Here is a 70,988-nt window from a genome sequence, read left to right as displayed (position 1 = left end):
CAACGGTTTCCCTTGTTCTCTTCTCTACAGTCTAAGCTTAAATGTCTGGCAAGCAGGGAAGATTGCACAAAAAGCCTTAACTCTGAGAATGAAGCAATATCCCCCTGGCCACACGGGCAACAGAGATGGCATGAAATCACCCCATTTCCAAAGGTGAATATGGATGCTTTCAGTATGCGTGCATGCGTGTGTGCTAAGTCACTTCAGTCATGTCTGACTCTTTGAGACCCCATGGAGCGTAGCCCACCAGGCTCCTCTGTCCATGGGGATTCTCCAGGCAAGAATACTGGAGTGGGTTGCTATGCTCTCCTCCTGGGGATCTTCCTGACCTAGGGATTGAACCCATATCTCTTATGTCTCCTGAACTGGCAGGCAGGTTTTTTATCACTAGCGCCACCTGGGAACCCCATTTGCAGTATATCTACCTTCTTAAAGTACAGAAATCTTGAGCCAGAAATGGATTCTCTTCATCAAAAGAATCTGCTATGCAATACATTCTACAGACTGAAGCTCTACTTAAACACAGAGCATTACAGTTTTCCCTTCACAAGGTGACCAAGGCCATTATTTATAGTCTTCATTCATTATACAGTTCGGGAAGGGGGATAAAATTCTGTATTCTATATGTTTCGCCCCAGGAGGTAGCACTATTATTCCTTTTTCGAAAAGAAAAGCCCAAGCCCAGAAAAGTTTACATAGTAAATTATCTGTTTAAGATTCCAAGTCATGTTCATCTCATTTCAACTATACTGTGAGTGTTAAATTCCTTCTCTGGAGCCCCTGATCAATCCTTCTTTGGCTGAACAATTCAAAATCAACCCACTTTGTCTTTTACGATTAGAGGACAGTTCTGATGTCTTACATTTTCTTTTCTTTTACAGAATGAATGTCTCCAATTCCCTTAACACTTTTTTTGGGTAACATGGTGTCCATATCTTTTCATCTCACTCAGTGATGTTTTTCTTACAGCAAGAGGCCTGGTCTGACTCACACCTACAGCTTCAATGATAATAAGTGTAAAACCTTACTTGATCTGGACACTAGTTTTCCATTTTGGGAATCTGAGATGGGAATAATTCCCTCTCCCACATCACAAGGACTCATACTAAGTTTACAGTAAAATAAGAGCCCCAGGTCTTTCATTCTAAACTGTGTTCCCTGATCTCCCTCTAAGTCTCCTGCAATGTGTTTTGTTTTTTAATTGACATGTGTCTTTTGCTTGGGTTCCTCTAAAAGCAGATGCATTTTAGTTTCTCTAAAAGCAGAAGCATTCCCTGGTGATGGACCAGGAAGCCTGGCGTGCTGCAGTCCGTGGGGTAGCAAAGAGTCGGACATGACTGAGCAACTGAACTGAACTGAACTGGAAAGCAGACTCTGCAACAGGCATGGAAGTATGAATGGTGTTGTAGGAGGTGATCCCAGGAAACCTTGGTAGTAGAATGAGGAGATTAGGCAGAGAAAGGAAAGTATGTAATAAAACACTATCGATCACATTTCCTCTTGGGCAACCCAAGCAAAAATCCCTCTAGGGAACTCCAGGAGTGCCCTACAGAAACTACTTCAGAAGTATGGTGGCTCAGCACTGAGGAACTGCATCATCGGTCTCCCAACAACTCTTAATGTGACAAATAGATCACTATGTAATACCTCCACCCCAGCCTCTGACAAAATGTCCACAAGGGCATGCATAAAGCACTGAGCTATTCCATCCAGGCCATGGGAGTTTTATATTCCCAAATGCTATCAAGTAAATTCAAGTTAGCTCCTTCCTTAAGCACAGCCCCAATGACGCTTACTTTTTTAAAATGACTTTTTCTCCTGAATCCCTTATTGTTCTGAATTATACAGACTACTAGAACACTTTCTTCTGGTGAATTAGAATTAGTACCTGCTGGCCGTAAGTCATCATCTAATCCCCTTCACCAGGAAAGTGACCCTGAGTTCAAGAAAACATTGCCGTGGAGCCTGCTTCCTTCTGGCATAAAGATTTCTGGAGAACTTTATACACATTTACCAATACTTCAAGAACAGAGTACTTTGTGTTGAATAACTGCAGGGAGGAACAAAGGGGTTTACTGGGAAAATTTTGTTCTCACTAAGCTTTTAGAAAAGGGCTTTTAACTTTGTCCTATTTCCTCTGCTGGATGGTTTTCTGATATTCAAAGGGCACGTTGGCAAGACAAACATTAACAGGATCAATGTCTTTCCTTCGACAAGACAAGGATTCTTCTTTCTCAAGGAAAGACAAGGCTAGATAGCAGCTTAGTTTCATCAAGACCTGCATTCCAATTCAGCAAAGAAGCTGCATCACTGCAAGCCAAGGAGGAGAAACCTCTGCCACTGCCTTTTCTAGATGCCCCTTCACAGTTTCATAAAAGTATTAGATCGTTATACAAATCAGAATATTAGACAGTTCAATCATTGTGTGTGTGTGTGCAATAGCTCATTTGTGTCTGACTTTTTGTGACCCCATGAGCTGCAGCTTGCCATGTTTATTTGTCCATGGAATTTCCCAGGCAAGAGTACTGGGGCAGATTGCCATTTCTTACTCCAGGAGATCTTCCCAACCCAGGGATCGAACCTACACCTCTTGCGCCTCCTGCATTGGCAAGCAGATTTTTTACCATTGTGCCATCTGGGAAGCCCTGTTCAATAACATACTGGGATTTAAAAGTTTTTTCAGTGAACTATGGGTCTCCATGAACACTAAGCTTTGAAAATATCAAATCCCCATGAGGTATTTTGTGGTTTGAGTTCTTTCATGCAAGTACTTTTTTCCTAGAGCAACACATTTCTTGGTTCCTTTCAGATATTTTAGTCATTAACTTTTATCTCCTTTGCAATAAATTTAAAAATTATTGGGCCATGATGGCACTAGGTAGGATTGTTCAATGAACAGTTGTTTAAAATATTGATGTTATCTTCATGTCTCATAATATCCAGAGAACAAGGCAGCAATGTATCTGGAAGAAGACTTACCAAGTTGATATAATACTTCAGTAGCTGGACTTTATCAAATTGTCTAACTTAAATGATTTCCTTAAGACAGAAATGGAAGATACATGTTTTCCATGGGCTGTCTCCCCTCACCAACATGTGACAGATACCATAAATCAATCAGAGCCCTAATAATTTTTCTCAATTAGCCCTGTAGGCAGCCACAACTAATGGACCCCTGTGGGCAACAAAATGAAATCAGCAGATCCCTGTTTATGGTGGTGTGATCCAATATCTAGATATATTTCCTAGTTGCCTGGTAGGAAATATATTCACTTTCAAGTCAAATGCACTCAGTCTATAAACTCAAGGTATTGGTTATATATGGTGCTCAAACACTTCATCCACTTAGGAAAATATGAACTAAGAATTGTGAAGGTGTTGAGCAACTGACTCAGCTTCACAGGTGTCTCATCAACTACAGAATGTAAAATACAATTACAGCTCCACAGCTTCTTCTTGGATGGAGAAGTTGACATTCACTAGCATAAGCCTAAGTACATAATTTGAAGGACAAGGTATGCCATCTCTCCATAAAACAAGTGAGACTTAACCTCGTCCTGCCTGGCGTATACAGTGCAGCTAAAACTGACAAAATCTACATAATTTAACATGTGTCCCTTCATAAAGAAAAGAAATCTAAATTGGTCCCTTGCTCTCTGAATGATATGCACTGTATTTTTTATATGGGTTCACATCATCTTATAATCCTTGGTGGGCTTGACCTCAAGACTTCAAACATCTTGTCATGACTCTTTTTAAAGGAGCTCTCTGCATACCTAACAGCCTGTGGAAATCCGCGCTGCCTTAGGTCCCACTGCTACCTATCAGCTAACATTGTCAGTTCAGTTCAGTTCAGTCGCTCAGTCGTGTCCAACTCTTTGCAGCCCCATGAATCGCAGCACTCCAGGCCTCCCTGTTCATCACCATCTCCCGGAGTTCACTCAGACTCACGTCCATCGAGTCAGTGATGCCATCCAGCCATCTCATCCTCGGTCGTCCCTTTCTCCTCCTGCCCCCAATCCCTCCCAGCATCAGAGTCTTTTCCAATGAGTCAACTCTTCACATGAGGTGGCCAAAGTACTGGAGTTTCAGCTTTAGCATCATTCCTTCCAAAGAAATCCCAGGGTTGATCTCCTTCAGAATGGTCTGGTTGGATCTCCTGGCAGTCCAAGGGACTCTCAAGAGTCTTCTCCAACACCACAGTTCAAAAGCATCAATTCTTCGGCACTCAGCCTTCTTCACAGTCCAAGTCTCAAATCCATACATGACCACTGGAAAAACCATAGCCTTGACTAGATGGACCTTAGTCGGCAAAGTAATGTCTCTGCTTTTGAATATACTGTCTAGGTTGGTCATAACTTTTCCTCCAAGGAGTAAGCATCTTTTAATTTCATGGCTGCAGTCACCATCTGCAGTGATTTTGGAAGTCTGACACTGTTTCCCCATCTATTTGCCATGAAATGATGGGACTGGATGCCATGATCTTCGTTTTCTGAATGTTGAGCTTTAAGCCAACTTTTTCGCTCTCCTCTTTCACTCTCATCAAGAGGCTTTTTAGCTCCTCTTCACTTTCTGCCATAAGGGTGGTGTCATCTGCATATCTGAGGTTATTGATATTTCTCCCAGCAATCTTGATTCCAGCTTGTGTTTCTTCCAGCCCAGCGTTTCTCATGATGTACTCTGCATATAAGTTAAGAAACAGGCAAATCTGCAGAGAAAATTGTGCTCCTTTGACACTTTTCTCCTCCTACTTCTGTCCAACAGTTTCTTTTTGCAACACCATGTCACCAAATAAAAAACATTTGTACTCTGTCTACCCTTCTGTAGTTTTCATTCCCCCCCCCGCCTCAACAAACGTGATCTAAACCAGTAATTCCTAACCTTTTCAGGCAATCTTAACAGTTCAGCCAACCAACTGACGGTACATAACCTTTTTGTTTTTCATTTCAGGAATGACACTTCATATGACAGACCAAACTTGTGATTATTACACTGGCCTGCATATTGCTGCTTCCCTTGGAAACTGCATTTTCCATTTCTGACATCATTTGTACTCTTAACAATTTCAGAGAGTCTTTCCATGTGGTTCTGAATAAATACTCCCAAGCTTTAGCAGAACAAGGGGACACAAGGTGAATCAGAAGTTCCTAATATTTAAGAGGCTGCTACTTCTTTCCCAGTTTTGCATGTAGCCACACAGATCACTGATGCAATGCAGTATGATATTTGGCAGATCGATAGTGAATAGATATGACTTAGATATTGTTCTATAGGGGGCAATTATTACTTGGTGTAATCATCCAGGGCATCAGAACTTAACTGCAACTGGCATTGGTGACAGCACAGGCATGCAGCTACTCTTCCTTGAGCTTATTTTGAAATAAGAGGGATGATTTAAGAATGTCTGATGCTACTCCTCCGACCGCTGTTGGGGCAGGGATCCACAGGACAGGCATGTACTCCTTACCTCTTGTCACGGCTCAGAGGAGACAACCAAGAAGAGCTCCTGTCTGAAAAGGGTCAGTTAGGTAATAGAGCCAGGAGTGATCATCAGTGATGAGTGATAAGGAAAATCTTGATGCAGAGCCAACTAGAGTTGAGGAAGTCAGCATACAGTAAGAGGAGCTGTAATTACAACACAGTAGGAGAAAATATGAATCTGAATGTATTCCACTGGAAAGTAATTTATCTCAACTCACAGAATGACTTTTCAAAGGATAAGCTAGATGTCTTGAAAGGCAAAGGATGAGGTAAAGAACAATAGGCTGGACAATTAACAATGTCTGATTTATAAAACAATTTTTATAACCAAATAACATCCATTCTAATAACAAATAATACACACTGTAAATCTTGCATCATTTTTAATTGTTTCTCAAAGAGAAAAGGTGAGAACCTTAGCCAGTGCTATCTTAAGTCTTCCTCTTCTCTTAGCTCTGGCTTCTATGATTCATTCATTACCCTACTTCTGTGTCCTTTGCTTATTTACACAGCAATTGAGAATGGTCTCGTCTCTATAAAAGAGATAATTAAAAGCTCTACAAAACTCTCATTCTATCATCAATAGGCTTACATTCTCCAACTCTTGTGTTTCCATCTGGCTCCAACTTAGTTCTGTCCTCTAAAAGCAGGTTTTCTCTCTTTCAATGTATTACCTGCAAATATGGGCTGCAAATGGGAGAAGGCAATGGCAACCTACTCCAGTACTCTTGCCTGGAAAATCCCATGGCTGGAGGAGCCTGGTGGGCTGCAGTCCATGGGGTCGCGAAGAGTCGGACATGACTGAGCGACTTCCCTTTCACTTTTCACTTTCATGCATTGGAGAAGGAAATGGCAACCCACTCCAGTGTTCTTGCCTGGAGAATCCCAGGGACGGTGGAGCCTGGTGGGCTGCCGTCTATGGGGTCGCACAGAGTTGGACACGACTGAAGCGACTTAGCAGCAGGAGCAGCAGCAGCATGGGCTGTAAATAACCTCAGTTATCTCAGGATGGTTCCTCCACCTGAGCACCAGCATATGAAATGGACTTCTCCCTCTCATTACCCTGAATTTCTGAAAGAGGTAGAGTTCTAGCATGTGTGTTACAAGAACCCCCCAGCAAATATCGCTGCCTCTGACTATCCTGTCACAGAATCAAATGTGTCCTCTGGCTACACTGAAGTTCATGTGTAGCTAAAACTACAGGATCATGTTTAGGCCAAAGCAGCATGTATGGTATCTTCTGGGAAAAAAAAAAAAGATAGCTAGAAAATCCTGTTGTTGTCTTCATTCCCATCACCAGGAACAGAGAACTCAAGAGCCCTCCTTTTGTCACTCACTCGATCCACAGCTCCCTGAGCCCCCAGCATGAAATGCTCTGTGTGAGTGCCTGCTGCTTCTTTACTGGTAAGATGTATTGTGATACCCACATACAGAAGTGTCCCCTATTTCTCAAAGCACCACATACAGAACACACTGTGTTTGGCCTCTCCCATAAATCACCCATCCAAAGGCTAAGTTCTACAAAGAGTTTTTCTTATAACCTCTTATTAAAATGGTCCATGGTTCCCCATGCTGTGCCTTCCCCTTTTCCGCAGAAAGTTAACCCAACTTTATCGATTACTGGTGTATTTCTGGAGACTATGGACCAAGAAGGAGATTCATCATCAAGATTCAGCTGAAGAAATCACTGCCTTGGAATGGAACGTTCCACTCTATACTTGGATGAACATTTCGTATCTCTTGTGTTTCTACTTATTCAAGGTGTCAACTGAGCTTGGCTGGGACGTAAGTTCAACTTGAACTGTGTTCTGATATTTCCCTGAAACCCTTCAACATAGGATTAATTTTGCTGGCCTAAGAGGAAGGTCCCTTGGGAGTTTTTTTTTTTTTAATTGTATGATCAGATTCCTATTGTTCCTTGTTGAGATTGTTTTTCTAGCTTTCTAACACCTGCTCCTATGGTCTTTCAGCTTGTCTGGTTTCTTAAATGCTGTTTGTCTAAAAGATGAAAATTATATATTAGAGAGAATGGACAAAGGTCCAGAAGTCTACCGTTGGGCCAGCTATGGGGGCTGAGGACTTCAGAAACCCTCCTTAGACCAATGTCCATTGAACAAATTTCACCCTGAATCACCTTTTCAAACTGTTATAAAGACTTCTTCCTCAGTCTTATCTTTATGCTGCCAAGAAGTACTTTGTTTACTTTCATCTGCCCGGAATTAAAAGGTTTTGTCCAGCCCTTGATCGGTGACAACTGGCTTGTGGCCAAGTTCTGAGGATAAAAAAAGGTCACCCAAGTGCTCAGGGACTGTTTCAGTTTTCATGATGTATTCTCAGTATAATGGGGCACCTCTTCCAGGCTAAATATTGGTTTCCTTCACATTTTCTCACCATAACACTAACCTGTCCACTTAGCTCTCTAACTGGCATGATTTTACCACAGAAAATTAGGAACTGCAGTGGTCACTATCAGGAAATTTTGATATAAACAAGAGTACTCATTTAAGAGTAATATTAAAACAAAAAATTTAAAAAGCCCCATGAGGAGATTCTTTGTTTAATCTGTCTAACAAAGAAATTGTCTTTTTAACCTGGGAATTATCATTGCCTTCAATTCCATACGTAAGGGATGAGTTAGTGCTGGCATTTTATCATACAGTTTTATAAAGTCATATCTGTATCATGTCAAAACCAGCTGTATGTCACTCTCTGGTGTCCATTTCAAAACCTTTCCCACATTAATTTTTTTCCCCTTTCCTTACAGAAAGAACATAATGAGCTTTTACAGTGATCATTACGCATTTGTCTAGAGATATCATCCAAAGTCATTTAAAGATAACTCTCATTTCTTCTGGTTCATTCTCTATCTTTTTCCCTCTCCCAGGAAACTTTTAAAAGTCACTAATGATAAAAATCAATGAGTTACTATGCATATACACTAGGAATATCTAGTCCACATGAACTGTCAAAAATGTTTAAAAGAAAGGGTTCTTAAACTGTGCTTCTTTTTGTGGACAGAAAAGTATATTTCCATAATAGCTTTTATTAATGTAATGACAAAATTATAAGGGAAAGTTTGTATTTCAAGAAAAAAGAATTTTGGTCTGATTTTTAGACTTTAAAATTAGTTTTCTATATGAAAATAAGGTTAGCCCCCAATGATTTGGTTTGTTCAAGAACAGTTTGTGCAAAGTCACTTTAGTACTGTCCAAATCTTTGCGACCCTATAGACTGTAGCCCACCAGTTTCCTCTGTCCATGGTATTCTCCAGATAAGAATACTCAAGTGGGTTGCCATGCCCTCCTCCAGGGGATCCTCCTGACCCAGGGATCAAACCTGACTCTCTTATGTCTCCTGCTTTGACAGGCAGGTTCTTTACCACTAGTGCCACCCAAGAAGCCCCTTTGAATGCCTATACACTTTAAAAAAGAAAATACAAAATACAGGTTACTAAATACATATATTAACAGGCTATTATCCCCTAAAATGTCAAGAGAACATTTGGAAGATAATATAAAAAAATATTAATTTTTACCATTTAAAAATAAGTACTTGGGAGATTGAGATTGACATAAGGACCTACTGTACAGCACAGGGAACTCTACCCAATACTCTGTAATGATCTATATGGGAAAAGAGTCTAAAAAAAGAATGGCTATATGTTTATGTACAACTGATTCACTTTGCTGCACAGCAGAAAGGAACGCAACATAGGAAATCAACTACACTCCAGCAGGGCTTCCCAAGTGGTGCTAGTGGTAAAGAACCTACCTACCAAAGTAGAAGACATAAGAGACTCAGGTTCGATCCCCGGGTCAGTGAGATCCCATGGAGGAGGAAATCACAACTCACTCCAGTATTCTTCCTGGAGAATTCCATGGACAGAGAAGCCTGGTGGGCTATAGTCCATAGGGTTGCAAAGAGTCAGACATGACTGAAGTCACTTCACACACATATATACTCTCCAGTAAAAAGCTTTTTTTTAATTTTTATTTTTACTTTATTTTACTTTACAATACTGTATTGGTTTTGCCATACATTGACATGAATCCACCATGGGTGTACATGCGTTCCCAAACATGAACCCCCCACCCACCTCCCTCCCCATAACATCTCTCTGGGTCATCCCCGTGCACCAGCCCCAAGCATGCTGTATCCTGCATCAGACATAGACTGGCAATTCGTTTCTTACATGATAGTATACATGTTTCAATGCCGTTCTCCCAAATCATCCCACCCTCTCCCTCTCCCTCAGAGTCCACAAGTCCACTCTACACATCTGTGTCTCTTTTGCTGTCTCGCATACAGGGTCATCATTGCCATCTTTCTAAGAAGTTATGAAAACAATACCTAATTTTTTCGTGCTTCTGCCCTCTTATTTTCCCTTATGCCTAGAGAAAAGTTGGTACTTTGATTAAGGATAATAAATGACATTAAATTTTAATTATATAAGGTACAGTAATTTCAGAGAAATATAAATATGTACAAATAGGAAAAGGAATGTGTCAAGGCTGTATATTATCACCCTGCTTATTTAACTTAAATGCAGAGTACATCATGAGAAATGCTGAGCTGGAGGAAGCACAAGCTGGAATCAAGATTGCTGAGAGAAATATCAGTAACCTCAGATATGCAGGTGACACCACCCTTATGGCAGAAAGTGAAGGGGCCAGTGCACTGGGATGACCCAGAGGGATGGTACGGGGAGGGAGGAGGGAGGAGGGTTCAGGATGGGGAACACGTGTATACCTGTGGCAGATCCATGTTGATGTATGGCAAAACCAATACAACATTGTAAAGTAATTAACCTCCAATTAAAATAAATAAATTTAAATTTAAAAAAAATAAGAAGAAGAACTAAAGAGCCTCTTGAAGAAAGTGAAAGAGGAGAGAGAAAAAGTTGGCTTAAAGCTCAACATTCAGAAAACGAAGATCATGGCATCCGGTCACATCACTTCATGGCAAATAGATGGGGAAACAGTGGAAACAGTGGCTGACTTTATTTTTCTGGGCTCCAAAATGACTGCAGATGGTGATTGCAGCCATGAAATTAAAAGACGCTTACTCCTTGGAAGGAAAGTTATGACCAACATAGATAGCATATTCAAAAGCAGAGATATTACTTTGCCAACAAAGTTCCATCTAGTCAAGGCTATGGTTTTTTCAGTAGTCATGTATGGATGTGAAAGTGGGACTATAAAGAAAGCTGAGCGCCGAAGAATTGATGCCTTTGAACTGTGGTGTTGGAGAAGACTCTTGAGAGTCCCTTGGATTGCAAGGATATCCAACCAGTCCATTCTAAAGGAGATCAGTCCTGGGTGTTCATTGGAGGGACTGATGTTAAAGCTGAAACTCCAGTACTTTGGCCACCTGATGCGAAGAGCTGACTCATTTGAAAAGACTCTGATGCTGGGAAAGATTGAGGGAAGGAGGAGAAGGGGATGACAAAGGATGAGATGGTTGGATGGCATCACTGACTCAATGGACATGAGTCTGAGTGAACTCCGGGAGTTGGTGATGGACAGGGAGGCCTGGCGTGCTGCGGGTCATGGGGTCGCAAAGAGTCGCACACGACTGAGTGACTGAACTGAACAGGACATAAAGGATGCGGTTCGGGGTTTATTGTAAATTGCTGCATCCATGAGGTTGTAAATAGAGTTTTATTTAATATACTGATATGTTAATTATTTTAAGTTATTTAAAAGTTAATTATCTTAAGGTAATTTGGCTAAGTTTTAAATCATTTACTACTTAAACTCATATAACTGTATGCATAAATGTCTTCTATACAGGTATGTTAATAAATATCTCCAATAAAATATTACATAAGGAATATATCAAAAAAAAGGAAAATCAGAATTTGGCATTGTTATATAAAACAGCATGTGTTTTATGCCTAGATTTGTAAAGGGTCCTACTACACATAACTAAATTATTCTGTTAATTATTCTGTTAATTCTCAGTGCTTTCGGACATGCATTTAAATCATATTTTAAAAGTTCCTAATAGTCACTGTTGTTTATTTAGTTCTGACTGTAAATAGTTCTTGCTGCAGATACTCATGGCATATCTTGCTGTCTCTTCTAACAAGTATTCTTGGTTTGCATTTCCGAATTTTGAATAGTAAAATGATTCAGTTCAGTTCAGTTGCTCAGTCGTGTCCGACTCTTTGCAACCCCATGAATCGCAGCACGCCAGGCCTCCCTGTCCATCACCAACTCCCAGAGTTCACTCAGACTCAATGATTAAGAAGTCTTTTATGCTTAAATTCACTTCTTGTTTCCTAAAATGTCCATAAAGGAACAAAAAGACTTTCTTTTTTAATCTATTTTTAAAAACACACAAAAGGACAATACAAATATCAGTTTTTCTGAAATTCTCTAAATACTAGGTTAAATTCATTATGAAAGTATTTGTCTAACAAATTACTTTCTAAAGGCAAAATAAAAGAAAGCTCACCTGCCTACTTAATTGTACCTAAAGAAATTAACATAATGCTCTTGTAATAACTCAGAATGGAGCCTTGCAGAAATTCAAAGAGCTTATTGTTAACTATCAAAGAAAAGCTCCCAATTCCAGAAAAACAAAACAAAAACAAAACAAAATAGGAAGCACTGAAAAAAATGAAATGTGTCATGATGATCCCATGGAGAAGGGAATGGCAACTCACTCCATGGGTTGCACAGATTTGGACACAATTGAGCAACTAACACTGCATAAAGATAAAATGTGGTGCTCTTAGAATGGCCAACTAGTAGCACCTAATCATTTAGAGTTTTTTATTTTTTTTTTTTAATTATTTTTTTTATTTTTTTTAATTTTAAAATCTTTAATTCTTACATGTGTTCCCAAACATAGAGTTTTTTAAAAATGCTCCATGATATTAGCCACGATAAGAGATAAATACTCAGCCATATTAAAGTAACATCAGTAGGGGATTTTCCAGTTATTGACTAAGATGTTTTTAACACATGTTCTATAGTCCTGTTGAAATGGTAAAGATGAAACTCAGGGAGGGACTAAACCTCTAGGGTCCTTTGACCACCTCCAGTGGATTCAGGTCAGTTCAGTTCAGTTCAGTCGCTCAGTCGTGATCGACTCTTTGTGACCCCATGAATTGCAGCACGCCAGGCCTCCCTCTCCATCACCAACTCCCGGAGTTCACTCAGACTTGCATCCATCGAGTCAGTGATGCCATCCAGCCATCTCATCCTCGGTCGGCCCCTTCTCCTCCTGCCCCCAATCCCTCCCAGCATCAGAGTCTTTTCCAATGAGTCAACTCTTCTTGTGAGGTGGCCAAAGTACTGGAGTTTCAGCTTTAGCATCAGTCCTTCCAAAGAAATCCCAGGGCTGATCTCCTTCAGAATGGACTGGTTGGATCTCCTTGCTTACAGACTAATGTCTCTTAAAATGGGCTAGGATAATATTATGATTCTTCTTTCTTTATTCTCAGGGTGTAAGAAGAGTATTTTTCTTGCTGGAGAGATATGGCCCTAAATCTACCTAACCTATTTCTCTCTGTCTCTAATACACACACCCCACTTGATTTTGTCAACCTTGGGGAATTCCAGTTTGACTCAAGTGACAATCATTGTATTGACACTGCTATTAAAGAATTATTTAAATTTCTACCTTTTACTTAGAAACTATACTCCCTTCATCCACAGTCCTCAGGAAAAATGAAACCAGGCTGGCTAAAAATATAATTTTAAAATGTATTTTAAAATGTAAAATAATAAAAGATATTATTTTTTGTATTATTTTAAAATAATTTTAAATAAAAAGATATTATTTTAAATAATAAAAGATATTATTTTCTAATACTTCAAACATGATTCATCCATTTTGCCTGTATTATATGATTAATACACAATGCATATAAACACACATGCACTCACCCTTCCTCAGCCCGTTATACTCATACATATGATAAACCCTTCTCAAACTGCTACACATACAAACACCATACATATACACAAATGTCAAATGCACATCATCCATCACTACCGCAACCACACACAGATGTGCTCACCTGCACATACACTCACTCCTCCTCAACTGCACTGACAAAGACACATTGAGAAGGACTTACCCCTTCTCACCACAACCCCAACACACACAGATTCTCATACACACACCACACACACACTTCTCCCCATGGAAACTCTTGCAAACAAACACATACATGTGCTCAAACACACTAACATTTCTTCAAACATTTACACCACAGTTGTATTCTGAAACATCCCTCCTCATAACCACCCACCCCACACAAGCACATATATACCAGTTTACACACAAATATACATCTCTTTCCCTGCCACCACCCATATCCACCCCCACACACATGCTCATCTACAAACATACTTGTCCCTCCACACTCCTGCCACTATGAAATGAACATGCTCTCACACAATACTTATCCCCACCAACCACAACCCTACACGCACACATCCATACATGCTCACATTCACTCACACCTTCATTCCACCTCACCAGCAGCCAGCATACACACAGACACAATCACCATTCCATACACCTCTAAACGCATGCACACACTAATATATACACATTGGTATATTAGCCCATCCTACCACCGCCCCCTACACACATGCACACACATACACACACCTGTGCCTGAGCCTCCACCACTACAAACACACCAGAGATGCAGGGATAGAAACAGTGCCAATATGGGCTGCTAATAATCTCTCAGTTATCTCAGGATGGTTACTCTCTTTGCACAGTAATATAGGAAATGAAGCTCTGACTGTCCTAAATTTCTGAAAGAAGTAGAACCCGTTCTAGCACATGTGTTGTTCTAAATAACTATGCGGGGCTTCCCTGGTAGCTTGGTGGTAAAGAATACGCCTGCCAATGCAAGGAAACACAGGAGATATGGGTTCAATCCCAGGGTCAGGAAGATCCTCTGGAGAAGGAAATGGCAAGCCGCTCCGTATTCTTGCCTGGAGAATCCCATGGACAGAGGAGCCTGGCGGGCTACAGTCCACGGGGTCACAAAATAGTGGGTCATGACTTAGTGACTAAACAACAACAAAGAACTACCCAGCAGAAATCACTGTCTCTGATGCTCTTGTCACAGAATCAAATCTGTCCTTTGGCTACATTGAAGTTTGCCATACAGTCATTTCCTACTAGACCATGCATGGGCTAAAGCTACATGCATTGTATTTTCTAGAAAAAAAAATAAAGCTAGAAAATCCCGTCTTTGTCTTCACTCCCATCACCTGGAGTGTAGAATTCGGTAGCCCTCCTTTCATCTTGTCATTCACTCACTCGATCCACAGCTCCCTGAGCCCCCAGCATGGGATTCTCTGTGGACCACCTGCAAGTGCTGGGAAGGGAGGAAGACAAGGAACAGGGAAGGTGCTCCGGAGTTCATGTCTCACCTCAGTGGACAGACAGGCCTGGCAAACCCACACAGCTTGTCCCAGATCAGCAGGTGAGTGCTGTGGGTTTTTCATCTATGGTCTCTGGGTCTCTTCCTGGAGCTGCTTTGAGACATGGGGGCTGGGACTCTGAGGCCTTATTTCTGCTTTGCTGGCTGGAGACCTCTTAGGCTCTAGAGGGAACTTCAGGGCTGGAGGAAGCAGGAGGGACGTACCATTCCTGTCTTCTTCCTGGGAGGATGCCTGCACTAACCCTCCCTTCTTCCCTACTGTGGTGCCAGGGTATCTTATGACAGCAGTGGGATGCCATGTGAGGTTTTTCTACCCCTGGTAGAACAAGCTTTATCACTTTCAGGAACAACAGAACTTCTCATCTTCGGGGATCTGGGTTTAACTCCATGGAGATTCTCCTCTGAGCTACTAAATTTTAAAAATAAACTTCAAGGATTTCCATCTCTTTTTGTTCCCCTAGCCCCAGAGGTAGCTAGTGTTTCCTGGAGTTTCTCTTTCCCTGATTCCCTAGTGTTTTCTTTTTTTGCTGTTTAGTGTCTTCATTAGCTGTGTTATACATTTAAAAAAAAATTCTTTATACCTCAGTACAGATTTTTTCCTGTTAAAATACTGAGGCCCCTCACTGGATAGAGCCTGACTGATACACAATTCCAAGAGCACCCAGTCTTTATAATGGAACAGGTCCTTGGAAACCCTCTGAAGAGTCAGATTGCAACAAAAGGCCTCTGGCCACTCAAACAGCTGAATTTCTTTTTTTCTTACCAAACACAAAGTCCTCAGCAATCTTTGAATGAATTGGCAAAGTCATGAGACTTAAAATCTACGTAGTTACTTGTGGCATCCAGTAATGCACACTCAACATGATGTATGCAAATCTGGGACTCTGTGCCAGCCAGCTCCAAATAGATACTCTCATGCCGCACAGGGGACACAGGTGCCTTACAACCTGTCTTCAGTGAGAATAGGCTTGATGGTGGTACCAGGAGCCTCCAAGAGCCGCAGCTGCTCCCTGGCTCCCACCCCTCCCTATGCCTCGGCTTCCGCTCCAGTACTGGGCTGGCCTCATCCTGGCTTGGTGCCAAATCCCTTGCCAGCTTCCTTTCCTGAAGAGCTGGAGCCTGGTCTTTCCACTTGCTCAGACTCCACCTCAATCTCAATCAACTTCCCTGGAAAGAAAAATTACAACCCAGAGGTTCCTGCTGCTAAGACCCTACCGACTCTCTAATCTCTCCAGGTACAATGGCAGTTCAACTCTTAACAGAGATTTATAAAAGCCTAAGACAATGACTCTGATTCCTAAGAATCTGCCTGCCAGTGCAGGAAATGCAGCAGACATGGGTTAGATCCCTGGGTCGGGAAGATTCCCTGAAGGGCATGGCAACCCACTCCAGTATTCTTGCCTGGAGAATCCCATGGACAGAGGAGTGTGGTGGGCTGCAGTCCATGGAGTCACAAAGAGCTGGACCTGACTGAGCACACACACATGCAAGACACTGACTCTCCAGCTGGGTCAATCCATTGAGGGCCCTCAGGTCTCTGTTTAGCTTTGAGTAGGAAAGGACAGAGGCAGAGGCCCAGTGGGCCTGCCAACTGGAAACACACAGTTTATATCACACTTCTTTGCTCAGTCTCCCCTTCAAATCAAAGATGCATATTTGGAGCCACTAAGATCTGTAGGGTGGGGCCATGGAAAAATTATGGATCATCTATGATCCATGCTGTTAAAAGACTGCTTTGGGGGAATATGATGTGACCCTGGCAAGTTTTTAGTGGAGTAATTTTAGCACAAGCAAACACTGAATGAGGGGGCATTGTCCTGGGAAGAGATCCAGTCCCAAACACAATCTTACGGTAACTGAGAAGCAATGCTCATCTCACCCAAAAGATCTCCTCCTCATCCCACACTTAGCTCAAACAGACAGCCAATGCTATCATATCTCTGCTTACTTCCTAGGTCCCCAAAGACTTTGAGGGAAAAGCTTGGAAGGACCTTCAAGAGCTGTCTCAAATTTCCCTTTTGTTTCCTTATAATCGGATCAACCATACCACCTGTTTTGTACATTTCCCCCCCCCCGTCAGAACACAGCCATGCATATTCATTAACATAATGTCTGTAGCTCCTTTCTGACTAGAAGGGCAGAGTAGAGTAGTCCCAACAGAGACCATGTGGCCCACAGTACAAAAATAGTCACTATCTGGCCCTTACAGAAAATGTTTGCCAACTCCTATTTATCATCACTTTGGAATATATATTCACTATGTGAGGCAATATATTCACTATGTGAGTGTGTTAACTAACTTGACTGTGGTAATCATTTCACAGTATAAACGTGTATCAAATCATCATATTGTATACCTTAAGTATATACAATTTTGTCAATTATACTTCAATAAAACTAGAAAACATAGGAATTAGTTTATTTAGTTCACTAAAGCTCTGCGGCTATTTTAGGATCATGGGACATTTAAAGTCAAAGGCAAGGCAATAGCTGACCACATCTAAAACCCTACAAATTATTACTTGTCATTAGTATTTCCTAGAAATCAGAGATTGCATTGCGTGTACCTTGTTAGAGTACTATAAAGTGTGCTAACATGTTATTTCCTACACTCTTTCACAATCACAGGGCTTCCCTGGATTCAGTAAAGAATCCCCCTGCATTGTGGGAGACCTGGGTTCGATCCCTGGGTTGGGAAGATCCCCTGGAGGAGGGCATGGCAACCCACTCTAGTATTGTTGCTTGGTTCACAATCATAACACATATTCATTATTCTATTTTTAGAGACAAGAAATTAGAACATTAAGTAACTTGAACAACTTTATATAGGTAGTTAAGTGGTGAAAGCAGGTTACAAAATCTTAAGGTAACCCATTCGCAAATCTCTTTTTCCCAGTTTTACTGAGATATAATTGAGATCTAGTGCTATGTAAGTCTGAGGTATATAGCACAATGACTTGACTTATATGCATCATGAAATGATGACCACAATAAGTTTAGTGAACATCCATCATCTCTACTGTTACAAAACTTTAGAACTAGAAAAAAAATATTCTTTCTTTGTGATGAGAACTCTCATAACAACTTTTATATACAATACACAGGAGTATTTACATTTATCATGGTGTACATTACATCTCTAGTATTTATTTATCTTATACCTTGAAGTTTATATCTTTTGACTGCCCTCATCCAATTCCTGCTCCCTCAGCCCCATCACAAATCTGATCTCTTTTTCTATGAGTTCCTTTGTTTTTGAAGTATAATTGATGTACACTATGTTAGTTCCTGGTACACAACACAGTAATTCAGTATTTCCATATATTTCAAAATGATCACCATGATGTCTAACTACTGTCACCACACAAATATATTACAGAATTACTGACTGGATTGCCCATACTGTACACTCAGTGCCCATAACTGACTCATTTTTCAACTAGAAGTTTGTGCGGCTTAAATACCCGCAACTATTTTTCTCCTCTTCCCATCCCCTCTGCTCTGGTAACCACCTGCTTGTTCTTTGTATCTATGACTCTGTTTCTGTTTAGTTATGTCTGTCCATTTGTTTTGTTTAAGATTCCATATATAACAGAAATCATATGGTATTTGTCTTTCTCTGTATGATTTATTTCACTTAGCATAATAGCCTCTAGGTCCATGCATGTTGTTGCAAATGACAATATTGCATTATTTTTTATGGCTGAGTGATATTCCATTGTGTGTATGTGTGAGTATATATGCACACACACATTTTCCTTTGCCATTCATCTATTGATGGGCACTGAGGTTGTTTCCACATCTTGGCTATTGTAAATAATGATGCTGTTAACATAGGGGTGCATAAATCTTTTCAAATTAGTGTTTTCATTTTCTTTGGATAAATACTCAGGAGTGGAATTGCTGGATCAAATGAGAGTTCTATTTTTAATTTTCTGAAGCATATCCATACTGGAGATTTATAGTCTCAACAACAGTGCATAAGGATTCTCTTTTTCCCACAGGATCACCAACACTTATTATTTGTTGTCTTTGGACTTCCCTGGTGGCTCAGATGGTAAAGTGTCTGCCTACAATGTGGGAGACCTGGGTTCGATCCCTGGGTTGGGAAGATCCTCCAGAGAAGGAAATGACAACCCACTTGAGTACTCTTGCCTGGAAAATCCCACGGACAGAGGAGCGTGGTAGCTTACAGTCCATGGGGTCGCAAAGAGTCAGACACAACTGAGCGACTTCACTTTCACTTTGTTGATAATAACCATTTTGACAGGTGTGAGGTGATATCTCATTGCGGTTTTGCTTTGCATTTCCCTGGTGATTAATGATGTTGAACATTTTTCATATGCCTGTTGGCCACCTGTGTATCTTCTCTGGAAAAATTTCTATTCAGATCCTCTGCCCATTTTTTCATCAGGTTGTTTTCTAACACTGGGTTGTATGAGTTATCAGATAAATTGTTTGCAAATATCTTGGCCTTTTTTTGTTGATAGTTTCCTTCACTGTGCAAGAGGTTCTATAGTTTGATGTAGTTGCTTTATTTTCTTGGACTCCAGAATCACTGCAGACAGTGACTGCAGCCATGAAATTAAAAGACATTTGCCCCTTGGAACAAAAGCTATGACAAACCTAGGCACCACATTAAAAAGCAGAGACATCACTTTGCTAACAAAGGTCCTTATAGTCAAAGCCATGGTTTTTCCCATAGCCATGTATGGATGTGAGGGACCATAAAGAAGGCTGAGTGCCGAAGAATTGATTCAAACTGTGGTGCTGGAGAATACTCTTGAGTGTCCCTTGGACAGCAAGGAGATCAAACCAGTCAATCATAAAGGAAATCAACCCAGAATATTCATTGGAAGGACTGATGCTGGAGCTCCAATACTTTGGCCACCTGATGTAAAGAGCTGACTCATTGGAAAAGACCCTGATGTTGGGAAGATTGAAAGCAAGAGGAGAAGAGGGTGACAGAGGATGAGATGGTTGGATGGTATCACCAATTCAATGGACATGAGTTTGAGCAAGCTCCAGGAGCTAGTGAAGGACAGGGAAGCCTGGTATGCTGCAGTCCATGGGGTCACAAAAAGAAGCTGAACAACAACAACAGTCCCATTTGTTTATTTTTCATTTTGCTTCCCTTACCTGAGAAGACACAGTTAAAAAGCTACTACAAAGAGCAATGTTAAGAGGATAGTGTCTATATTTTCTTCCAGAAGTTTTATGGCTTTAGGTCTTACATTTTAAGTCGTTCATCCATTCTGAATTTATTTTTGTGCATGGTGTGAGAAAGTAATTCAGTTTTATTATTTTGTATGCAGCTCTCCAGTTTTCCCAACACTGTTTAGTGAAGAGGCTGTCTTTCCCTCACTGTATATATTCTAGCCTCCTCTGTCATAGATCTTCTCAAACCTTCATGTACATAGGAATTATCTGGTGGACCTTATTCAAATGCAGATTCTGATTGAGGAAGACTAGGATGGAGTCAGATTCAGCCTCTTTAACAAGTTCTCAGGTGACGTTGTTGGTTTGTCTACCAGACTGAGTAGCAAGGCATTATATCAGAGTGCACCATGCTGACCTGATTTAATTGGAAAAATTCCATCCTTCCAGATAGATCAAAGCCTAAGTGACAAGCTCAGTGACCAGAATTGGAAGGACTAATTTAATAACAGCAGCAGTAAGAATAGCCAACATTTATTGGCATGCTATTATGTGCACATAATGTGAATTGTCTCATTTTACCCTCATAACCCCCCAAAGAAATAAATATCATTTTTAACTCCATTTTACAAGAGAAAACTGAAGCACAGAGAAGTTAAGTAATTTACCCAATGTCACACAAATAGTAAGTAGAAGAGGTGAAACTCAGATTTCAAGTCTCTGCTCATGATCAGTGCACTCTTTTGGGTCTTACTGCATATGTCCAGCTACATAATAGTGATGATTGTTGATCATATCTGTGGGTAGGTATCAGCCCCTGTCTTTCCCTCACATTCCTACCTGGACTCACCAAAAGGTGGCTCCTCCTTAGGTCCTGATCATGGCATAAACTTTACCACCAACCTTGGCTCACCTCCTTCCACTGGGGCTGGAATTAGCCTTGCTGTTATTGAGATAGTATCATGTACCACATGGGCTTGGCCTCACATAAGCCTCACCCCATGCTGCAACGGTCTACACAATCAACTTTCATCCTATTTCCTCTGTCCAATATTTCCACTTTCCCTCGGCAACAAAATCCCACCCTTAAACATAGCCTCCTTGGGTGGGATCCTGACACTTCACCAATTACCTGTTACTGAGAACTAGATAATCTCAAAGGCTGGCAACTTGCCTGAAACACAGTAGCCTCTTAGACTGTTGTACTGCCAGCTGCAAAATTACAGCTATGGTATTAGAAGACCTTTGTCTACCATGGAACTGGACCTGGTCTGATAAGCATGCTTTTTGGACACTGCATATTAGAAAGGCTGATTCTCTTTTGAAGTCATCCTCAATGACCAAGTGAGTTTCCCTCACCTCCACCCCACTTCCTCTCAGCTTCTTCCCCTTCCCACTGGTCCATCTGTGAGGAACCCAGTCTGCTGTAGCTAATACATAAAAATCTCAAAATTTCCAGGTTTTGACTCACAGCTGCTATCCAAAAAATCTGTGTCATTCCAAGTAGAGACTATTCAGATCAGACAGTCTAGAAAATACCACTTGATGTTCTCCCTGAATGATCTTTAAATAGCCCCACACGTCAATTAATTTTCTGCCATACTTCACTGGGGTTGTAATCCTTTTCAGCAAATTGAGACAGAGACTCCATAATGAGAACAAAACTACATCAAACACCATTTCAGCAAAAATTGAAAAATCAAAAGTGATAATATTTCTGAAGCAATGGCTTTGTTGAAAAGAGTAAATGCCATCAAATGCATCTATTTTCCTGTCAAGTACTATAATGAGACTGACAGAAAAACAAGATGCCAAATTAATCCACCCTTGAATGATGTTGCCTTTTCTTCCATCAATTTTCTATGCCTATCATTTAGGAATATCAATAAACTCCCGAAAAGAAGCTTTAGCAGTTGTTAACATTGTCATTTGTGTTTCTCTTCCCCTACAGTGATTCGTACTAAAGACTTAAGTCACCTGCTATCTCCCTCAATGGTAATGCACACTGCAAAGAATTGAGCATAAGCCCTTGCCCCAAATCCTTAGTCTGAATGGTTTTATCAACTACAAGCAGTCCTGAAGCCCAGAAGGAAAGCAATAAAAACTACTGTCACACTGGATTGCCTTTTTTATCCCAGATTATCACAACTGAATATGTTTATTGGAAATGGTTTCCATGTCTTGCCCTCCCCGGATTTCCCCAGCCTATTGTTAATCGCCCTTGTGTGTAGTCAGGAAATGTTTGTGTTTGCTTTGTGGAGCTCAAGAGTTAGCTGGGTGACCTTGGGAAAATAACAAATGCTTTGTGCCTCGGTTTTCTCACGTGTAAAGTGTATTGCCTTTAGAGGGGAAAATCAGACGATAAAATTAAATAACATAAGAAAGAAAACAAGGTGCTTAGAAACCTCAAAGTCATGTAGTTCCACATATTATTTAATAATTTATTGAGATACAAGTCCATACCATGCAATTTGTGGTCCAGTGGTTAAAACTCTGCCTTCTAATGCTGGGGGTGTGGTCTCAATCCCTGGTCAGGGAACTAAGGTCCCACATGCCATGGGGTATGGCAAAAAAAAAAAAAAAAACAAACAACAACCGTTCAGTGGTTTTTAGTATATTTAGAGAGTCTCAAAACCATCACCACAACTGAATTTTAGGATATTTTATCACTCAAAAAGAACCTCTGTAGCGGTCACTCCCCGTTATCCCTCCCATCTCACTTGCAAGTTTACCTCACCTTCTGCTGCCATCCTCAGCCCTAAAAAACCACTTATCGACTTTCTCTACATGTATTTGCCTATTCGAGGCATTTCATATAAATGGAATAATAAAGTAAGTGGCCTTTTGAGACTGGCTTCTTTCACTTCCCATAATGCTTTCAAAGACCATCTACATTATACCATTTATCAGTATCTCACTCATTTTTTATTGCTGAATAGTATTCCATTATATGGATATAACATTCTGTTTATCCACTCATCAGCTGATGAACATTAGGGTTATTTTCACTTTCTGATTACTATGAATAATACTGTTCACATCTATGTACAAGTTTGTGTGAACATGTTTCCATTTCTTTTGGATAGATACTCAAGAGGGAAAATGCTGGGTTATATGGTAACTTATTTTTAAGGTGGTTTTAGGTTAAGCATTTTGAAAAACTGCAAAAATGTTTTCCAAAATGATTGTACTATTTTACATTCCTATTAACAATGCCTGAAAGTTCAAATTTCTCCTTTTACATCCTCACCAATACTTGCTATTATGTATCTTTTTTATTTTAGCCATCCTAGTTGGTGTGAAGCGCTATCTTATTGTGGATTTGATTTCTATTATCCTTATGACTAAGAATTTTGAGCATGTCTTCAGGTGTGTATATCCTGTGGTTAGCTGAAAACGTTTTCAGAACTCCATTTTAGTTTATCTGTAGTGCTTTTTAAATTTTTACTAAGATTGTTTGCAGCATCATGTAAGTTTCACGTGTACATTATATTTGGACTTCTGTATACACTTACCTGTGGTCCTTTTGAGTATATATATTTGTATGGCTGTTTAGTGGTTGTTCCAGATATTGCTTTATCTATAACTTATCATAGTATACTGGTATCACTGATGAAATTTAGAAACCTTACCTTTCTGTATGTATCTTTACACTCCCCTATAACTGCTTTAACTATTGGTATTTTCTCTAAACACATTTAAAATCATATTGGACATTGTTATAATTTTGGTTCAATTGTCCAAAAACAATTTAGAAAACTCCAGAAGAAAAGGATACTCTTGTATTTACCTATATTTTTGCTTATTGCTTTCTTTCCTCCTTCCTGATATTCCAAAGTTCCTTCTGTTATCATTCCCTTTCCATTTAGAAAACGTGCTTTAGCCATTATTTTAGGTTAAGTCTGCTAGCAAAAACTTTTCTTAGTTTCCCTTGACTTGAGAATACCTAGATCTCATTTTCATTTCTGAAGGTATTTTCTCTGGATATGGAATTCTGGGTTGATCATTCTTCCCTTTCAGCATTTGAAAAGTATTAGGCATCTTCCTTCAGCCTCCATTTGAACTGGCATTCCCCCTAGAAAATGTGTCATTTCTACCTGCTGTTTAAGAGTTTTCTATTGTCCTTAGACTACAGAAGTTTGATCTTGATGTGTCATGGGCATGGATTTCCTTGGGATTATTATGTTTGGGGTTTACTTATTTTCTTGAATCTGTAGGTTTATACCTTTTGTGAAATGGGAGATTTCCACTCCTTATTCTGTTAAATTGCTCATACCTATATTTGTTGTCCTCTTCTGGAACTCCAATGACATGAATATTTGAATTTTTTATACTGTCCACAGGTTCCTGAAGCTCTATTAATTTTGTCTCCATCTGTTTTCTCCAGCTTATTAAGACTGGGTAGTGTTTAATGTTATGTTTTCAAGTTCCCTGCTTTATTACTATCTCTTATCGATGGGGAGCACATGTATACCTGTGGTGGATTCATGTTGATGTATGGCAAACCCAATATTTAAAGTAATTAACCTCCAATTAAAGTAAATAAATTTATATTTTTAAAAAATAATAAAAAATAAAAATATTAAAAAATAAATAAAGTTTTTTGCATACAGAAAAAAAAATTATTTGTTTTACCCATGCAGGAATTTTGAGTATTTTTTTCAGTTCTAAAATATCTATTTGATTCCTCTTTGTATCTTCTTATTCTTGCTAGGACTTTTCTTCTCATTTGCTTCAAGTATGCTTATAACTGCTCACTAAAGCTTTTTTCCCCCCCAAAGAATGGTTGCATTCAAATTCTTTTCAGATAATTTCAATGTCTGTTTCTTTTCAGTGTTGGCATCTATTTTTTCTCCCCTAATTCAAGCTGAGACTGTTTTGGTTCTCAAGAAGATGAGTAATTTTTCAGTTCTTAGACATTTTGTATATCATGAGACTTCGGATATTATTTAAATCTTTTGTTTTACCAGACTGCCACTGACACTATGCTGGTGTGGCAAGTTGAGCCCTGCTTCATTACTTCCAGGTGGATGTGAAGTCCTGGCTCCCTATTTGGACATCACGTGCACTGTGGAGAAAGTGAGGTGTGCCTCATTACTGCTAGGTGAGGGTGGAAGTCCAGGCTCCCCATGTGTGTCATCAGTTTCCAGTGACATGATGGGGCGGGGGGGTTGGGGATGCAGAAGGAATCTCATTCCCTCTGGCCAGTGTTTAAAACATAGACTAAGAGACTTGGTCTCCTTGGACCTACCCCAGCAGTGGAGGAAGTGTATCTCATTACCAATGGATGAGGATGGAAATTCAGGCTTTACTCTTGGCCTTTGCTGATGGAGCCAGAAGTATACTGTGGTTACTATCAAAAAGATTTTTTCCCCAGCTGCTCCTTTCTTGGTCATTTGGCTAAAAAACAAACAAACAAAACATTCCCACCCCCAAACAAAACAAAATGAAACAAACAAAAAAAGTTTTTCTTGAAACTTTTTTAAAAATTGTGCTTGTTTCTGGGTTGCAGACTTCTCCAGCATAGAACCCAAGATATAAGGGAGAAAAAACAGCAGACTCAGAGAACTCACCATTTTGTCATTCCTCAAATCATTCCTTAGTTGGTCTGCTTTCTCTACAGAATTCAGAGACTTATTGTTTGTCTTACATGTAAAATAAATAAAAGAGGAGGAATAGGGAGGTGTGTCTACACCACCTTGTCCAGAATCAGAAGTCTTCCCTTATTCTTTTTATAATGTGGCCACTAGAAAATATAAAATTGTATCTGTGACTCCCATCATCTTTCCAGTGGACAGAGCCACTGTAGACCTTAGCTTTCTCACTTGCAAATGAGAGGGTTATAAGAGATGCTCTCTACAGTCAGTCCTTTCCGCCTCTAAAATCCCATGATTCTAAGGATTCTTGGGGTTCTGTATATGATGCAAATGATGTAGATAATGCTGTTGTTCTTTCCATTTACCTCCACCATAGATATCAGAATTGAAACAGTCCTGGAAAGCCCTTCAAATGCCTCAAAATAGAGCCAAGGGATTAACTGAAGGTTATTATTATTTTTAAAATGAATGCCAATATGTTAAATTTCCATAGGAAATAGTTGGTAAGCAAGAATTCCTCCAAAGGCGCTTATTGCAGGTGCTAATCAGCTTACAATATTTTTTCTTTACTGTTTGTGCTGAAAGAAGAATTAATTACCTCCATAGCCTCACTTCATATACCTAAATAATGCATTCCCTCACTCTGTGGAGAATAAACTAAATTTGATAGAGAAAGGCTTAATGGGCAGCTAAAAATAGCACTGTAATATCCTTGAAAGAACTCCCAGCACTCTCTCTCTTTTAGAAAGACTTTCCTTTTCTAAAACAGTTAATGAATGGTTCTTGTTTCCTTGTGATTCTCTCCCTCATCCTATCCTCCCACACATTTTGAAAGACTATTAAAATGAATTTTCTTACAATATTCATGATAAGCCATCTTCTCGAAATCCACCGGATCATTCAGAGAACAATCCCAGTAACTTGCCCAGGAAATCCTAGTTTCCTAGACTCCTTATTTAAACATTGTGACACTGCTTTTCAGACTTTCAGTATGAGATACACAGTTCTCTCCCCAACTCTGCAAAGCTCCCCAGGCATCCAGCCATGTCTCATCCCGATTTCTTTCCTTGAAATATGTGTTTCTCCATCACTCCACAAAAAGGGACTTCTTGAAAGTCATTGCTAATTTCCTTCTCCCAAATTCAGTGGTCTATTTACCTCCTGTCCTTTATGAAGCATTTTACACTGTTTCCCAGGCCTTGTCCACATGTTCTCTTGCTTTCTGTCCTATTATCATGCTTTCTTTGGATTCTCTTGAAGTTCTCTTGCTTCTTCACTGGGCTTTCTGTCCTCCTAGTCTCATTATCTAACTATATGAATTCTGATGCCTAAAGGTATTTGTAAACCTGTCTGTCATTACTCTCTATTTCTTGGGAAGAATAGCTAAGCTATTTACCATACCTTGCATGAACTTGACTATATTCTATAGCATCTACCAGTTTCAGTGTTTCCACATGAAAGAGGAGGAAAATACCTACTACAAACTTGCTGTGATGTAATACATTTTAAGTGTTTCATATACAGTGGGACTAAAAAATAATAGCTTCTTGGATCTCTTTTCTTTCTAGCTATTATTTTCTATGAATTACTACTGCCACAGCCTGTTCACATCTCCAGTCCAGGGTACTTAAAGTACCACAAACACAGTCCTATCCTTTACTTCACTGCATCTTGCTTTCATGATATGGACCTGCTTCCCTAATTAATACTGACAGTGTCATATGACTCCTTCACTTTAGGTGCACTCCTTTTTAAACCATATTAAATTGAAACTCATTTGAAGGTCTTTATGGTCCCTGAGAGTTCCCTTCTCCTGATCCAAACTATCTTTCTCCAATTCCCCTTTTTCTTAACCTGAGTCTTCTGTCCTAGTCCTTCAGGCCACCTTCATTATTTTCCCAAGGCCACACTGGTTTTATCCCCTGAAACTCAAACATCTTTTGATCTTTAGTTACACCCTCAGAGTGGCAGATCAGACCTACATCCTTTACAGGACTTTGTCTCAACTTTCAGTCCCTCAGAACTTCTTGCTTGCCATCATGAGCAATAACTAATAACATCCTGAATTATCTATATTTGCTACTGTGCTAGATGACTGCTTCTATTAATAGTTTGCAGGGTTTCACATACCAATAACAAATGAAAACTAAATCTAACTTCTGGTACTAGTTTTAATGCTTTTTGCCTAAGTAAAGACCCTTAAAAATCTTTTGTGACTCTCATTTCTTTCTAAAAGGATATTTTACAAAAGAAAATCAGAGGGTACAATGCTAGAATAAAAAAGTTTAAATTGAATAAATTTAGATTTATGAAAAAATATAATGCCCTTATTATTTTTTTTTTCATTTGGATATGAACCAGAGAAAACTGTCAGGGAAATTCTTGAACAGGCATTTGAGAATCTTTCTATAAACCTAAAATTATTCCCATAAAAAGTTTAATGAAAATACTGAGAAGAGGTTCCACTGGCAAATTCCTTTGATAAATTTGGGTTAAACAAGGCCCAATTGCTGTACACTTGAAAATAACACAACATTGTAAATCAACTACACTTCAATAAAAATTAAAAAAAAAAATGCCCAACTGAGTTTCTCAACTCCTGTAATCATCAGAGCTTCTGAGATACCTAATATATACTGTCTCTAAGAAGATACAAGGTGCTATATTTCCCAAAGGTATTTGGCTAGTAACCTTCCTTTTCTCTTTAAAAAGCATCTTTGTAGGAGAAATACTGAAACAGAGAAGCCTTTTCTCAATGTATCACAGACTTGTACTTGATATGCAACCATGTTCAAATCTTAATCAGTAACTTTGGCTTGAAGAGAGAACATACCATGAACATTTAATTGGCAGAACACAAAACTACAGGGTAATATGATGGATGAGAGGATTACATTAAAACTGCATTTACTATTCTGCTTCAATTGCCCAAAGTTAACAGGACAAATATAAAAGGATAAATATTTAGTGTATTTTAGCCAAACAAGGGGGAAAAATCAACCATGTAAGTACGGGATGAGGAAGAAGAGACTTAAGTGTCCATTATGTCCCTATGAGCAGCTTTGTGTCTTGAGTTTGTAGGTCATGGTCAGTGAAGAGGATCTAACAGGAAAGGTTAGGTCATTTCTGTGGACTTGGTTTAGTTTACGGCTACATCTTAAAAGGTCCACAATGAATCCTTTCCAAAGGAGAAGGAACAAGATGAGAAGCATTTTGGAAACTATGTCATATCTAGAAATGTTGAAAACACTAGAAATTTTACCCTGTTGAATAGGAAAATTAAGGGGATTTGAGAATGGCCATTATGTATAAAAGGATACAATGAAAATTCAGGTGGCTTTTACACTGCACATAATAAACTGCATTTACATAGCCTTCTAGTGCTAATATCCCCGAATCTATGAGACGACACAGAAAGGGAAAAATTAAGAGGCACTGACAAGAGTGGGAAAGTATTTAAAACACCTTCGAATTTAACAGAGACCCTAACAGAGATCTCTCTTCTAAGCAGCATCCCTGATATAATAATCAGAAACTGCCTGAAAAATAGCTGAAGAATCAGAGGCAAAAATGTCATCCCTCACAATGTACCTAAGAGATTTCTGAAGGTATAAAATAAGAGGACAGGGAATTGATGAATTTATCTAGATCCAGTACTGTTATTGCTAAAAAAGAAATTTACTGAAATAAAGAAACCCATAAATATATAAACAAGAAAGTTGATTTTCAAAATTCACTTTTTTCCTCCTATACAAATAACTGGATCACAAGAAAAGACTTGGGTAAATTCAAGGCTTGCTTCAAGTCTTCTCCCACACTGAGCCAAAACCAGCATGAGCCCAGAGACTGAGGCACCTGTGACACTGAAGCTGGGTAAACACTCAGGGCCCTTTAAGCACAGGTAGGGTCAGCCCCTGAGAGTGACTGTCGCTTTAAATTTTGCCTCACAGGCACCTGTTACCTCACAGTAGGCCCAGCCCTGTGATTGGTCAGCCTATCCAAAGCCCCGCCCAACTGACACTATATCAGAGACAAACTTCCTAGGTAACAGCAGTATAGCTGCAGACCAGCTGGTGGTCAGTTGGTCTCCAGCCGCAGGAGATGAGAAAGGAGCCAGATGACACCTCTTTTTCTAGCCCAAGTTAGACGAGAAGCCAGCACTTAGACTTTACCATTGCCCACAAATGGCGTGGGCGCCAGAGCAGAAGAGGATGGAACCTACTTTGAGAGATCTACGAGATCGCCAGGTCCGTCGGGATGGCAGGGGTGGCAGAGGCTGGGGCTGGAGCCACGCCTCTGGCCGTGCAGAGTCTAGGGCGTCCAATTACCGAGACCCACCGCTCTGCTTTCTCATCAAGAGCAGCATGATTGGTGCGGTGATTGGTCGTGGGGGATCCAAAATAAGAGATATCCAGGATTCTACCAGTACAAAAATACAGATCATAAAAGGTGGTCCTGAAGCTGAGGTAAACATTTTTGGCAGGAAAGACATGAAGGCCAAGGCCAAAGTGGCTATAGAAACTCTTGTTAAGAAACAAGAAAGAAGCTACAGTTCAGAATGCAATGTTGATAGTGCTGCCTCTCAAGCTTTTGCCGGGAAAGGCTGGAGCAGAAGTAACACCATCAGAGCCACTCAACCCAAAGATGACACCACCAAAGCAGCCCAGCCCAGAGACTATGCAGCCATAGTGGCCCAGCCCAGAGGCTATGCAGCCGTAGTGGCCCAGCCCAGAGATGATAATGCCGCCAGAAGGGCCCAGCCAGGAGACGACGTGGCCAGAGAGGCCCAGGCTGAAGACGACACCATCGCCAGAGGGGCCCAGCCCAGAGAAACTGCCTCCAGAGCTTCCCAGCCCAGAGACGAGGATGCTGGTAGAGACCACGCAACCAGAGAGGCCCAGGCCAAAGACAACGACATCACCAAAGAGGTCCAGCCCAGAGACTATGCGGCCATAGTGGCCCAGCCCAGAAACTATGCGGCCATACTGGCCCAGCCCAAAGACAATGCTACCAGAAGGGCCCAGCCTGGAGACCATGAGGCCAGAGACCCCCAAGTCAAAGACGATGATGCTGCCAGAGCAGCCCAGCCCAGAGATGATAATGCCACCAGAAGGGCCCAGCCCAGAGACTCCACAGCCAGAGAGGCCCAGGCCAAAGATGACACCATCACAGTGGCCCAGCCCAGAGATGATGCCACCAGAGGGACCCAGCCCAGAGACTCCACAGCCAGAGAGACCCAGGCCAAAGATGACACCATCACAGTGGCCCAGCCCAGAGACGATGCCACCAGAGGGACCCAGGCCAGAGACCCCACAGCCAGAGAGACCCAGGCCAAAGATGACACCATCACAGTGGCCCAGCCCAGAGATGATGCCACCAGAGGGACCCAGGCCAGAGACCCCACAGCCAGAGAGACCCAGGCCAAAGATGACACCACCACAGTGGCCCAGCCCAGAGATGATGCCACCAGAGGGGCCCAGCCCAGAGATGATGCCACCAGAGGGACCCAGGCCAAAGATGACACCACCACAGTGGCCCAGCCTAGAGACTATGCAGCCATAGTGGCCCAGCCCAGAGATCACAAGCCCAGAGCTGCCCGGCCAAAAGATGTCACTGCTAGAGCAGCTCAGCCACGGATAGACTGGGATCAGGTAAAAGCTGGAGTGACAGAGTGGAAAAAAAGAAAATGGGCAGATTTACCACCAATTAAGAAAAACTTATACATAGAATCCAAAGCAACACAGTCATTGTCTGAAGCCCAAGTGGAAAGTTGGAGAAAGGAAAATTTCAACATAAGGTGTGATGATTTGACAGAGGGTGAGAAACGTCCCATACCCAAGCCCACCTGTACATTCGAAGATGCTTTCCAACAATATCCTGAGATTATGCAAAGCATTAGGAGAGCTGGTTTTCAAAAGCCAACACCAATTCAGTCTCAAGCATGGCCAATTATTCTACAAGGAATAGATCTTATAGGGATTGCACAAACTGGAACAGGCAAAACACTATCCTATTTAATGCCTGGGTTTATACATATACATTCTCAACCAGTATCCAGAAAGCAAAGGAATGGACCTGGCATGCTGGTCCTTACACCCACTAGAGAATTAGCTCTGCAAGTAGAAGCTGAATGCTCTAAGTACTTATATAAAGGTCTTAAAAGTGTTTGTATATATGGTGGTGGAAACAGAAAAGGACAAATACAAGATGTTACCAAAGGTGTAGACATCATTATTGCAACTCCTGGAAGACTGAATGATCTACAAATGAATAACCTTGTCAACCTAAGAAGCATAACCTACTTGGTTTTGGATGAGGCAGATAAAATGCTGGATCTGGGGTTTGAACACCAAATAATGAAGATCTTATTAGATGTGCGCCCAGATAGACAGACTGTAATGACAACTGCATCTTGGCCAGACTCGACCCGTAGACTAGCCCAGTCTTATTTGAAACAGCCTATGATTGTTTATGTTGGTACTCTGGATCTAGTTGCTGTAAATACTGTGAAGCAAAACATAATTGTTACCACTGAAGAGGAAAAACGATCTCTGATCCAAGAATTCCTACAGAGTCTGTCACCCAAAGACAAAGTCATCGTGTTTGTTGGCAGAAAACTTGTGGCTGATGACTTATCGAGTGATTTAGGTATTCAAGGAATACCTGTCCAGTCCCTGCACGGTGACAGGGAACAGAGTGATCGAAACCAAGCATTAGAGGACTTCAGAAGTGGAAGAGTGAAAATACTGATCGCTACCGATTTAGCATCCAGAGGTCTTGATGTCACTGATGTCACACATGTATATAATTACAATTTTCCACGCAATATTGAAGAATATGTACACAGAGTTGGACGTACTGGAAGAGCAGGGAGAACAGGTGAATCAATCACTCTTGTGACCCAAGATGATTGGAAAATTGCTGATGAGTTGATTAAAATTCTCCAAAGAGCCAACCAGATTGTGCCACCCAACCTCCGATCAATGGCTGATCGGTTTAGGAAGCATAAGCAAAATTAGGAGATAGGAAAAAGATCAAAGAAATCTCAAGAAAAATGCACCGAGTTTAATTAACATCCATACCTTGAAAAATTTCACCTACTAGACTATCTAAAAATGGTTTTATTAACATCTGCACCGTGAAAAATTGTACCTACAAGAATATCCAAGGCTGAGTTTAATTGATGTTTCCACCTTGACAAGTTGAACCTAAGAGAAGATCCAGGACTGAATTTTCCTGATGTCTCCCACCCTGAAAAGTTGCACCTACAAGAAGATCCAAGATCAAGTTTGATCATGTCTACAACTTGAAAATTTGTAGCTACCAGAAGATCCAAGATACGTGCAAGTCATGCAGTACTCAAGTTACCTAAGGAAGTATTGGGAACATACTGTCAGTTATAGGACTTTTAGCTAATTCTTCAACCATACCACTAAGCTTTCAAAGTATGTTCCTGAATAAAATCAAAAGTGCTTTGAAAATGAAAGAGTGTTGTGTGTTTGTTAACGTCTGCTTTCTTTTATAGCCTGCCAGGTCCAGCTGTGTCTTCTCAAAAAGACTTGGTAGACAATAACAATGGTGCTTCTCTTGCTTTAAAATAGTTGTACTGAATTGGAAACTAGTTTTCATCAAGCTTAACCCAGTCAAAATATTTTATTTGCCCCCAGTGGTTGGTGACAGAATTCCTAAAACTATCTCCACTATAATTCCCTACTTTAAAAAAATTCATTAGAAAATAAATGCTCAATATTTTAGAAGATTCCATATTTTTTTCAGACAGATGTGACTCATCGAATAGGGTGTCTGCCTGAGTCACTGGGAACCAGATCTTCATATCAACTCTTATTAACCACTCATTAAAAATTCTGGGGAGATCACTTGTCTTCTGTAGGCCTCACTTTCTTCATTAATAAATAGGAATGTTCATGTTATGTGATTTGGGGGTCTCCTTCTCCACTAAATTGTGTACTCCAGCAGTACATTAACACTTCATTTTCTAAGCTAGAGGAAAAAGCACACCCTATGTAACAAATTGAACAATGAAACCCATTTTAATGACCAGAAATAGTGCATTCTGCACTTCTATTGATCTTTGAAATATGATTCACAGATTGTCTTTACTTTCCTTTCATCTTAGTTTTCAATTTGTCTTGAAAAGGTCAAAATCACATATATACATCAGAAGGAAAATTAATGTGAAAGAAAATCTGTACTTGGGAAAAACAGTAAGAAAACCAAATGATGTTCTCGGCATGTGGAACAAGTTTAGTAAAATTCCTAAATTTATAATTCTCTTGCATTCCATTTAGAAGCAATATGCATCTTGTCCAGCTTCCCTGGTGGCACTAGTGGTAAAGAACCTGCTAATGCCAGAGAGGCAAGAGACATGGGTTCAATCCCTGGGTCAGTAAGATCCCCTGGAGGAGGGCATGGCAACTCACTCCAGCATTGTTGCCTGGAGAATTCCATGGATACGGGAGCCTGGTGGGCTACAGTTCATAGGGTTGCAAAGAGCTGGACACAACGGACTGTGAAGAAAGCTGAGCACCGAAGAACTGATGCTTTTGAACTGTGGTGTTGGAGAAGACTCTTGAGAGTCCCTTGGACTGCAAGGAGATCCAACCTGTCCATTCTGAAGGAGATCAGCCCTGGGATTTCTTTGGAGGGAATGATGCTGAAGCCGAAACTCCAGTACTTTGGCCACCTCATGTGAAGAGTTGACTCATTGGAAAAGACTCTGATGCTGGGAGGGATTGGGGGCAGGAGGAGAAGGGGACGACCGAGGATGAGATGGCTGGATGGCATCACGGACTCGATGGATGCGAGTCTGAGTGAACTCCGGGAGTTGGTGATGGACAGGGAGGCCTGGAGTGCTGCGATTCATGGGGCTGCAAAGAGTTGGACACGACTGAGCGACTAAATTGAACTGAACTGAAGCGACGCAGCACACACGTATGCGTCTTCTCACATTGCAAGAAGATATCCTTACAAATGATGCTAAATTTCATAATCCAGTGTTTAAGAGAACATTATCATTAATAAAGCCTTACCATTTCTGGGAAATTAAAAATAATAATCCAGCAATCTTTTCCCCAGCATGCCTCAGCTGTAACCACAACAAAAATTCAGAAGTTAAGTGAAATAAAGAGGTAAACATTCTAGGTATAGTTGTTTAAAGTTCAGGTTCTGACTTTAAAGACTTGTTATAAAAGTGTTGATATCTCCTGATAAAATCAACAACACTAGTGAACAGTTTTGAGTGTTTGCTATATACAGGTACTTTGTTTTGTAACCAATAATCTTTATTGAAAATTCACTTGGAGGGTAATCTTAACCCATGTTTTGCAGAAGCTAAAATAATGTCAGAGGAAGTAAATTGCATAAGGTTACTAAATCTGATTAAAGAGGAATTGTATGCTATTTTTACCCAGCTATGCCTGACTCCAATATGTACATTCTTTTCACATCAACACAAGTTACTATGTGCGAGGTGATATGCTTATCTTGAGACTGCCCACACGTTCAGATTTAGTGAAATAGCATGTCAATAGACCCCAGTGCAAAAGCAGTCCACAGGAGAACCTGTGAGAGAAACTCAAAAGGCCTGTTCCCATTCATTCGGACAAGAAATGATGAGTGGTTAGAAAGCGGGAGTGTATGTTATTTGCCAGAATTCCTCTTAGGGACAATGCTGTATTCGTTAGAGAAAAGGGTAAAAGCCTCTCAAGAGAGAAAGTGAGGTTCTTTAATCACGTTCAAGAAACAACAAAAAATACCACCCAGTGAGTAAAATGAAGAAACATGCATTTGTTTTTCAAGACAGGGCTGAAAAGGAGAGCTACTGTATGGGGAAATGTATGTAGAAATATTAATGGAACAGTGGTTTTCAACCAGGGCATTTTTTGCCTCTTCTCTCTGGGACACATTTAACCATATGTGAAGACAGACAGTACTGGTTATTTTAATGTTGGGGGTTTGGGGGTGGTGGTGGCATTCTGCTGTTGGTACCTAGTGGGTAGAGGTCAAGGATGCTGCTTAACACCCTACAATCTACAGCAATGGTTTCAGCCTGTTGGGTACCAGGGACCAATAAGACAATTTTTCCACGGATGGGAGAGGTGGGGGTGGGGGTGGGGACGGTTTGGGGATGATTCAAGCACATTACATTTACCCACTGAAGCTGGGTAAACACTCAGGGCCCTTTAAGCACAGGTAGGGTCAGCCCCTGAGAGTGACTGTCGCTTTAAATTTTGCCTCACAGGCACCTGTTACCTCACAGTAGGCCCAGCCCTGTGATTGGTCAGCCTATCCAAAGCCCCGCCCAACTGACACTATATCAGAGACAAACTTCCTAGGTAACAGCAGTATAGCTGCAGACCAGCTGGTGGTCAGTTGGTCTCCAGCCGCAGGAGATGAGAAAGGAGCCAGATGACACCTCTTTTTCTAGCCCAAGTTAGACGAGAAGCCAGCACTTAGACTTTACCATTGCCCACAAATGGCGTGGGCGCCAGAGCAGAAGAGGATGGAACCTACTTTGAGAGATCTACGAGATCGCCAGGTCCGTCGGGATGGCAGGGGTGGCAGAGGCTGGGGCTGGAGCCACGCCTCTGGCCGTGCAGAGTCTAGGGCGTCCAATTACCGAGACCCACCGCTCTGCTTTCTCATCAAGAGCAGCATGATTGGTGCGGTGATTGGTCGTGGGGGATCCAAAATAAGAGATATCCAGGATTCTACCAGTACAAAAATACAGATCATAAAAGGTGGTCCTGAAGCTGAGGTAAACATTTTTGGCAGGAAAGACATGAAGGCCAAGGCCAAAGTGGCTATAGAAACTCTTGTTAAGAAACAAGAAAGAAGCTACAGTTCAGAATGCAATGTTGATAGTGCTGCCTCTCAAGCTTTTGCCGGGAAAGGCTGGAGCAGAAGTAACACCATCAGAGCCACTCAACCCAAAGATGACACCACCAAAGCAGCCCAGCCCAGAGACTATGCAGCCATAGTGGCCCAGCCCAGAGGCTATGCAGCCGTAGTGGCCCAGCCCAGAGATGATAATGCCGCCAGAAGGGCCCAGCCAGGAGACGACGTGGCCAGAGAGGCCCAGGCTGAAGACGACACCATCGCCAGAGGGGCCCAGCCCAGAGAAACTGCCTCCAGAGCTTCCCAGCCCAGAGACGAGGATGCTGGTAGAGACCACGCAACCAGAGAGGCCCAGGCCAAAGACAACGACATCACCAAAGAGGTCCAGCCCAGAGACTATGCGGCCATAGTGGCCCAGCCCAGAAACTATGCGGCCATACTGGCCCAGCCCAAAGACAATGCTACCAGAAGGGCCCAGCCTGGAGACCATGAGGCCAGAGACCCCCAAGTCAAAGACGATGATGCTGCCAGAGCAGCCCAGCCCAGAGATGATAATGCCACCAGAAGGGCCCAGCCCAGAGACTCCACAGCCAGAGAGGCCCAGGCCAAAGATGACACCATCACAGTGGCCCAGCCCAGAGACGATGCCACCAGAGGGACCCAGGCCAGAGACCCCACAGCCAGAGAGACCCAGGCCAAAGATGACACCATCACAGTGGCCCAGCCCAGAGATGATGCCACCAGAGGGACCCAGGCCAGAGACCCCACAGCCAGAGAGACCCAGGCCAAAGATGACACCACCACAGTGGCCCAGCCCAGAGATGATGCCACCAGAGGGGCCCAGCCCAGAGATGATGCCACCAGAGGGACCCAGGCCAAAGATGACACCACCACAGTGGCCCAGCCCAGAGACGATGCCACCAGAGGGACCCAGCCCAGAGACCCCACAGCCAGAGAGACCCAGGCCAAAGATGACACCACCACAGTGGCCCAGCCCGGAGATGATGATGCCACCAGAGGGGCCGAGCCCAGAGTCCACGGGGCCCGAGAGGCTCAGGCCAAAGACAACACCAGAGTGGCCCAGCCTAGAGACTATGCGGCCACAGTGGCCCAGCCTAGAGACTATGCAGCCATAGTGGCCCAGCCCAGAGATCACAAGCCCAGAGCTGCCCGGCCAAAAGATGTCACTGCTAGAGCAGCTCAGCCACGGATAGACTGGGATCAGGTAAAAGCTGGAGTGACAGAGTGGAAAAAAAGAAAATGGGCAGATTTACCACCAATTAAGAAAAACTTATACATAGAATCCAAAGCAACACAGTCATTGTCTGAAGCCCAAGTGGAAAGTTGGAGAAAGGAAAATTTCAACATAAGGTGTGATGATTTGACAGAGGGTGAGAAACGTCCCATACCCAAGCCCACCTGTACATTCGAAGATGCTTTCCAACAATATCCTGAGATTATGCAAAGCATTAGGAGAGCTGGTTTTCAAAAGCCAACACCAATTCAGTCTCAAGCATGGCCAATTATTCTACAAGGAATAGATCTTATAGGGATTGCACAAACTGGAACAGGCAAAACACTATCCTATTTAATGCCTGGGTTTATACATATACATTCTCAACCAGTATCCAGAAAGCAAAGGAATGGACCTGGCATGCTGGTCCTTACACCCACTAGAGAATTAGCTCTGCAAGTAGAAGCTGAATGCTCTAAGTACTTATATAAAGGTCTTAAAAGTGTTTGTATATATGGTGGTGGAAACAGAAAAGGACAAATACAAGATGTTACCAAAGGTGTAGACATCATTATTGCAACTCCTGGAAGACTGAATGATCTACAAATGAATAACCTTGTCAACCTAAGAAGCATAACCTACTTGGTTTTGGATGAGGCAGATAAAATGCTGGATCTGGGGTTTGAACACCAAATAATGAAGATCTTATTAGATGTGCGCCCAGATAGACAGACTGTAATGACAACTGCATCTTGGCCAGACTCGACCCGTAGACTAGCCCAGTCTTATTTGAAACAGCCTATGATTGTTTATGTTGGTACTCTGGATCTAGTTGCTGTAAATACTGTGAAGCAAAACATAATTGTTACCACTGAAGAGGAAAAACGATCTCTGATCCAAGAATTCCTACAGAGTCTGTCACCCAAAGACAAAGTCATCGTGTTTGTTGGCAGAAAACTTGTGGCTGATGACTTATCGAGTGATTTAGGTATTCAAGGAATACCTGTCCAGTCCCTGCACGGTGACAGGGAACAGAGTGATCGAAACCAAGCATTAGAGGACTTCAGAAGTGGAAGAGTGAAAATACTGATCGCTACCGATTTAGCATCCAGAGGTCTTGATGTCACTGATGTCACACATGTATATAATTACAATTTTCCACGCAATATTGAAGAATATGTACACAGAGTTGGACGTACTGGAAGAGCAGGGAGAACAGGTGAATCAATCACTCTTGTGACCCAAGATGATTGGAAAATTGCTGATGAGTTGATTAAAATTCTCCAAAGAGCCAACCAGATTGTGCCACCCAACCTCCGATCAATGGCTGATCGGTTTAGGAAGCATAAGCAAAATTAGGAGATAGGAAAAAGATCAAAGAAATCTCAAGAAAAATGCACCGAGTTTAATTAACATCCATACCTTGAAAAATTTCACCTACTAGACTATCTAAAAATGGTTTTATTAACATCTGCACCGTGAAAAATTGTACCTACAAGAATATCCAAGGCTGAGTTTAATTGATGTTTCCACCTTGACAAGTTGAACCTAAGAGAAGATCCAGGACTGAATTTTCCTGATGTCTCCCACCCTGAAAAGTTGCACCTACAAGAAGATCCAAGATCAAGTTTGATCATGTCTACAACTTGAAAATTTGTAGCTACCAGAAGATCCAAGATACGTGCAAGTCATGCAGTACTCAAGTTACCTAAGGAAGTATTGGGAACATACTGTCAGTTATAGGACTTTTAGCTAATTCTTCAACCATACCACTAAGCTTTCAAAGTATGTTCCTGAATAAAATCAAAAGTGCTTTGAAAATGAAAGAGTGTTGTGTGTTTGTTAACGTCTGCTTTCTTTTATAGCCTGCCATGTCCAGCTGTGTCTTCTCAAAAAGACTTGGTAGACAATAACAATGGTGCTTCTCTTGCTTTAAAATAGTTGTACTGAATTGGAAACTAGTTTTCATCAAGCTTAACCCAGTCAAAATATTTTATTTGCCCCCAGTGGTTGGTGACAGAATTCCTAAAACTATCTCCACTATAATTCCCTACTTTAAAAAAATTCATTAGAAAATAAATGCTCAATATTTTAGAAGATTCCATATTTTTTTCAGACAGATGTGACTCATCGAATAGGGTGTCTGCCTGAGTCACTGGGAACCAGATCTTCATATCAACTCTTATTAACCACTCATTAAAAATTCTGGGGAGATCACTTGTCTTCTGTAGGCCTCACTTTCTTCATTAATAAATAGGAATGTTCATGTTATGTGATTTGGGGGTCTCCTTCTCCACTAAATTGTGTACTCCAGCAGTACATTAACACTTCATTTTCTAAGCTAGAGGAAAAAGCACACCCTATGTAACAAATTGAACAATGAAACCCATTTTAATGACCAGAAATAGTGCATTCTGCACTTCTATTGATCTTTGAAATATGATTCACAGATTGTCTTTACTTTCCTTTCATCTTAGTTTTCAATTTGTCTTGAAAAGGTCAAAATCACATATATACATCAGAAGGAAAATTAATGTGAAAGAAAATCTGTACTTGGGAAAAACAGTAAGAAAACCAAATGATGTTCTCGGCATGTGGAACAAGTTTAGTAAAATTCCTAAATTTATAATTCTCTTGCATTCCATTTAGAAGCAATATGCATCTTGTCCAGCTTCCCTGGTGGCACTAGTGGTAAAGAACCTGCTAATGCCAGAGAGGCAAGAGACATGGGTTCAATCCCTGGGTCAGTAAGATCCCCTGGAGGAGGGCATGGCAACTCACTCCAGCATTGTTGCCTGGAGAATTCCATGGATACGGGAGCCTGGTGGGCTACAGTTCATAGGGTTGCAAAGAGCTGGACACAACGGACTGTGAAGAAAGCTGAGCACCGAAGAACTGATGCTTTTGAACTGTGGTGTTGGAGAAGACTCTTGAGAGTCCCTTGGACTGCAAGGAGATCCAACCTGTCCATTCTGAAGGAGATCAGCCCTGGGATTTCTTTGGAGGGAATGATGCTGAAGCCGAAACTCCAGTACTTTGGCCACCTCATGTGAAGAGTTGACTCATTGGAAAAGACTCTGATGCTGGGAGGGATTGGGGGCAGGAGGAGAAGGGGACGACCGAGGATGAGATGGCTGGATGGCATCACGGACTCGATGGATGCGAGTCTGAGTGAACTCCGGGAGTTGGTGATGGACAGGGAGGCCTGGAGTGCTGCGATTCATGGGGCTGCAAAGAGTTGGACACGACTGAGCGACTAAATTGAACTGAACTGAAGCGACGCAGCACACACGTATGCGTCTTCTCACATTGCAAGAAGATATCCTTACAAATGATGCTAAATTTCATAATCCAGTGTTTAAGAGAACATTATCATTAATAAAGCCTTACCATTTCTGGGAAATTAAAAATAATAATCCAGCAATCTTTTCCCCAGCATGCCTCAGCTGTAACCACAACAAAAATTCAGAAGTTAAGTGAAATAAAGAGGTAAACATTCTAGGTATAGTTGTTTAAAGTTCAGGTTCTGACTTTAAAGACTTGTTATAAAAGTGTTGATATCTCCTGATAAAATCAACAACACTAGTGAACAGTTTTGAGTGTTTGCTATATACAGGTACTTTGTTTTGTAACCAATAATCTTTATTGAAAATTCACTTGGAGGGTAATCTTAACCCATGTTTTGCAGAAGCTAAAATAATGTCAGAGGAAGTAAATTGCATAAGGTTACTAAATCTGATTAAAGAGGAATTGTATGCTATTTTTACCCAGCTATGCCTGACTCCAATATGTACATTCTTTTCACATCAACACAAGTTACTATGTGCGAGGTGATATGCTTATCTTGAGACTGCCCACACGTTCAGATTTAGTGAAATAGCATGTCAATAGACCCCAGTGCAAAAGCAGTCCACAGGAGAACCTGTGAGAGAAACTCAAAAGGCCTGTTCCCATTCATTCGGACAAGAAATGATGAGTGGTTAGAAAGCGGGAGTGTATGTTATTTGCCAGAATTCCTCTTAGGGACAATGCTGTATTCGTTAGAGAAAAGGGTAAAAGCCTCTCAAGAGAGAAAGTGAGGTTCTTTAATCACGTTCAAGAAACAACAAAAAATACCACCCAGTGAGTAAAATGAAGAAACATGCATTTGTTTTTCAAGACAGGGCTGAAAAGGAGAGCTACTGTATGGGGAAATGTATGTAGAAATATTAATGGAACAGTGGTTTTCAACCAGGGCATTTTTTGCCTCTTCTCTCTGGGACACATTTAACCATATGTGAAGACAGACAGTACTGGTTATTTTAATGTTGGGGGTTTGGGGGTGGTGGTGGCATTCTGCTGTTGGTACCTAGTGGGTAGAGGTCAAGGATGCTGCTTAACACCCTACAATCTACAGCAATGGTTTCAGCCTGTTGGGTACCAGGGACCAATAAGACAATTTTTCCACGGATGGGAGAGGTGGGGGTGGGGGTGGGGACGGTTTGGGGATGATTCAAGCACATTACATTTACCCACTGAAGCTGGGTAAACACTCAGGGCCCTTTAAGCACAGGTAGGGTCAGCCCCTGAGAGTGACTGTCGCTTTAAATTTTGCCTCACAGGCACCTGTTACCTCACAGTAGGCCCAGCCCTGTGATTGGTCAGCCTATCCAAAGCCCCGCCCAACTGACACTATATCAGAGACAAACTTCCTAGGTAACAGCAGTATAGCTGCAGACCAGCTGGTGGTCAGTTGGTCTCCAGCCGCAGGAGATGAGAAAGGAGCCAGATGACACCTCTTTTTCTAGCCCAAGTTAGACGAGAAGCCAGCACTTAGACTTTACCATTGCCCACAAATGGCGTGGGCGCCAGAGCAGAAGAGGATGGAACCTACTTTGAGAGATCTACGAGATCGCCAGGTCCGTCGGGATGGCAGGGGTGGCAGAGGCTGGGGCTGGAGCCACGCCTCTGGCCGTGCAGAGTCTAGGGCGTCCAATTACCGAGACCCACCGCTCTGCTTTCTCATCAAGAGCAGCATGATTGGTGCGGTGATTGGTCGTGGGGGATCCAAAATAAGAGATATCCAGGATTCTACCAGTACAAAAATACAGATCATAAAAGGTGGTCCTGAAGCTGAGGTAAACATTTTTGGCAGGAAAGACATGAAGGCCAAGGCCAAAGTGGCTATAGAAACTCTTGTTAAGAAACAAGAAAGAAGCTACAGTTCAGAATGCAATGTTGATAGTGCTGCCTCTCAAGCTTTTGCCGGGAAAGGCTGGAGCAGAAGTAACACCATCAGAGCCACTCAACCCAAAGATGACACCACCAAAGCAGCCCAGCCCAGAGACTATGCAGCCATAGTGGCCCAGCCCAGAGGCTATGCAGCCGTAGTGGCCCAGCCCAGAGATGATAATGCCGCCAGAAGGGCCCAGCCAGGAGACGACGTGGCCAGAGAGGCCCAGGCTGAAGACGACACCATCGCCAGAGGGGCCCAGCCCAGAGAAACTGCCTCCAGAGCTTCCCAGCCCAGAGACGAGGATGCTGGTAGAGACCACGCAACCAGAGAGGCCCAGGCCAAAGACAACGACATCACCAAAGAGGTCCAGCCCAGAGACTATGCGGCCATAGTGGCCCAGCCCAGAAACTATGCGGCCATACTGGCCCAGCCCAAAGACAATGCTACCAGAAGGGCCCAGCCTGGAGACCATGAGGCCAGAGACCCCCAAGTCAAAGACGATGATGCTGCCAGAGCAGCCCAGCCCAGAGATGATAATGCCACCAGAAGGGCCCAGCCCAGAGACTCCACAGCCAGAGAGGCCCAGGCCAAAGATGACACCATCACAGTGGCCCAGCCCAGAGATGATGCCACCAGAGGGACCCAGCCCAGAGACTCCACAGCCAGAGAGACCCAGGCCAAAGATGACACCATCACAGTGGCCCAGCCCAGAGACGATGCCACCAGAGGGACCCAGGCCAGAGACCCCACAGCCAGAGAGACCCAGGCCAAAGATGACACCATCACAGTGGCCCAGCCCAGAGATGATGCCACCAGAGGGACCCAGGCCAGAGACCCCACAGCCAGAGAGACCCAGGCCAAAGATGACACCACCACAGTGGCCCAGCCCAGAGATGATGCCACCAGAGGGGCCCAGCCCAGAGATGATGCCACCAGAGGGACCCAGGCCAAAGATGACACCACCACAGTGGCCCAGCCCAGAGACGATGCCACCAGAGGGACCCAGCCCAGAGACCCCACAGCCAGAGAGACCCAGGCCAAAGATGACACCACCACAGTGGCCCAGCCCGGAGATGATGATGCCACCAGAGGGGCCGAGCCCAGAGTCCACGGGGCCCGAGAGGCTCAGGCCAAAGACAACACCAGAGTGGCCCAGCCTAGAGACTATGCGGCCACAGTGGCCCAGCCTAGAGACTATGCAGCCATAGTGGCCCAGCCCAGAGATCACAAGCCCAGAGCTGCCCGGCCAAAAGATGTCACTGCTAGAGCAGCTCAGCCACGGATAGACTGGGATCAGGTAAAAGCTGGAGTGACAGAGTGGAAAAAAAGAAAATGGGCAGATTTACCACCAATTAAGAAAAACTTATACATAGAATCCAAAGCAACACAGTCATTGTCTGAAGCCCAAGTGGAAAGTTGGAGAAAGGAAAATTTCAACATAAGGTGTGATGATTTGACAGAGGGTGAGAAACGTCCCATACCCAAGCCCACCTGTACATTCGAAGATGCTTTCCAACAATATCCTGAGATTATGCAAAGCATTAGGAGAGCTGGTTTTCAAAAGCCAACACCAATTCAGTCTCAAGCATGGCCAATTATTCTACAAGGAATAGATCTTATAGGGATTGCACAAACTGGAACAGGCAAAACACTATCCTATTTAATGCCTGGGTTTATACATATACATTCTCAACCAGTATCCAGAAAGCAAAGGAATGGACCTGGCATGCTGGTCCTTACACCCACTAGAGAATTAGCTCTGCAAGTAGAAGCTGAATGCTCTAAGTACTTATATAAAGGTCTTAAAAGTGTTTGTATATATGGTGGTGGAAACAGAAAAGGACAAATACAAGATGTTACCAAAGGTGTAGACATCATTATTGCAACTCCTGGAAGACTGAATGATCTACAAATGAATAACCTTGTCAACCTAAGAAGCATAACCTACTTGGTTTTGGATGAGGCAGATAAAATGCTGGATCTGGGGTTTGAACACCAAATAATGAAGATCTTATTAGATGTGCGCCCAGATAGACAGACTGTAATGACAACTGCATCTTGGCCAGACTCGACCCGTAGACTAGCCCAGTCTTATTTGAAACAGCCTATGATTGTTTATGTTGGTACTCTGGATCTAGTTGCTGTAAATACTGTGAAGCAAAACATAATTGTTACCACTGAAGAGGAAAAACGATCTCTGATCCAAGAATTCCTACAGAGTCTGTCACCCAAAGACAAAGTCATCGTGTTTGTTGGCAGAAAACTTGTGGCTGATGACTTATCGAGTGATTTAGGTATTCAAGGAATACCTGTCCAGTCCCTGCACGGTGACAGGGAACAGAGTGATCGAAACCAAGCATTAGAGGACTTCAGAAGTGGAAGAGTGAAAATACTGATCGCTACCGATTTAGCATCCAGAGGTCTTGATGTCACTGATGTCACACATGTATATAATTACAATTTTCCACGCAATATTGAAGAATATGTACACAGAGTTGGACGTACTGGAAGAGCAGGGAGAACAGGTGAATCAATCACTCTTGTGACCCAAGATGATTGGAAAATTGCTGATGAGTTGATTAAAATTCTCCAAAGAGCCAACCAGATTGTGCCACCCAACCTCCGATCAATGGCTGATCGGTTTAGGAAGCATAAGCAAAATTAGGAGATAGGAAAAAGATCAAAGAAATCTCAAGAAAAATGCACCGAGTTTAATTAACATCCATACCTTGAAAAATTTCACCTACTAGACTATCTAAAAATGGTTTTATTAACATCTGCACCGTGAAAAATTGTACCTACAAGAATATCCAAGGCTGAGTTTAATTGATGTTTCCACCTTGACAAGTTGAACCTAAGAGAAGATCCAGGACTGAATTTTCCTGATGTCTCCCACCCTGAAAAGTTGCACCTACAAGAAGATCCAAGATCAAGTTTGATCATGTCTACAACTTGAAAATTTGTAGCTACCAGAAGATCCAAGATACGTGCAAGTCATGCAGTACTCAAGTTACCTAAGGAAGTATTGGGAACATACTGTCAGTTATAGGACTTTTAGCTAATTCTTCAACCATACCACTAAGCTTTCAAAGTATGTTCCTGAATAAAATCAAAAGTGCTTTGAAAATGAAAGAGTGTTGTGTGTTTGTTAACGTCTGCTTTCTTTTATAGCCTGCCATGTCCAGCTGTGTCTTCTCAAAAAGACTTGGTAGACAATAACAATGGTGCTTCTCTTGCTTTAAAATAGTTGTACTGAATTGGAAACTAGTTTTCATCAAGCTTAACCCAGTCAAAATATTTTATTTGCCCCCAGTGGTTGGTGACAGAATTCCTAAAACTATCTCCACTATAATTCCCTACTTTAAAAAAATTCATTAGAAAATAAATGCTCAATATTTTAGAAGATTCCATATTTTTTTCAGACAGATGTGACTCATCGAATAGGGTGTCTGCCTGAGTCACTGGGAACCAGATCTTCATATCAACTCTTATTAACCACTCATTAAAAATTCTGGGGAGATCACTTGTCTTCTGTAGGCCTCACTTTCTTCATTAATAAATAGGAATGTTCATGTTATATGATTTGGGGGTCTCCTTCTCCACTAAATTGTGTACTCCAGCAGTACATTAACACTTCATTTTCTAAGCTAGAGGAAAAAGCACACCCTATGTAACAAATTGAACAATGAAACCCATTTTAATGACCAGAAATAGTGCATTCTGCACTTCTATTGATCTTTGAAATATGATTCACAGATTGTCTTTACTTTCCTTTCATCTTAGTTTTCAATTTGTCTTGAAAAGGTCAAAATCACATATATACATCAGAAGGAAAATTAATGTGAAAGAAAATCTGTACTTGGGAAAAACAGTAAGAAAACCAAATGATGTTCTCGGCATGTGGAACAAGTTTAGTAAAATTCCTAAATTTATAATTCTCTTGCATTCCATTTAGAAGCAATATGCATCTTGTCCAGCTTCCCTGGTGGCACTAGTGGTAAAGAACCTGCTAATGCCAGAGAGGCAAGAGACATGGGTTCAATCCCTGGGTCAGTAAGATCCCCTGGAGGAGGGCATGGCAACTCACTCCAGCATTGTTGCCTGGAGAATTCCATGGATACGGGAGCCTGGTGGGCTACAGTTCATAGGGTTGCAAAGAGCTGGACACAACGGACTGTGAAGAAAGCTGAGCACCGAAGAACTGATGCTTTTGAACTGTGGTGTTGGAGAAGACTCTTGAGAGTCCCTTGGACTGCAAGGAGATCCAACCTGTCCATTCTGAAGGAGATCAGCCCTGGGATTTCTTTGGAGGGAATGATGCTGAAGCCGAAACTCCAGTACTTTGGCCACCTCATGTGAAGAGTTGACTCATTGGAAAAGACTCTGATGCTGGGAGGGATTGGGGGCAGGAGGAGAAGGGGACGACCGAGGATGAGATGGCTGGATGGCATCACGGACTCGATGGATGCGAGTCTGAGTGAACTCCGGGAGTTGGTGATGGACAGGGAGGCCTGGAGTGCTGCGATTCATGGGGCTGCAAAGAGTTGGACACGACTGAGCGACTAAATTGAACTGAACTGAAGCGACGCAGCACACACGTATGCGTCTTCTCACATTGCAAGAAGATATCCTTACAAATGATGCTAAATTTCATAATCCAGTGTTTAAGAGAACATTATCATTAATAAAGCCTTACCATTTCTGGGAAATTAAAAATAATAATCCAGCAATCTTTTCCCCAGCATGCCTCAGCTGTAACCACAACAAAAATTCAGAAGTTAAGTGAAATAAAGAGGTAAACATTCTAGGTATAGTTGTTTAAAGTTCAGGTTCTGACTTTAAAGACTTGTTATAAAAGTGTTGATATCTCCTGATAAAATCAACAACACTAGTGAACAGTTTTGAGTGTTTGCTATATACAGGTACTTTGTTTTGTAACCAATAATCTTTATTGAAAATTCACTTGGAGGGTAATCTTAACCCATGTTTTGCAGAAGCTAAAATAATGTCAGAGGAAGTAAATTGCATAAGGTTACTAAATCTGATTAAAGAGGAATTGTATGCTATTTTTACCCAGCTATGCCTGACTCCAATATGTACATTCTTTTCACATCAACACAAGTTACTATGTGCGAGGTGATATGCTTATCTTGAGACTGCCCACACGTTCAGATTTAGTGAAATAGCATGTCAATAGACCCCAGTGCAAAAGCAGTCCACAGGAGAACCTGTGAGAGAAACTCAAAAGGCCTGTTCCCATTCATTCGGACAAGAAATGATGAGTGGTTAGAAAGCGGGAGTGTATGTTATTTGCCAGAATTCCTCTTAGGGACAATGCTGTATTCGTTAGAGAAAAGGGTAAAAGCCTCTCAAGAGAGAAAGTGAGGTTCTTTAATCACGTTCAAGAAACAACAAAAAATACCACCCAGTGAGTAAAATGAAGAAACATGCATTTGTTTTTCAAGACAGGGCTGAAAAGGAGAGCTACTGTATGGGGAAATGTATGTAGAAATATTAATGGAACAGTGGTTTTCAACCAGGGCATTTTTTGCCTCTTCTCTCTGGGACACATTTAACCATATGTGAAGACAGACAGTACTGGTTATTTTAATGTTGGGGGTTTGGGGGTGGTGGTGGCATTCTGCTGTTGGTACCTAGTGGGTAGAGGTCAAGGATGCTGCTTAACACCCTACAATCTACAGCAATGGTTTCAGCCTGTTGGGTACCAGGGACCAATAAGACAATTTTTCCATGGATGGGAGAGGTGGGGGTGGGGGTGGGGACGGTTTGGGGATGATTCAAGCACATTACATTTACCCACTGAAGCTGGGTAAACACTCAGGGCCCTTTAAGCACAGGTAGGGTCAGCCCCTGAGAGTGACTGTCGCTTTAAATTTTGCCTCACAGGCACCTGTTACCTCACAGTAGGCCCAGCCCTGTGATTGGTCAGCCTATCCAAAGCCCCGCCCAACTGACACTATATCAGAGACAAACTTCCTAGGTAACAGCAGTATAGCTGCAGACCAGCTGGTGGTCAGTTGGTCTCCAGCCGCAGGAGATGAGAAAGGAGCCAGATGACACCTCTTTTTCTAGCCCAAGTTAGACGAGAAGCCAGCACTTAGACTTTACCATTGCCCACAAATGGCGTGGGCGCCAGAGCAGAAGAGGATGGAACCTACTTTGAGAGATCTACGAGATCGCCAGGTCCGTCGGGATGGCAGGGGTGGCAGAGGCTGGGGCTGGAGCCACGCCTCTGGCCGTGCAGAGTCTAGGGCGTCCAATTACCGAGACCCACCGCTCTGCTTTCTCATCAAGAGCAGCATGATTGGTGCGGTGATTGGTCGTGGGGGATCCAAAATAAGAGATATCCAGGATTCTACCAGTACAAAAATACAGATCATAAAAGGTGGTCCTGAAGCTGAGGTAAACATTTTTGGCAGGAAAGACATGAAGGCCAAGGCCAAAGTGGCTATAGAAACTCTTGTTAAGAAACAAGAAAGAAGCTACAGTTCAGAATGCAATGTTGATAGTGCTGCCTCTCAAGCTTTTGCCGGGAAAGGCTGGAGCAGAAGTAACACCATCAGAGCCACTCAACCCAAAGATGACACCACCAAAGCAGCCCAGCCCAGAGACTATGCAGCCATAGTGGCCCAGCCCAGAGGCTATGCAGCCGTAGTGGCCCAGCCCAGAGATGATAATGCCACCAGAAGGGCCCAGCCAGGAGACGACGTGGCCAGAGAGGCCCAGGCTGAAGACGACACCATCGCCAGAGGGGCCCAGCCCAGAGAAACTGCCTCCAGAGCTTCCCAGCCCAGAGACGAGGATGCTGGTAGAGACCACGCAACCAGAGAGGCCCAGGCCAAAGACAACGACATCACCAAAGAGGTCCAGCCCAGAGACTATGCGGCCATAGTGGCCCAGCCCAGAAACTATGCGGCCATACTGGCCCAGCCCAAAGACAATGCTACCAGAAGGGCCCAGCCTGGAGACCATGAGGCCAGAGACCCCCAAGTCAAAGACGATGATGCTGCCAGAGCAGCCCAGCCCAGAGATGATAATGCCACCAGAAGGGCCCAGCCCAGAGACTCCACAGCCAGAGAGGCCCAGGCCAAAGATGACACCATCACAGTGGCCCAGCCCAGAGATGATGCCACCAGAGGGACCCAGCCCAGAGACTCCACAGCCAGAGAGACCCAGGCCAAAGATGACACCATCACAGTGGCCCAGCCCAGAGACGATGCCACCAGAGGGACCCAGGCCAGAGACCCCACAGCCAGAGAGACCCAGGCCAAAGATGACACCATCACAGTGGCCCAGCCCAGAGATGATGCCACCAGAGGGACCCAGGCCAGAGACCCCACAGCCAGAGAGACCCAGGCCAAAGATGACACCACCACAGTGGCCCAGCCCAGAGATGATGCCACCAGAGGGGCCCAGCCCAGAGATGATGCCACCAGAGGGACCCAGGCCAAAGATGACACCACCACAGTGGCCCAGCCCAGAGACGATGCCACCAGAGGGACCCAGCCCAGAGACCCCACAGCCAGAGAGACCCAGGCCAAAGATGACACCACCACAGTGGCCCAGCCCGGAGATGATGATGCCACCAGAGGGGCCGAGCCCAGAGTCCACGGGGCCCGAGAGGCTCAGGCCAAAGACAACACCAGAGTGGCCCAGCCTAGAGACTATGCGGCCACAGTGGCCCAGCCTAGAGACTATGCAGCCATAGTGGCCCAGCCCAGAGATCACAAGCCCAGAGCTGCCCGGCCAAAAGATGTCACTGCTAGAGCAGCTCAGCCACGGATAGACTGGGATCAGGTAAAAGCTGGAGTGACAGAGTGGAAAAAAAGAAAATGGGCAGATTTACCACCAATTAAGAAAAACTTATACATAGAATCCAAAGCAACACAGTCATTGTCTGAAGCCCAAGTGGAAAGTTGGAGAAAGGAAAATTTCAACATAAGGTGTGATGATTTGACAGAGGGTGAGAAACGTCCCATACCCAAGCCCACCTGTACATTCGAAGATGCTTTCCAACAATATCCTGAGATTATGCAAAGCATTAGGAGAGCTGGTTTTCAAAAGCCAACACCAATTCAGTCTCAAGCATGGCCAATTATTCTACAAGGAATAGATCTTATAGGGATTGCACAAACTGGAACAGGCAAAACACTATCCTATTTAATGCCTGGGTTTATACATATACATTCTCAACCAGTATCCAGAAAGCAAAGGAATGGACCTGGCATGCTGGTCCTTACACCCACTAGAGAATTAGCTCTGCAAGTAGAAGCTGAATGCTCTAAGTACTTATATAAAGGTCTTAAAAGTGTTTGTATATATGGTGGTGGAAACAGAAAAGGACAAATACAAGATGTTACCAAAGGTGTAGACATCATTATTGCAACTCCTGGAAGACTGAATGATCTACAAATGAATAACCTTGTCAACCTAAGAAGCATAACCTACTTGGTTTTGGATGAGGCAGATAAAATGCTGGATCTGGGGTTTGAACACCAAATAATGAAGATCTTATTAGATGTGCGCCCAGATAGACAGACTGTAATGACAACTGCATCTTGGCCAGACTCGACCCGTAGACTAGCCCAGTCTTATTTGAAACAGCCTATGATTGTTTATGTTGGTACTCTGGATCTAGTTGCTGTAAATACTGTGAAGCAAAACATAATTGTTACCACTGAAGAGGAAAAACGATCTCTGATCCAAGAATTCCTACAGAGTCTGTCACCCAAAGACAAAGTCATCGTGTTTGTTGGCAGAAAACTTGTGGCTGATGACTTATCGAGTGATTTAGGTATTCAAGGAATACCTGTCCAGTCCCTGCACGGTGACAGGGAACAGAGTGATCGAAACCAAGCATTAGAGGACTTCAGAAGTGGAAGAGTGAAAATACTGATCGCTACCGATTTAGCATCCAGAGGTCTTGATGTCACTGATGTCACACATGTATATAATTACAATTTTCCACGCAATATTGAAGAATATGTACACAGAGTTGGACGTACTGGAAGAGCAGGGAGAACAGGTGAATCAATCACTCTTGTGACCCAAGATGATTGGAAAATTGCTGATGAGTTGATTAAAATTCTCCAAAGAGCCAACCAGATTGTGCCACCCAACCTCCGATCAATGGCTGATCGGTTTAGGAAGCATAAGCAAAATTAGGAGATAGGAAAAAGATCAAAGAAATCTCAAGAAAAATGCACCGAGTTTAATTAACATCCATACCTTGAAAAATTTCACCTACTAGACTATCTAAAAATGGTTTTATTAACATCTGCACCGTGAAAAATTGTACCTACAAGAATATCCAAGGCTGAGTTTAATTGATGTTTCCACCTTGACAAGTTGAACCTAAGAGAAGATCCAGGACTGAATTTTCCTGATGTCTCCCACCCTGAAAAGTTGCACCTACAAGAAGATCCAAGATCAAGTTTGATCATGTCTACAACTTGAAAATTTGTAGCTACCAGAAGATCCAAGATACGTGCAAGTCATGCAGTACTCAAGTTACCTAAGGAAGTATTGGGAACATACTGTCAGTTATAGGACTTTTAGCTAATTCTTCAACCATACCACTAAGCTTTCAAAGTATGTTCCTGAATAAAATCAAAAGTGCTTTGAAAATGAAAGAGTGTTGTGTGTTTGTTAACGTCTGCTTTCTTTTATAGCCTGCCATGTCCAGCTGTGTCTTCTCAAAAAGACTTGGTAGACAATAACAATGGTGCTTCTCTTACTTTAAAATAGTTGTACTGAATTGGAAACTAGTTTTCATCAAGCTTAACCCAGTCAAAATATTTTATTTGCCCCCAGTGGTTGGTGACAGAATTCCTAAAACTATCTCCACTATAATTCCCTACTTTAAAAAAATTCATTAGAAAATAAATGCTCAATATTTTAGAAGATTCCATATTTTTTTCAGACAGATGTGACTCATCGAATAGGGTGTCTGCCTGAGTCACTGGGAACCAGATCTTCATATCAACTCTTATTAACCACTCATTAAAAATTCTGGGGAGATCACTTGTCTTCTGTAGGCCTCACTTTCTTCATTAATAAATAGGAATGTTCATGTTATGTGATTTGGGGGTCTCCTTCTCCACTAAATTGTGTACTCCAGCAGTACATTAACACTTCATTTTCTAAGCTAGAGGAAAAAGCACACCCTATGTAACAAATTGAACAATGAAACCCATTTTAATGACCAGAAATAGTGCATTCTGCACTTCTATTGATCTTTGAAATATGATTCACAGATTGTCTTTACTTTCCTTTCATCTTAGTTGTCAATTTGTCTTGAAAAGGTCAAAATCACATATATACATCAGAAGGAAAATTAATGTGAAAGAAAATCTGTACTTGGGAAAAACAGTAAGAAAACCAAATGATGTTCTCGGCATGTGGAACAAGTTTAGTAAAATTCCTAAATTTATAATTCTCTTGCATTCCATTTAGAAGCAATATGCATCTTGTCCAGCTTCCCTGGTGGCACTAGTGGTAAAGAACCTGCTAATGCCAGAGAGGCAAGAGACATGGGTTCAATCCCTGGGTCAGTAAGATCCCCTGGAGGAGGGCATGGCAACTCACTCCAGCATTGTTGCCTGGAGAATTCCATGGATACGGGAGCCTGGTGGGCTACAGTTCATAGGGTTGCAAAGAGCTGGACACAACGGACTGTGAAGAAAGCTGAGCACCGAAGAACTGATGCTTTTGAACTGTGGTGTTGGAGAAGACTCTTGAGAGTCCCTTGGACTGCAAGGAGATCCAACCTGTCCATTCTGAAGGAGATCAGCCCTGGGATTTCTTTGGAGGGAATGATGCTGAAGCCGAAACTCCAGTACTTTGGCCACCTCATGTGAAGAGTTGACTCATTGGAAAAGACTCTGATGCTGGGAGGGATTGGGGGCAGGAGGAGAAGGGGACGACCGAGGATGAGATGGCTGGATGGCATCACGGACTCGATGGATGCGAGTCTGAGTGAACTCCGGGAGTTGGTGATGGACAGGGAGGCCTGGAGTGCTGCGATTCATGGGGCTGCAAAGAGTTGGACACGACTGAGCGACTAAATTGAACTGAACTGAAGCGACGCAGCACACACGTATGCGTCTTCTCACATTGCAAGAAGATATCCTTACAAATGATGCTAAATTTCATAATCCAGTGTTTAAGAGAACATTATCATTAATAAAGCCTTACCATTTCTGGGAAATTAAAAATAATAATCCAGCAATCTTTTCCCCAGCATGCCTCAGCTGTAACCACAACAAAAATTCAGAAGTTAAGTGAAATAAAGAGGTAAACATTCTAGGTATAGTTGTTTAAAGTTCAGGTTCTGACTTTAAAGACTTGTTATAAAAGTGTTGATATCTCCTGATAAAATTAACAACACTAGTGAACAGTTTTGAGTGTTTGCTATATACAGGTACTTTGTTTTGTAACCAATAATCTTTATTGAAAATTCACTTGGAGGGTAATCTTAACCCATGTTTTGCAGAAGCTAAAATAATGTCAGAGGAAGTAAATTGCATAAGGTTACTAAATCTGATTAAAGAGGAATTGTATGCTATTTTTACCCAGCTATGCCTGACTCCAATATGTACATTCTTTTCACATCAACACAAGTTACTATGTGCGAGGTGATATGCTTATCTTGAGACTGCCCACACGTTCAGATTTAGTGAAATAGCATGTCAATAGACCCCAGTGCAAAAGCAGTCCACAGGAGAACCTGTGAGAGAAACTCAAAAGGCCTGTTCCCATTCATTCGGACAAGAAATGATGAGTGGTTAGAAAGCGGGAGTGTATGTTATTTGCCAGAATTCCTCTTAGGGACAATGCTGTATTCGTTAGAGAAAAGGGTAAAAGCCTCTCAAGAGAGAAAGTGAGGTTCTTTAATCACGTTCAAGAAACAACAAAAAATACCACCCAGTGAGTAAAATGAAGAAACATGCATTTGTTTTTCAAGACAGGGCTGAAAAGGAGAGCTACTGTATGGGGAAATGTATGTAGAAATATTAATGGAACAGTGGTTTTCAACCAGGGCATTTTTTGCCTCTTCTCTCTGGGACACATTTAACCATATGTGAAGACAGACAGTACTGGTTATTTTAATGTTGGGGGTTTGGGGGTGGTGGTGGCATTCTGCTGTTGGTACCTAGTGGGTAGACGTCAAGGATGCTGCTTAACACCCTACAATCTACAGCAATGGTTTCAGCCTGTTGGGTACCAGGGACCAATAAGACACTTTTTCCACGGATGGGAGAGGTGGGGGTGGGGGTGGGGACGGTTTGGGGATGATTCAAGCACATTACATTTACCCACTGAAGCTGGGTAAACACTCAGGGCCCTTTAAGCACAGGTAGGGTCAGCCCCTGAGAGTGACTGTCGCTTTAAATTTTGCCTCACAGGCACCTGTTACCTCACAGTAGGCCCAGCCCTGTGATTGGTCAGCCTATCCAAAGCCCCGCCCAACTGACACTATATCAGAGACAAACTTCCTAGGTAACAGCAGTATAGCTGCAGACCAGCTGGTGGTCAGTTGGTCTCCAGCCGCAGGAGATGAGAAAGGAGCCAGATGACACCTCTTTTTCTAGCCCAAGTTAGACGAGAAGCCAGCACTTAGACTTTACCATTGCCCACAAATGGCGTGGGCGCCAGAGCAGAAGAGGATGGAACCTACTTTGAGAGATCTACGAGATCGCCAGGTCCGTCGGGATGGCAGGGGTGGCAGAGGCTGGGGCTGGAGCCACGCCTCTGGCCGTGCAGAGTCTAGGGCGTCCAATTACCGAGACCCACCGCTCTGCTTTCTCATCAAGAGCAGCATGATTGGTGCGGTGATTGGTCGTGGGGGATCCAAAATAAGAGATATCCAGGATTCTACCAGTACAAAAATACAGATCATAAAAGGTGGTCCTGAAGCTGAGGTAAACATTTTTGGCAGGAAAGACATGAAGGCCAAGGCCAAAGTGGCTATAGAAACTCTTGTTAAGAAACAAGAAAGAAGCTACAGTTCAGAATGCAATGTTGATAGTGCTGCCTCTCAAGCTTTTGCCGGGAAAGGCTGGAGCAGAAGTAACACCATCAGAGCCACTCAACCCAAAGATGACACCACCAAAGCAGCCCAGCCCAGAGACTATGCAGCCATAGTGGCCCAGCCCAGAGGCTATGCAGCCGTAGTGGCCCAGCCCAGAGATGATAATGCCGCCAGAAGGGCCCAGCCAGGAGACGACGTGGCCAGAGAGGCCCAGGCTGAAGACGACACCATCACCAGAGGGGCCCAGCCCAGAGAAACTGCCTCCAGAGCTTCCCAGCCCAGAGACGAGGATGCTGGTAGAGACCACGCAACCAGAGAGGCCCAGGCCAAAGACAACGACATCACCAAAGAGGTCCAGCCCAGAGACTATGCGGCCATAGTGGCCCAGCCCAGAAACTATGCGGCCATACTGGCCCAGCCCAAAGACAATGCTACCAGAAGGGCCCAGCCTGGAGACCATGAGGCCAGAGACCCCCAAGTCAAAGACGATGATGCTGCCAGAGCAGCACAGCCCAGAGATGATAATGCCACCAGAAGGGCCCAGCCCAGAGACTCCACAGCCAGAGAGGCCCAGGCCAAAGATGACACCATCACAGTGGCCCAGCCCAGAGATGATGCCACCAGAGGGACCCAGCCCAGAGACTCCACAGCCAGAGAGACCCAGGCCAAAGATGACACCATCACAGTGGCCCAGCCCAGAGACGATGCCACCAGAGGGACCCAGGCCAGAGACCCCACAGCCAGAGAGACCCAGGCCAAAGATGACACCATCACAGTGGCCCAGCCCAGAGATGATGCCACCAGAGGGACCCAGGCCAGAGACCCCACAGCCAGAGAGACCCAGGCCAAAGATGACACCACCACAGTGGCCCAGCCCAGAGATGATGCCACCAGAGGGGCCCAGCCCAGAGATGATGCCACCAGAGGGACCCAGGCCAAAGATGACACCACCACAGTGGCCCAGCCCAGAGACGATGCCACCAGAGGGACCCAGCCCAGAGACCCCACAGCCAGAGAGACCCAGGCCAAAGATGACACCACCACAGTGGCCCAGCCCGGAGATGATGATGCCACCAGAGGGGCCGAGCCCAGAGTCCACGGGGCCCGAGAGGCTCAGGCCAAAGACAACACCAGAGTGGCCCAGCCTAGAGACTATGCGGCCACAGTGGCCCAGCCTAGAGACTATGCAGCCATAGTGGCCCAGCCCAGAGATCACAAGCCCAGAGCTGCCCGGCCAAAAGATGTCACTGCTAGAGCAGCTCAGCCACGGATAGACTGGGATCAGGTAAAAGCTGGAGTGACAGAGTGGAAAAAAAGAAAATGGGCAGATTTACCACCAATTAAGAAAAACTTATACATAGAATCCAAAGCAACACAGTCATTGTCTGAAGCCCAAGTGGAAAGTTGGAGAAAGGAAAATTTCAACATAAGGTGTGATGATTTGACAGAGGGTGAGAAACGTCCCATACCCAAGCCCACCTGTACATTCGAAGATGCTTTCCAACAATATCCTGAGATTATGCAAAGCATTAGGAGAGCTGGTTTTCAAAAGCCAACACCAATTCAGTCTCAAGCATGGCCAATTATTCTACAAGGAATAGATCTTATAGGGATTGCACAAACTGGAACAGGCAAAACACTATCCTATTTAATGCCTGGGTTTATACATATACATTCTCAACCAGTATCCAGAAAGCAAAGGAATGGACCTGGCATGCTGGTCCTTACACCCACTAGAGAATTAGCTCTGCAAGTAGAAGCTGAATGCTCTAAGTACTTATATAAAGGTCTTAAAAGTGTTTGTATATATGGTGGTGGAAACAGAAAAGGACAAATACAAGATGTTACCAAAGGTGTAGACATCATTATTGCAACTCCTGGAAGACTGAATGATCTACAAATGAATAACCTTGTCAACCTAAGAAGCATAACCTACTTGGTTTTGGATGAGGCAGATAAAATGCTGGATCTGGGGTTTGAACACCAAATAATGAAGATCTTATTAGATGTGCGCCCAGATAGACAGACTGTAATGACAACTGCATCTTGGCCAGACTCGACCCATAGACTAGCCCAGTCTTATTTGAAACAGCCTATGATTGTTTATGTTGGTACTCTGGATCTAGTTGCTGTAAATACTGTGAAGCAAAACATAATTGTTACCACTGAAGAGGAAAAACGATCTCTGATCCAAGAATTCCTACAGAGTCTGTCACCCAAAGACAAAGTCATCGTGTTTGTTGGCAGAAAACTTGTGGCTGATGACTTATCGAGTGATTTAGGTATTCAAGGAATACCTGTCCAGTCCCTGCACGGTGACAGGGAACAGAGTGATCGAAACCAAGCATTAGAGGACTTCAGAAGTGGAAGAGTGAAAATACTGATCGCTACCGATTTAGCATCCAGAGGTCTTGATGTCACTGATGTCACACATGTATATAATTACAATTTTCCACGCAATATTGAAGAATATGTACACAGAGTTGGACGTACTGGAAGAGCAGGGAGAACAGGTGAATCAATCACTCTTGTGACCCAAGATGATTGGAAAATTGCTGATGAGTTGATTAAAATTCTCCAAAGAGCCAACCAGATTGTGCCACCCAACCTCCGATCAATGGCTGATCGGTTTAGGAAGCATAAGCAAAATTAGGAGATAGGAAAAAGATCAAAGAAATCTCAAGAAAAATGCACCGAGTTTAATTAACATCCATACCTTGAAAAATTTCACCTACTAGACTATCTAAAAATGGTTTTATTAACATCTGCACCGTGAAAAATTGTACCTACAAGAATATCCAAGGCTGAGTTTAATTGATGTTTCCACCTTGACAAGTTGAACCTAAGAGAAGATCCAGGACTGAATTTTCCTGATGTCTCCCACCCTGAAAAGTTGCACCTACAAGAAGATCCAAGATCAAGTTTGATCATGTCTACAACTTGAAAATTTGTAGCTACCAGAAGATCCAAGATACGTGCAAGTCATGCAGTACTCAAGTTACCTAAGGAAGTATTGGGAACATACTGTCAGTTATAGGACTTTTAGCTAATTCTTCAACCATACCACTAAGCTTTCAAAGTATGTTCCTGAATAAAATCAAAAGTGCTTTGAAAATGAAAGAGTGTTGTGTGTTTGTTAACGTCTGCTTTCTTTTATAGCCTGCCATGTCCAGCTGTGTCTTCTCAAAAAGACTTGGTAGACAATAACAATGGTGCTTCTCTTGCTTTAAAATAGTTGTACTGAATTGGAAACTAGTTTTCATCAAGCTTAACCCAGTCAAAATATTTTATTTGCCCCCAGTGGTTGGTGACAGAATTCCTAAAACTATCTCCACTATAATTCCCTACTTTAAAAAAATTCATTAGAAAATAAATGCTCAATATTTTAGAAGATTCCATATTTTTTTCAGACAGATGTGACTCATCGAATAGGGTGTCTGCCTGAGTCACTGGGAACCAGATCTTCATATCAACTCTTATTAACCACTCATTAAAAATTCTGGGGAGATCACTTGTCTTCTGTAGGCCTCACTTTCTTCATTAATAAATAGGAATGTTCATGTTATGTGATTTGGGGGTCTCCTTCACCACTAAATTGTGTACTCCAGCAGTACATTAACACTTCATTTTCTAAGCTAGAGGAAAAAGCACACCCTATGTAACAAATTGAACAATGAAACCCATTTTAATGACCAGAAATAGTGCATTCTGCACTTCTATTGATCTTTGAAATATGATTCACAGATTGTCTTTACTTTCCTTTCATCTTAGTTGTCAATTTGTCTTGAAAAGGTCAAAATCACATATATACATCAGAAGGAAAATTAATGTGAAAGAAAATCTGTACTTGGGAAAAACAGTAAGAAAACCAAATGATGTTCTCGGCATGTGGAACAAGTTTAGTAAAATTCCTAAATTTATAATTCTCTTGCATTCCATTTAGAAGCAATATGCATCTTGTCCAGCTTCCCTGGTGGCACTAGTGGTAAAGAACCTGCTAATGCCAGAGAGGCAAGAGACATGGGTTCAATCCCTGGGTCAGTAAGATCCCCTGGAGGAGGGCATGGCAACTCACTCCAGCATTGTTGCCTGGAGAATTCCATGGATACGGGAGCCTGGTGGGCTACAGTTCATAGGGTTGCAAAGAGCTGGACACAACGGACTGTGAAGAAAGCTGAGCACCGAAGAACTGATGCTTTTGAACTGTGGTGTTGGAGAAGACTCTTGAGAGTCCCTTGGACTGCAAGGAGATCCAACCTGTCCATTCTGAAGGAGATCAGCCCTGGGATTTCTTTGGAGGGAATGATGCTGAAGCCGAAACTCCAGTACTTTGGCCACCTCATGTGAAGAGTTGACTCATTGGAAAAGACTCTGATGCTGGGAGGGATTGGGGGCAGGAGGAGAAGGGGACGACCGAGGATGAGATGGCTGGATGGCATCACGGACTCGATGGATGCGAGTCTGAGTGAACTCCGGGAGTTGGTGATGGACAGGGAGGCCTGGAGTGCTGCGATTCATGGGGCTGCAAAGAGTTGGACACGACTGAGCGACTAAATTGAACTGAACTGAAGCGACGCAGCACACACGTATGCGTCTTCTCACATTGCAAGAAGATATCCTTACAAATGATGCTAAATTTCATAATCCAGTGTTTAAGAGAACATTATCATTAATAAAGCCTTACCATTTCTGGGAAATTAAAAATAATAATCCAGCAATCTTTTCCCCAGCATGCCTCAGCTGTAACCACAACAAAAATTCAGAAGTTAAGTGAAATAAAGAGGTAAACATTCTAGGTATAGTTGTTTAAAGTTCAGGTTCTGACTTTAAAGACTTGTTATAAAAGTGTTGATATCTCCTGATAAAATTAACAACACTAGTGAACAGTTTTGAGTGTTTGCTATATACAGGTACTTTGTTTTGTAACCAATAATCTTTATTGAAAATTCACTTGGAGGGTAATCTTAACCCATGTTTTGCAGAAGCTAAAATAATGTCAGAGGAAGTAAATTGCATAAGGTTACTAAATCTGATTAAAGAGGAATTGTATGCTATTTTTACCCAGCTATGCCTGACTCCAATATGTACATTCTTTTCACATCAACACAAGTTACTATGTGCGAGGTGATATGCTTATCTTGAGACTGCCCACACGTTCAGATTTAGTGAAATAGCATGTCAATAGACCCCAGTGCAAAAGCAGTCCACAGGAGAACCTGTGAGAGAAACTCAAAAGGCCTGTTCCCATTCATTCGGACAAGAAATGATGAGTGGTTAGAAAGCGGGAGTGTATGTTATTTGCCAGAATTCCTCTTAGGGACAATGCTGTATTCGTTAGAGAAAAGGGTAAAAGCCTCTCAAGAGAGAAAGTGAGGTTCTTTAATCACGTTCAAGAAACAACAAAAAATACCACCCAGTGAGTAAAATGAAGAAACATGCATTTGTTTTTCAAGACAGGGCTGAAAAGGAGAGCTACTGTATGGGGAAATGTATGTAGAAATATTAATGGAACAGTGGTTTTCAACCAGGGCATTTTTTGCCTCTTCTCTCTGGGACACATTTAACCATATGTGAAGACAGACAGTACTGGTTATTTTAATGTTGGGGGTTTGGGGGTGGTGGTGGCATTCTGCTGTTGGTACCTAGTGGGTAGACGTCAAGGATGCTGCTTAACACCCTACAATCTACAGCAATGGTTTCAGCCTGTTGGGTACCAGGGACCAATAAGACACTTTTTCCACGGATGGGAGAGGTGGGGGTGGGGGTGGGGACGGTTTGGGGATGATTCAAGCACATTACATTTACCCACTGAAGCTGGGTAAACACTCAGGGCCCTTTAAGCACAGGTAGGGTCAGCCCCTGAGAGTGACTGTCGCTTTAAATTTTGCCTCACAGGCACCTGTTACCTCACAGTAGGCCCAGCCCTGTGATTGGTCAGCCTATCCAAAGCCCCGCCCAACTGACACTATATCAGAGACAAACTTCCTAGGTAACAGCAGTATAGCTGCAGACCAGCTGGTGGTCAGTTGGTCTCCAGCCGCAGGAGATGAGAAAGGAGCCAGATGACACCTCTTTTTCTAGCCCAAGTTAGACGAGAAGCCAGCACTTAGACTTTACCATTGCCCACAAATGGCGTGGGCGCCAGAGCAGAAGAGGATGGAACCTACTTTGAGAGATCTACGAGATCGCCAGGTCCGTCGGGATGGCAGGGGTGGCAGAGGCTGGGGCTGGAGCCACGCCTCTGGCCGTGCAGAGTCTAGGGCGTCCAATTACCGAGACCCACCGCTCTGCTTTCTCATCAAGAGCAGCATGATTGGTGCGGTGATTGGTCGTGGGGGATCCAAAATAAGAGATATCCAGGATTCTACCAGTACAAAAATACAGATCATAAAAGGTGGTCCTGAAGCTGAGGTAAACATTTTTGGCAGGAAAGACATGAAGGCCAAGGCCAAAGTGGCTATAGAAACTCTTGTTAAGAAACAAGAAAGAAGCTACAGTTCAGAATGCAATGTTGATAGTGCTGCCTCTCAAGCTTTTGCCGGGAAAGGCTGGAGCAGAAGTAACACCATCAGAGCCACTCAACCCAAAGATGACACCACCAAAGCAGCCCAGCCCAGAGACTATGCAGCCATAGTGGCCCAGCCCAGAGGCTATGCAGCCGTAGTGGCCCAGCCCAGAGATGATAATGCCGCCAGAAGGGCCCAGCCAGGAGACGACGTGGCCAGAGAGGCCCAGGCTGAAGACGACACCATCACCAGAGGGGCCCAGCCCAGAGAAACTGCCTCCAGAGCTTCCCAGCCCAGAGACGAGGATGCTGGTAGAGACCACGCAACCAGAGAGGCCCAGGCCAAAGACAACGACATCACCAAAGAGGTCCAGCCCAGAGACTATGCGGCCATAGTGGCCCAGCCCAGAAACTATGCGGCCATACTGGCCCAGCCCAAAGACAATGCTACCAGAAGGGCCCAGCCTGGAGACCATGAGGCCAGAGACCCCCAAGTCAAAGACGATGATGCTGCCAGAGCAGCACAGCCCAGAGATGATAATGCCACCAGAAGGGCCCAGCCCAGAGACTCCACAGCCAGAGAGGCCCAGGCCAAAGATGACACCATCACAGTGGCCCAGCCCAGAGATGATGCCACCAGAGGGACCCAGCCCAGAGACTCCACAGCCAGAGAGACCCAGGCCAAAGATGACACCATCACAGTGGCCCAGCCCAGAGACGATGCCACCAGAGGGACCCAGGCCAGAGACCCCACAGCCAGAGAGACCCAGGCCAAAGATGACACCATCACAGTGGCCCAGCCCAGAGATGATGCCACCAGAGGGACCCAGGCCAGAGACCCCACAGCCAGAGAGACCCAGGCCAAAGATGACACCACCACAGTGGCCCAGCCCAGAGATGATGCCACCAGAGGGGCCCAGCCCAGAGATGATGCCACCAGAGGGACCCAGGCCAAAGATGACACCACCACAGTGGCCCAGCCCAGAGACGATGCCACCAGAGGGACCCAGCCCAGAGACCCCACAGCCAGAGAGACCCAGGCCAAAGATGACACCACCACAGTGGCCCAGCCCGGAGATGATGATGCCACCAGAGGGGCCGAGCCCAGAGTCCACGGGGCCCGAGAGGCTCAGGCCAAAGACAACACCAGAGTGGCCCAGCCTAGAGACTATGCGGCCACAGTGGCCCAGCCTAGAGACTATGCAGCCATAGTGGCCCAGCCCAGAGATCACAAGCCCAGAGCTGCCCGGCCAAAAGATGTCACTGCTAGAGCAGCTCAGCCACGGATAGACTGGGATCAGGTAAAAGCTGGAGTGACAGAGTGGAAAAAAAGAAAATGGGCAGATTTACCACCAATTAAGAAAAACTTATACATAGAATCCAAAGCAACACAGTCATTGTCTGAAGCCCAAGTGGAAAGTTGGAGAAAGGAAAATTTCAACATAAGGTGTGATGATTTGACAGAGGGTGAGAAACGTCCCATACCCAAGCCCACCTGTACATTCGAAGATGCTTTCCAACAATATCCTGAGATTATGCAAAGCATTAGGAGAGCTGGTTTTCAAAAGCCAACACCAATTCAGTCTCAAGCATGGCCAATTATTCTACAAGGAATAGATCTTATAGGGATTGCACAAACTGGAACAGGCAAAACACTATCCTATTTAATGCCTGGGTTTATACATATACATTCTCAACCAGTATCCAGAAAGCAAAGGAATGGACCTGGCATGCTGGTCCTTACACCCACTAGAGAATTAGCTCTGCAAGTAGAAGCTGAATGCTCTAAGTACTTATATAAAGGTCTTAAAAGTGTTTGTATATATGGTGGTGGAAACAGAAAAGGACAAATACAAGATGTTACCAAAGGTGTAGACATCATTATTGCAACTCCTGGAAGACTGAATGATCTACAAATGAATAACCTTGTCAACCTAAGAAGCATAACCTACTTGGTTTTGGATGAGGCAGATAAAATGCTGGATCTGGGGTTTGAACACCAAATAATGAAGATCTTATTAGATGTGCGCCCAGATAGACAGACTGTAATGACAACTGCATCTTGGCCAGACTCGACCCGTAGACTAGCCCAGTCTTATTTGAAACAGCCTATGATTGTTTATGTTGGTACTCTGGATCTAGTTGCTGTAAATACTGTGAAGCAAAACATAATTGTTACCACTGAAGAGGAAAAACGATCTCTGATCCAAGAATTCCTACAGAGTCTGTCACCCAAAGACAAAGTCATCGTGTTTGTTGGCAGAAAACTTGTGGCTGATGACTTATCGAGTGATTTAGGTATTCAAGGAATACCTGTCCAGTCCCTGCACGGTGACAGGGAACAGAGTGATCGAAACCAAGCATTAGAGGACTTCAGAAGTGGAAGAGTGAAAATACTGATCGCTACCGATTTAGCATCCAGAGGTCTTGATGTCACTGATGTCACACATGTATATAATTACAATTTTCCACGCAATATTGAAGAATATGTACACAGAGTTGGACGTACTGGAAGAGCAGGGAGAACAGGTGAATCAGTCACTCTTGTGACCCAAGATGATTGGAAAATTGCTGATGAGTTGATTAAAATTCTCCAAAGAGCCAACCAGATTGTGCCACCCAACCTCCGATCAATGGCTGATCGGTTTAGGAAGCATAAGCAAAATTAGGAGATAGGAAAAAGATCAAAGAAATCTCAAGAAAAATGCACCGAGTTTAATTAACATCCATACCTTGAAAAATTTCACCTACTAGACTATCTAAAAATGGTTTTATTAACATCTGCACCGTGAAAAATTGTACCTACAAGAATATCCAAGGCTGAGTTTAATTGATGTTTCCACCTTGACAAGTTGAACCTAAGAGAAGATCCAGGACTGAATTTTCCTGATGTCTCCCACCCTGAAAAGTTGCACCTACAAGAAGATCCAAGATCAAGTTTGATCATGTCTACAACTTGAAAATTTGTAGCTACCAGAAGATCCAAGATACGTGCAAGTCATGCAGTACTCAAGTTACCTAAGGAAGTATTGGGAACATACTGTCAGTTATAGGACTTTTAGCTAATTCTTCAACCATACCACTAAGCTTTCAAAGTATGTTCCTGAATAAAATCAAAAGTGCTTTGAAAATGAAAGAGTGTTGTGTGTTTGTTAACGTCTGCTTTCTTTTATAGCCTGCCATGTCCAGCTGTGTCTTCTCAAAAAGACTTGGTAGACAATAACAATGGTGCTTCTCTTGCTTTAAAATAGTTGTACTGAATTGGAAACTAGTTTTCATCAAGCTTAACCCAGTCAAAATATTTTATTTGCCCCCAGTGGTTGGTGACAGAATTCCTAAAACTATCTCCACTATAATTCCCTACTTTAAAAAAATTCATTAGAAAATAAATGCTCAATATTTTAGAAGATTCCATATTTTTTTCAGACAGATGTGACTCATCGAATAGGGTGTCTGCCTGAGTCACTGGGAACCAGATCTTCATATCAACTCTTATTAACCACTCATTAAAAATTCTGGGGAGATCACTTGTCTTCTGTAGGCCTCACTTTCTTCATTAATAAATAGGAATGTTCATGTTATGTGATTTGGGGGTCTCCTTCTCCACTAAATTGTGTACTCCAGCAGTACATTAACACTTCATTTTCTAAGCTAGAGGAAAAAGCACACCCTATGTAACAAATTGAACAATGAAACCCATTTTAATGACCAGAAATAGTGCATTCTGCACTTCTATTGATCTTTGAAATATGATTCACAGATTGTCTTTACTTTCCTTTCATCTTAGTTGTCAATTTGTCTTGAAAAGGTCAAAATCACATATATACATCAGAAGGAAAATTAATGTGAAAGAAAATCTGTACTTGGGAAAAACAGTAAGAAAACCAAATGATGTTCTCGGCATGTGGAACAAGTTTAGTAAAATTCCTAAATTTATAATTCTCTTGCATTCCATTTAGAAGCAATATGCATCTTGTCCAGCTTCCCTGGTGGCACTAGTGGTAAAGAACCTGCTAATGCCAGAGAGGCAAGAGACATGGGTTCAATCCCTGGGTCAGTAAGATCCCCTGGAGGAGGGCATGGCAACTCACTCCAGCATTGTTGCCTGGAGAATTCCATGGATACGGGAGCCTGGTGGGCTACAGTTCATAGGGTTGCAAAGAGCTGGACACAACGGACTGTGAAGAAAGCTGAGCACCGAAGAACTGATGCTTTTGAACTGTGGTGTTGGAGAAGACTCTTGAGAGTCCCTTGGACTGCAAGGAGATCCAACCTGTCCATTCTGAAGGAGATCAGCCCTGGGATTTCTTTGGAGGGAATGATGCTGAAGCCGAAACTCCAGTACTTTGGCCACCTCATGTGAAGAGTTGACTCATTGGAAAAGACTCTGATGCTGGGAGGGATTGGGGGCAGGAGGAGAAGGGGACGACCGAGGATGAGATGGCTGGATGGCATCACGGACTCGATGGATGCGAGTCTGAGTGAACTCCGGGAGTTGGTGATGGACAGGGAGGCCTGGAGTGCTGCGATTCATGGGGCTGCAAAGAGTTGGACACGACTGAGCGACTAAATTGAACTGAACTGAAGCGACGCAGCACACACGTATGCGTCTTCTCACATTGCAAGAAGATATCCTTACAAATGATGCTAAATTTCATAATCCAGTGTTTAAGAGAACATTATCATTAATAAAGCCTTACCATTTCTGGGAAATTAAAAATAATAATCCAGCAATCTTTTCCCCAGCATGCCTCAGCTGTAACCACAACAAAAATTCAGAAGTTAAGTGAAATAAAGAGGTAAACATTCTAGGTATAGTTGTTTAAAGTTCAGGTTCTGACTTTAAAGACTTGTTATAAAAGTGTTGATATCTCCTGATAAAATTAACAACACTAGTGAACAGTTTTGAGTGTTTGCTATATACAGGTACTTTGTTTTGTAACCAATAATCTTTATTGAAAATTCACTTGGAGGGTAATCTTAACCCATGTTTTGCAGAAGCTAAAATAATGTCAGAGGAAGTAAATTGCATAAGGTTACTAAATCTGATTAAAGAGGAATTGTATGCTATTTTTACCCAGCTATGCCTGACTCCAATATGTACATTCTTTTCACATCAACACAAGTTACTATGTGCGAGGTGATATGCTTATCTTGAGACTGCCCACACGTTCAGATTTAGTGAAATAGCATGTCAATAGACCCCAGTGCAAAAGCAGTCCACAGGAGAACCTGTGAGAGAAACTCAAAAGGCCTGTTCCCATTCATTCGGACAAGAAATGATGAGTGGTTAGAAAGCGGGAGTGTATGTTATTTGCCAGAATTCCTCTTAGGGACAATGCTGTATTCGTTAGAGAAAAGGGTAAGAGCCTCTCACGATAGAAAGTGAGGTTCTTTAATCACGTTCAAGAAACAACAAAAAATACCACCCAGTGAGTAAAATGAAGAAACATGCATTTGTTTTTCAAGACAGGGCTGAAAAGGAGAGCTACTGTATGGGGAAATGTATGTAGAAATATTAATGGAACAGTGGTTTTCAACCAGGGCATTTTTGCCTCTTCTCTCTGGGACACATTTAACCATATGTGAAGACAGACAGTACTGGTTATTTTAATGTTGGGGGTTTGGGGGTGGTGGTGGCATTCTGCTGTTGGTACCTAGTGGGTAGAGGTCAAGGATGCTGCTTAACACCCTACAATCTACAGCAATGGTTTCAGCCTGTTGGGTAGCAGGGACCAATAAGACAATTTTTCCATGGATGGGAGAGGTGGGGGTGGGGGTGGAGATCGTTTGGGGATGATTCAAGCAGATTACATTTATTGTGCCCTTTATCTCTATTATTATTGCATCAGCCCCATCTCATATCATAAGGCATTAGATCCTGGAGGTTGGGGACCCCTGATTTACAGAACAGTGCCCACAAAACAGAGGACTACTTGGTCCAAAACATCCATAGTGCTGAGACGGAGAATCCCTGAGACAGCATAAGCAAAATAAAACCAACCTCATAGTAACCAAGAAAGAACTTCAGCAGAAGAAATGGAGGATTTTAAAATTATATCATGCAGGTGGTACAGAATACAGCCCTACAACTTTCCTATCATTGGTATAGTCTGTATCAGTGGTTCTCCACCAAGGCCAACTTTGCCAGATGTGGTGGTCACAACTCAAGGGGAGGGCTATTATCATCTCTTGGGTAGAGGCCATTGGTGTTGCTAAACATTTCAATGTGCAGGATAATCCCTCTAAACAGAGAATTATGTGGTGAAAATGTCAGTAATGTCATAGTTAAAACTTGCAATAGCTTAAGCAAAGCATCTTCTGTGCTAATTCAATTGCAGAAAAACGAAGAAGGGACTTCAGCCAGGGAAACAAAAAAAGGATATATACTTTGTGAATACTGTTCAATGGCTTCTCAGGTGACACAGCTTGGTAAAGATCCACCTGCCAATGCAGGAGACACAGGAAGACACGATCTGTGGGTAGGGAATACTCCCTGGAAGAGGAAATGGCAACCCACACCAGGATGCTTGCCTGGGAAATCCCATGGACAGAGCAGCCTGTAATGCTATATAGTCCATGGGGTTTCAAGAAGTTCGACATGACTGAGCACCTGAGCACACATGCACATACATTGTTCAATAAAAGACTCTCCATCAGCTTTCATTATCTTTCAGTTCAGTTAAGTCGCTCAGTCATTTTGACACTTTGCAACCCCATGAACTGCAGCACACCAGGCCTCCCTGTCAATCACTAACTCCCGGAGTTCACTCAGACTCACGTCCATCGAGTCCGTGATGCCATCCAACCACCTCATCCTCTGTCATCCCCTTCTCCTCCTGCCCCCAATCCCTCCCAGCATCAGAGTCTTTTCTAATGAGTCAACTCTTTGCATGAGGTGGCCAGAGTATTGGAGTTTCAGCTTTAGCATCAGTCCTTCCAAAGAACACCCAGGGCTGATCTCCTTTAGAATGGACTGGTTGGATCTCCTTGCAGTCCAAGGGACTCTCAAGAGTCTTCTCCAACACCACAGTTCAAAAGCATCAATTCTTTGGCACTCAGCTTTCTTTATAGTCCAAATCTCACATCCATACATAACTATTGGAAAAACCATAGCCTTGATTAGACGGACCTTTGTTAGCAAAGTAATGGCTCTGCTTTTGAATATGCTATCTAGGTTGGTCATAACTTTCCTTCCACGGAGTAAGCGTCTTTTAATTTCATGGCTGCAGTCACCTCTGCAGTGATTTTGCAGCCCAGAAAAATAAAGTCTGACACTGTTTCCACTGTTTCCCCATCTATTTCCCATGGAGTGATGAGACCAGATGCCATGATCTTTGTTTTCTGAATGTTAAGCTTTAAGCCAACTTTTTCACTCTCCTCTTTCACTTCATCAAGAGGCTTTTTAGTTCCTCTTCACTTTCTGCCACAAGGGTGGTATCATCTGCATATCTGAGGTTATTGATATTTCTCCTGGCAATCTTGATTCCAGTTTGTGCTTCTTCCAGCCCAGCGTTTCTCATGATGTACTCTGCATATAAGTTAAATAAGCAGGGTGACAATAACAGCCTTGATGTACTCCTTTTCCTATTTGGAACCAGTCTGTTGTTCCATGTCCAGTTCTAACTGTTGCTTCCTGACCTGCATACAGATTTCTGAAGAGGCAGGTCAGGTAGTCTGGTATTCCCATCTCTTTCAGAATTTTCCACAGTTTATTGTGATCCACACAGTCAAAGGCTTTGGCATAGTCAATAAAGCAGAAATAGATGTTTTTCTGGAACTCTCTTGCCTTTTCCATGATCCAGCGGATGTTGGCAATTTGATTTCTGATTCCTCTGCATTTTCTAAAACCAGCTTGAACATCTGGAAGTTCATGGCTCACATATTGCTGAAGCCTGGCTTGGAGAATTTTGAGCGTACTTTACGAGCGTGTGAGATGAGTGCAATTGTGTGGTAGTTTGACCATTCTTTGGCATTGCCTTTCTTTAGGATTGGAATGAAAACGGACCTTTTCCAGTCCTATGGCCACTGCTGAGTTTTCCAAATTTGCTGGCATATTGAGTGCAGCACTTTCACAGCATCATCTCTCAGGATTTGAAATAGCTCAATGGGAATTCCATCACCTCCACTAGCTTTGTTCATAGTGATTCTTTCTAAGGCCCACTTGGCTTCACATTCCAGGATGTCTGGCTCTAGGTGAGTGATCACACGATCGTGATTATCTTGGTCATGAAGATCTTTTTGGTACAGTTCTTCTGTGTATTCTTGCCACCTCTTCTTAATATCTTCTGCTTCTGTTAGGTCCATACCATTTCTGTCCTTTATTGAGCCCATCTTTGCATGAAATGTTCCCTTGGTATCTCTAATTTTCTTGAAGAGATCTCTAGTCTTTCCCATTCTGTTGTTTTCCTCTATTTCTTTGCATTGATCGCTGAGGAAGGCTTTCTTATCTCTCCTTGCTATTCTT

At 42.8% G+C, this 70,988-nt stretch overlaps 6 protein-coding genes across 6 annotated transcripts; all 6 read left to right on the top strand.

The window, feature by feature from the left end:
- The first annotated feature begins 30,005 nt into the window (after window positions 1-30,005).
- LOC128070401 (probable ATP-dependent RNA helicase DDX53) lies at window positions 30,006-32,675 on the top strand. The gene is made up of 2 exons (XM_052663717.1): window positions 30,006-30,270; window positions 31,264-32,675. The coding sequence occupies exons 1-2, from the start codon at window positions 30,021-30,023 to the stop codon at window positions 32,673-32,675; spliced, it is 1,662 nt and encodes a 553-aa protein (XP_052519677.1). The 5' UTR covers window positions 30,006-30,020.
- Window positions 32,676-36,316: 3,641 nt separating this feature from the next.
- On the top strand, window positions 36,317-39,106 carry LOC128070402 (probable ATP-dependent RNA helicase DDX53). The gene is made up of 2 exons (XM_052663719.1): window positions 36,317-36,581; window positions 37,695-39,106. Exons 1-2 carry the CDS (start codon window positions 36,332-36,334, stop codon window positions 39,104-39,106), a joined length of 1,662 nt encoding a protein of 553 aa, XP_052519679.1. The 5' UTR covers window positions 36,317-36,331.
- A 3,641-nt stretch (window positions 39,107-42,747) lies between these two features.
- On the top strand, window positions 42,748-45,627 carry LOC128070389 (probable ATP-dependent RNA helicase DDX53). Its single transcript, XM_052663706.1, has 2 exons — window positions 42,748-43,012; window positions 44,216-45,627. Exons 1-2 carry the CDS (start codon window positions 42,763-42,765, stop codon window positions 45,625-45,627), a joined length of 1,662 nt encoding a protein of 553 aa, XP_052519666.1. The 5' UTR covers window positions 42,748-42,762.
- A 3,641-nt stretch (window positions 45,628-49,268) lies between these two features.
- LOC128070385 (probable ATP-dependent RNA helicase DDX53) lies at window positions 49,269-52,148 on the top strand. Its single transcript, XM_052663703.1, has 2 exons — window positions 49,269-49,533; window positions 50,737-52,148. Exons 1-2 carry the CDS (start codon window positions 49,284-49,286, stop codon window positions 52,146-52,148), a joined length of 1,662 nt encoding a protein of 553 aa, XP_052519663.1. The 5' UTR covers window positions 49,269-49,283.
- Window positions 52,149-55,789: 3,641 nt separating this feature from the next.
- On the top strand, window positions 55,790-58,669 carry LOC128070395 (probable ATP-dependent RNA helicase DDX53). The gene is made up of 2 exons (XM_052663713.1): window positions 55,790-56,054; window positions 57,258-58,669. The coding sequence occupies exons 1-2, from the start codon at window positions 55,805-55,807 to the stop codon at window positions 58,667-58,669; spliced, it is 1,662 nt and encodes a 553-aa protein (XP_052519673.1). The 5' UTR covers window positions 55,790-55,804.
- Window positions 58,670-62,310: 3,641 nt separating this feature from the next.
- Window positions 62,311-65,190, top strand: LOC128070396 (probable ATP-dependent RNA helicase DDX53). Its single transcript, XM_052663714.1, has 2 exons — window positions 62,311-62,575; window positions 63,779-65,190. Exons 1-2 carry the CDS (start codon window positions 62,326-62,328, stop codon window positions 65,188-65,190), a joined length of 1,662 nt encoding a protein of 553 aa, XP_052519674.1. The 5' UTR covers window positions 62,311-62,325.
- Window positions 65,191-70,988: the final 5,798 nt, after the last annotated feature.

The sequence above is a fragment of the Budorcas taxicolor genome, chromosome X, assembly GCF_023091745.1.
Source record: "Budorcas taxicolor isolate Tak-1 chromosome X, Takin1.1, whole genome shotgun sequence".
Classification (NCBI taxonomy): Eukaryota; Metazoa; Chordata; class Mammalia; order Artiodactyla; family Bovidae; genus Budorcas; species Budorcas taxicolor.
Note: the sequence above shows the minus strand (reverse complement) of the source record. Positions and strands in the feature narration are given on the sequence as shown.

What these genes read in the sequence shown, in the direction of transcription:
- LOC128070396 (XM_052663714.1), top strand. Translation starts at nt 62,326, where the DNA reads ATGATTGGTGCGGTGATTGGTCGTGGGGGATCCAAAATAAGAGATATC. An exon ending in CGGGAAAGGCTGGAGCAGAA is followed by an intron (nt 62,576 to 63,778) that starts GTAACACCATCA and finishes CCCGGCCAAAAG; the next exon opens with ATGTCACTGCTAGAGCAGCT.
- LOC128070385 (XM_052663703.1), top strand. Translation starts at nt 49,284, where the DNA reads ATGATTGGTGCGGTGATTGGTCGTGGGGGATCCAAAATAAGAGATATC. An exon ending in CGGGAAAGGCTGGAGCAGAA is followed by an intron (nt 49,534 to 50,736) that starts GTAACACCATCA and finishes CCCGGCCAAAAG; the next exon opens with ATGTCACTGCTAGAGCAGCT.
- LOC128070401 (XM_052663717.1), top strand. Translation starts at nt 30,021, where the DNA reads ATGATTGGTGCGGTGATTGGTCGTGGGGGATCCAAAATAAGAGATATC. An exon ending in CGGGAAAGGCTGGAGCAGAA is followed by an intron (nt 30,271 to 31,263) that starts GTAACACCATCA and finishes CCCGGCCAAAAG; the next exon opens with ATGTCACTGCTAGAGCAGCT.
- LOC128070402 (XM_052663719.1), top strand. Translation starts at nt 36,332, where the DNA reads ATGATTGGTGCGGTGATTGGTCGTGGGGGATCCAAAATAAGAGATATC. An exon ending in CGGGAAAGGCTGGAGCAGAA is followed by an intron (nt 36,582 to 37,694) that starts GTAACACCATCA and finishes CCCGGCCAAAAG; the next exon opens with ATGTCACTGCTAGAGCAGCT.
- LOC128070389 (XM_052663706.1), top strand. Translation starts at nt 42,763, where the DNA reads ATGATTGGTGCGGTGATTGGTCGTGGGGGATCCAAAATAAGAGATATC. An exon ending in CGGGAAAGGCTGGAGCAGAA is followed by an intron (nt 43,013 to 44,215) that starts GTAACACCATCA and finishes CCCGGCCAAAAG; the next exon opens with ATGTCACTGCTAGAGCAGCT.
- LOC128070395 (XM_052663713.1), top strand. Translation starts at nt 55,805, where the DNA reads ATGATTGGTGCGGTGATTGGTCGTGGGGGATCCAAAATAAGAGATATC. An exon ending in CGGGAAAGGCTGGAGCAGAA is followed by an intron (nt 56,055 to 57,257) that starts GTAACACCATCA and finishes CCCGGCCAAAAG; the next exon opens with ATGTCACTGCTAGAGCAGCT.